We start from the raw sequence: 72,089 nt of genomic DNA, 5'->3' as shown, positions 1-72,089 counted from the left end.
AACATCTGGAAAATTGTCTTGGCCACAGAAAATTAAAAAAGCACTTACACTCAAGGCAGATGGTACTGTCAAGTAACAGCATCTGGAGATGAAAATCTAGCTGACAACAGGGTAATCGTCAAAATATTTAAAGACTGCCCAAGTTGTTCGTTTCATATTTTATCTTCATCCCTGCTGAATTTATGATTTGGTCAGCACATATTGATTGGCTTTCCTGTGTGCGTATAGAGACCATGGATTCCATTTATTCATTCGAAACGGGAGTTGGCCTCAGTGCTAGGCCCTATCTGTAGGTCCAAAATGGATGTTTGCCTGAAAAGCCTTTTGAAGATCCCCACATCTTCAGAAGAAAAATGCTTTTAAGATATTAGGCTTCAGTGAGTATCTTTAGCAATGGACATGCTGGAAGCCCTAATCTGCTTTTCTTCTGAAGGGATGTATCTTATTATCTTTAAAATCATCTCCAAATGTCCTGTTAATATCCTGGGAATGAGGCAGAATGGTGAAAAATACAAAACATTTTACTTGATAAGGCTTTGCCTTGCTGACCAAAGCATTTGGTTGCTGAACTAGGAGAAGGAAGACTGTCCCAAATTAAGCTCTTAATATAGATTAGCTCATAGCTAATAGACGGATCCTCGTTGCTCTTCAGCAGAAGACACACCACTTATTACATTTTGACCTTCACACATTTTTGGGCTGTTGATGCTTTTCTAGTGTCTATTAACCTGATTAGTGTTCTTGCTCAGATAAAATCAGTCTATATTTTATCTTCTCCTTCTTCAAAATGAGAAATATCTTCTAGAATCTCAAAGCCATTCTTGTCCCAGGAGGAAGTCAGTCTTCTATCAAGAGGAAACTATGTGGGAAGGTGATCTTTTAAGGCTGACTAATGACACTGGCTTAGACCCTTTTTTTTACTCTATGACTAGAGCAAGCAAGACAAGCTTAAAAATGGAGTTATTGTAATATCTGTGGGAAAAGTCTTAATTTACAGAATATTCTAGCTCCCAAAGCCTAGAAAATGATATTTCCCTTTCAGACTGGATTTAGCTAAGTAAGCAGCACTTTAAGAACCAAAGTCTAGGGTCAGACTGAGCCTAAAGTAGTCTCACTTTTTATGTCTTTATTTTATGGTCTTGTTATCCACAAAGCTTCTCTTCTTGTATTACAAAATATGACTTTAAAAGGTTATATTAATGTTATGCATTTTTTAAAAGATTTTATTTATTTATCTGACAGAGAGAGAGACAGCGAGAGAGGGAACACAAGCAGGGGGAGTGGGAGAGGGAGAAGCAGGCTTCCCGCGGAGCAAGGGAGACCGATGTGGGGCTCAATCCCAGGATGCTGGATCATGACCAAAGCCGAAGGCAGACGCTTAACAACTGAGCCAGCCAGGTGCCCTGATGTTATGCATTTCTTTCCACAGGAATTTACTTTTCTTTATAGACATCTCTGAAGCTGCATGTTTCCCCCGAAGGCCCACTTTTTTGACTTGATACATAGAAAGCTGAAACACTGAGAAATCCAGTTTGTAAAACCTCATGGTCCAAAGAGCCTCAGACCTAAATTTTGGAGCTCTTGCCTCCAGAGTGTACCCACATTCCCTACCTTTCATGTGGCAGCAGTATTTTAGTACATCTCCCTGTTTTCTCTGAATACTCTTAAGAAGAGTTTCCCCTTAAAAAATATGAAGCCAAAACTTATGCTTCCTACATTAATATTTCTCATATTTAAAAAAAATAATTCAATTTTTCCATTTCTAATACTCTATCATTAAAAATGGTATTTTCTTTTATTTTGATATAAATAATGATGGCAGGATCATTTAAAAATTCCAAGAGCTTGGGGCACCTGGGTAGCTCAGTCTGTTAAGCATCTGACTTGATCTCAGCTCAGGTCTTGGTCTCAGGGTTGTGAGTTCAAGCCCCATGTTGGGCTCCATGCTGGGTGTGGAGCCTATTTAAAAAAATAAATTAAAGTAAATTTAAAAAATGCCAAGAGCTCAATGAAGTTTGATAAGGCCCATAGGAAAGTGAAGAACTAGAATCAAGAGCACTTGAGTAAAGCTAAGAGTCACTCAAGTCTGCTCCGTCTATTACATGGGGACCAGTTGAGCGTACAACTACCAGCTTGAAGGAGGTAATAAGGAAGCTGGCCAATGCCTGGGACATATGGAAAAATGGAATGTGAAATCTTCACGATTTATGGATGTAGGGTCACAATTCCCCTTCTCTGTGTTGTATGAGAATTCCTAGCTGAATAATTTACTTATAAAATGATCAGACATTAGAGAAACTGTTGGATGATGATAGAGACAAACACAAAACTACAACATAAAGAAGCTCTTCAGTCCAGATCATATGGGAACCTTCTGCTATACAACTTCTACTTCCATGTTTGCAAGTTAAAAGTTATAAGGATCAGCAAATTGGACAAATTGCAAAACTCACACTTCAATAACTATCAACTATAGAACAGTAAAAGAATGAATATTATGAAAAAACAAAAAAGAAAATTTGGAAAAAAATAGAAAATTTTAGAAAAGGAAAATATACACTTTGAAATAACCTCCATGGGAGTTTCCATAGAAGTTTATATAGAGCTAAAAATGGAATTAGGTGATATGTCTTGGAAGTCACTCAGAAGACAGCACAGAGAGGGATAGGAATGGAAAACATGAAGGAGAAGCTTAGAGATATAGAAAATAACATGAGATATTTCAGTATAATTACACAAAAACAGAATGCAAAGAATGTTAGAGAGGCAGTATTTGAAATCATAATAGTAGAGAACTTCTCAGAATTGAGAAAAATGCAATTAGTCTTGAGATCAAAGTAGCATTAAAATTCTCAAATAGAAAAACAGTTTTACATCCAAATATATCATAATGGAAATATAAAACTGCAAAGACAGAAAGAATTTTTAAAAGCCTCACAAAGATATCACCTGTGAAATCCCAAAAATCAGACCAAAAAAAAAAAAAACAAAAAACACCAACCTATTCAACATAAAAAGGTATTCCGTAAGACCATAAAACAGGTTCTGGGTTATGAAGGACAATATGTCTGTCTACAACTCTGTACTCAGCCAAATCATCACTAAACAGTGGGTGTAAAATGACATTTTCAAACTATAAAGATTGACAAGATACTACTTACAGACTATTCCTGAATCAAAACAAAATATGACAAAAAACTAGTAATGGATGTATTTTACTAAAAAGGAAATTAGAAGAAGCCATATATTGCAAAAAGTAAGGGTAAAAAAGACAATGGTAAGGGGCGCCTGGGTGGCTCAGTTGTTAAGCATCTGTCTTTGGCTCAGGTCATGATTCCAGGGTCCTGGGATCGAGGGTCCTAGGATCGAGCCCCGCATCGGGCTCTCTGCTTGGCGGGAAGCCTGCTTCTCCCTCTCCCACTCCCCCTGCTTGTGTTCCCTCTCTTGCTGTGTCTCTCTCTGTCAAATAAATAAATAAAATCTTTCTAAAAAAAAAAAAGACAATGGTAAACATGTTAGTAATAAAATAAATATTAGCTATAAAAATAATGACATTAATTTGGGAGAGACATCTGAAAGCAAAGGAGAATCAAACTCCTAAGCAAGAATGTGGATGATAGAAGTAGGTGTTCAGAGTCATAGAATTCTAATTTTCTTGTTTTGTTTGGGAAGAGAATGGAGATATTGATTAACTTAAAGCTTACATAGATAAGCATATTGAAAAATTAAGAACAGTTATTGAAAGGATAGATATAGAATATATAAACTTTTAACTAGTGGAAGAATTAGAATAAGATGGTAGGACAGAAAAAAACATCATTTACAGTATGCCTCCTGAGGTGAAGTGATATGAAGTACACAGAAGTATACTTATATGAAGTAATGTTGCTCTAAAGTGTTGAACTCTGTGCACTTAGGGCTTAGGGATAATTTCCAGTTTACAGGAAACAGAAGGATAGAAAAACTAGTTAAATGACATAGCAGTGAAAGTGAAGCAAACAGAATGTAAGGCATTCTATGGAAACACTGACTCGTCTTGGGGAGAGATAGGCATGAAAAGAAAAAAAAAAAAAAAGGAAGAGAGATTACTCTAGATTAAAAAGCCATAAAAATATATATGTAATGTGTGAATCTTGTTTAGATCTTCATTTGAATAAACAAATTGTAAAAAACCACAAACAAAAAAACCCCCAAATACTCCAAAAAACGTTTTAAAAGCTATTGGTAAATTTGAGGGTAAACTGGAATCAGATAAGACCAACAAATTAGTGTTAATTTTATTAGAAGTGCAAGTGACATGGTAGATATGTAAGAAAATGTATTTTTGGAGAGGCCTTGGAAGTATGAAAGGGTAAAATGACATGAGTTGTGGGATTTATTATAAAACACTTTAGCAAAAAAAGAAAAAAAAAGAATAGATAAAGCAAGTGTGGGCAAACTCTAGCTAATTGTTGGATTTGCATTATGGCATAATGAGATTAATTATCTCAGGCTCTATACTTTTGTTCATGTGTGAATAGTTCTATCATATTTAAAATAACATTTTAATTCAGCAAGTTTGAAAATGAAGGAATGGAAAATTATATACTAGGTAAATACTAATACAAAAGCCAGTTTAGAGGGAGTTGTAGGGTGAGTGAAATAGGAGGAGGGGATCAATGGGTATGAACTTCTAGTCATAAAATAAGTAAATCATGGGAATGTGATGTATAGCATGGTGACTATAGTTAGTAATATTGTGTTATATATTATGTAACTTTATACGGTGTTGGGGCAAACTACACTTATTGTGGTGATCACTTTGCAGTGTTTACACATATTGGATCATTTTGTTGTACACCTGAAACTAATATAATATTATATGTCAATTATACCTCAATCAAGAAAAAAGGAGATATCCACCTCTTAATTTTACCTTTGAACTGGAGTTGTATGAAATTAAACTAAGTGATTTGAGATTTTGAAGTTTTGGGAGAAAATTTATTTTAAATAAATGTATGTGATATCAAAAAAGAGCCAGTTTAATGATTTTTATATCATATAAAATATAATATAACACAAAAATGCTAATAATGGTAGAGATATAGTCTAATGATAACAATTGACTGCAGAAGCTATAAGCATCATGAATCTGTATGCATTAAACAGCATAGCCTCCAAACGTAGAAAACAACAACTGGCAGAATTACAAGAAGAAATTGAAAACTCTGTTACCCAAAGAAAGGTTGTAATACATGCATTTCTGAAACTTACAAGTCACAGAAAAAACATTATGAAGAATATTTAAGATTTTGTAACAGATTTAACAAACTGCTATCAGAGATATATGATTTCTACCCCAACATATATATATATATATATATGAATCTGTATCATATAACCATGCTCCCTGAACACAAAGTAATAAAGTTAGAAATGAATAGAAAGACAATCGAAATCCATGTATTTAGACAGTAAACTATACTTGCAAATATTCATGTGTTTATAAAATTACAATGGGAAGTTTAAAATATTTAGAATGATATAAAATAACAAATTACATATAAAATTTGTGGGATATAGCTAAAGAAATAATTGAAATGATTAACAAAAATTCAAAGCTGAATATTTGAAATACTCATCAATTGATAAAAAGCAATAAAGAATAAATTAACAACTTTTGAAATAAAAAGGAGCATATCTACAGACAAAGTAGTTATATAAAAAACTGAACAAATTAACCATTTTGTGCCAAATTTCTGATAACTACCAGGCAATATTATAAGTTTTTAGTAAAATAGGTTGTCAAGATTGATTCAAAGGAAATAAGCCAGATTTATCAAATAACCATGAAAATGACTGAATTGTAGTATAAATTTCCTTCTTCCTAAGGGTACCAATTATAGAGGGTATTATTTCATCAAGCCTTCAAGAATAATCCCCTTCTAATTTGATTGTTTCACAGGGAAAGCTTTCCAACTAATTTTAAGCTTGTGTTAGCTTGTTACCAAAACTGGACACGCAGTGTACCAAAAAGAGAAGCTGATTTGTAGAGATTGAAAAACCTTCTAGATATCAATAAATCATATCTAGCAGTATATAAAACGTATCCTGACCACATAAAGTTTATCCCAAGAATGCAAGATAGTTTAACTGTAGAAAATCTATTTATGGTACATACTTCAATAATACATTGAAGGAGAGAAAACTGATCATCTTCAAAGATGCTGATAAAATTCACAAATATTCATGATTAAAAATTCTTAGCAACTAGGAAGAACTTCCTTTACTTGAAAAAAGATTAAAAAAATTTAAACATATAAAAACATTGTAATTTTTAAAAAAGATTTTATTTATTTATTTGACAGAGACACACACAGCGAGAGAGGGAACACAAGCAGGGGAGTGGGAGAGGGAGAAGCAGGCTTCCCACGGAGCAGGGAGCCGGATGTGGGGCTCGATCCCAAGACCCTGGGACCATGACCTGAGCCGAAGGCAGATGCTTAACGACTCAGCCACCCAGGCTCCCCTAAAAAACATTTTAATTAATTCAAACAATTTAGAAGTATTTCCATTAAAATCAAGAACAAAATAAAGAGCATCTATAATTATTACTATTCATTCATCAGTGCCCTGGTGGTCTTATCTAATGCAATAGAGCAAGAAAAATAAATTGGAAAGGAAGAGAGAATGAATTTCCTGGATCAAATTCCCTGGATCCAGATCAATATTTTAAAATCAACAGTCTTCCAATACTCCAGGAATAACCAATTCAAAAATATAATGAAATTTTAAAATCACCCTATTCATAATAAGAATACTAGGATTATTTTTTAACAACTTTGGGCAAGATCTTTAGCGTGAAAATTATATAATTTATTGAAGGGCATACACAGCTCTGAATATATGGCAAGATATAATATATTCATAAATGGGAAGAATTACTCTTTAGAAATTATAAAACCTATTGTAAAAATTAAAAGAGGTGTGTATGTTTGTGTGTGTGTGTAGAATATGACAAGTGGTTCTTATCATTCATATGGATGAGTAAAAGTTCAAGAATAATCTACATAATTTTAAAGAAAAAAAAGAGACATCTTGATGTACCAATTATCAAAGTTTTATTTTTATTTTATTAAGTTTTTAAATTCCAGTATAGTTAACATACATTGTTATATTATGTTAAGTTGTACAATATGGTGATTCAACAATTCTATACACTACTCAGTGCTCATAATGATGTAGGTATTCTTTAATCCCCAGCCCCTATTGCACCCATACCCATTTGGCAACCTCCCCTCTGGCAACCATCAGTTTTTTCTCTATAATTAAGAGTCTGTTTCTTACTTTCTCTCTTTCTTTGCTCCTTTGTTTTGTTTCTTAAATTCCACATATGAGTAAAATCATATGGTTTTTGTCTTTTTCTACTTTTTTTTGCTTTATAGCAAAATACTCTCTAGCTCCATCCATGTTGTTGCAAATGGCAATAGTCCATTCTTTTTTTACAGGTAAATAATATTCCACATTTTTTTTTTTTAAAGATTTTATTTATTTGAGACAGAGAGAATGAGAGAGACAGAGAGCACATGAGAGGGGGGAGGGTCAGAGGGAGAAGCAGGCTCCCCGCCGAGCAGGGAGCCCGATGCGGGACTCGATCCAGGGACTCCAGGATGATGACCTGAGCCGAAGGCAGTCACTTAACCAACTGAGCCACCCAGGCGCCCTATTCCACATCTTTTTTATCCATTCATCTATTGATGGAAACTTAAGCTGCTTCCATAATTTGGCTATTGCAAATAATGCTGTAATAAACACAGGGGAGCATGGATCTCTTTGAATTATTTTTTAGGTAAATACCCAGTAGTGTGAGTACAGAATTGTAGGGTAGTTCTATTTTTAACTTTTGAGGAGGCTCCATTCTGTTTTCCACAGTGGCTGCACCAGTTTGCATTCCCACCAACAGTGCACAAGTGTTCCTTTTTCTCCACATCCTTGCCAACACTTGCTGTTTTTTATTTTAGCCATTCTGACAGGTGTGATGTGATATCTCATTGTGGTTTTGAGTTGCATTTCCCTGATGATGAGTGATGTTGAACATCTTTTCATGTGTCCATTGGCCATCTGGATGTCTTCTTTGGAGAAATGTCCATTCGTGTCTTCTGCCCATTTTTTTTTTATTGGATTACTTGTTTTTTTTTGTGTTGAGTTGTATAAATTCTTTATATATTTTGGATACCAACCCTTTAACAGATATATCATTTGTGAGTATCTTCTCCCATTCAGTAGGTTGCCTTTTAGTTTTGTTGATTGCTTCCTTTGCTATGCAGAGCCTTTTATTTGATATAGTCCCAATAGTTTATTTTTGCTTTTGTTTCCCTTGCCTCAGGAGACATATTTAGAAAAATCTTGCTACAGCTGATGTCAGAGAAATTACTGCCTGTGGTCTCTTCTAGGACTTTTATGGCTTCAGGTCTCACAGTTAGGTCTTTTTTTCATCCATTTTGAGTTTATTTTTGTGTGTGGTGAAAGAAAGTGGTCCAGTTTCATTCTTTTGCCTGTTGCTGTCCAGTTTTCCCAATTTCATTTGTTGAAGAGAGTGTCTTTTTCACATTGTATATTCATTCCTCCTTTGTTGAAGATTAATTGGCCCCATAGTTGGTTCATTTCTGGATTTTCTATTCTGTTCTGTTGATCTTTGTATCTATTTTTGTGCTGTTACCATACTGTTTTGATTAGTATAGTTTTGTAATATAACTTGAAGACTGGAATTGCAATACCTCCAGTTTTGCTCTTAATTTTCAAGGTTGCATTGGCTATTTGGGGTCTTCCCCAAATAGAAATTTAGGATTGTTGTCCTAGCTCTGGAAAAATGCTGTTGGTATTTTGACAGGGTTTACATTGAATATGTAGATGTCTTTCGGTAGTATAGACATTTTACCAATATTTATTCTTTCAATCCATGAGCATAAGAATGTTTTCCCATTTCTTTCTGTTCAGTTTCTTTCATCAGTGTTTTATCATTTTCAGAGGTTTTACACCTCTTTGGTTAAGTTTATTCTTAGATATTTTATTATTTTTGGTGCAGTTGTAAATGGGATTGTTTTCTTAATTTCTTCTGCTGCTTCATTATTAGTGTGTAGAAATGGAACAAATTTCTGTACATTGCCAAATATCAAAGTTTTTAAAAAGATGTAATTAAGACAATGTGGTATTGGTGAAATGTTAAGGAAATTGATCAAAGAAACAAGATGGAGAAGCCACTGCACATCTGGCAAAAATCGGCATGTACTATAAGTTGCATGAATAAAAAGATCCCTAAATAAGAAAATAAAACTTTTGAGATAAAAGGAGAATATTGTTATAAGTATGTGTTGGGAATGGTATTTTAACCAGAACTTAAAAAGGCAGAGAAGAGAAGGAAAATATTGATGCATTTGACCAGATTGAAACTTTAACAGCATGTATGACAAAAGATAACATAAACAATTTAAAAGCAAAATTAGACTAGCATATATCTATGAAGAGCACATATATCTGAGAAAGGAAGCATTTTCAGAATGTATAAAGAACTCCAAGAATAAGAAAAAAAATTGCTGAAAGATGTGAATCTTACAGATAAATTTCAAAAACCTGATTTTGAATGAAAAGAGCAAGGTACAAAATAACAACTTGTAATGTTAATTATATAAAATTAAAATAATCCCCCCAAACTTATACATCATTCATGATTCACATATGAATTGGAAACATAAACACACAGACTTGATAGCTACTCATCTACTTCAGAAGAGCAGTGTTTTGGAGGAAATGAGGTAGGAAAATAAACCTAGGTAGAGTCACAGGGTGTAATTTAACTGAATTCATGAATTTTATCCTGGAAAAGATAAAACATCCGAAGCAAGAAAAAAAAAAAAAAAAGAAAGGAAGAAAATTGAAAACTGGCACGGCTTCTGATTTAATAAAATGTTAATATATGGCTCCATTTGAAAAGTAATAATACAAAGGCAACTTGGAAATCTTTGATTCTGAAATTTGATCTGAAACCACATCTCAAAACTCGCCAGGTGACTTGTAACCTACAGGGCATGTGTTGCTTATTTCACTTGGCTCAGATCTCTACCTCTGAGAACTGTGTCCGAACTTTTCTTTGTTGGGGCTAATGCAGCCTGAATAGTTCTCATGAAACCAGGGCAAAAGGCAGGAATGCCTCTTATTAGTAGTCATGAGCGTGTGAAGCCAGAGAATCTGTATCAATAGTGTTAAAAGACAACTATATGAATGGCACTGTGGAAGTAGGCAGTGCACAGTCCTTGTACCTGTGTACTATAGCATTCTATGAGAGTGGTGTCAGGTCAAAGTCGAAAGAGAATGCACAAACCTATCATACACCGAACAAAGAAAGCTTGGGATGCATACAGGGAGCCAAAGAAGTTCTCCAGTAGCAAGAAGCAAGAGCTGGAGGGGGGGAGTTTGAGATGGACATCCCAAATAGTACTGGATTTCAGCTCTGTCTCTACCTAGTGGCATGGTGCACGGGACTGGATCCATTTACAGGGTCTGGAGTAGAATGAATCCCTCTTCTTCCTGGCCCTCTATCCTGTGAGGTGGGAGCAGAGCTGAAATTTTTCCAAGTTTGCTTAGTTACAGGACTTAAAGGATTTAAATCATTCTAGCATGTTCTGGAGTCAGAAGGCAGGTTTCCTTTCTGGTCCTTCCAGCTGACATCCTCTCTGGAACTAGAGATGATGTTTGTAAGGCTCTAGTATTTCTTCCACGGCTTTCTCAGAGGTATCCTCTAACATGGATAGGGCCAAATTCTGGGCTGAGGGGTAGAGGCTTTTGTTGATGGGGCAGGTGCAGCAGGGTTTGGTGAAAGATGAAAGTGGAAAGAGTGAAGTGGTCATTTGAGTTGGAAAGCTATGGGTTTGCCCACTTAAGCTACCTGAAACAGTTACAGCCCAGGAAGTGGTGTGATTGTCTCATTTGTATGTGAGCTCTTAGCCCTGGTTGCCAGATCCCTTGAACTATCACTGGACTCCCTACAGGTCAGTATTCTGGCCACCACCAGTATCTGCGTATGGTCCTTTTTGGGGGTGTACAACCAGATATAAAATTATTTTATTTTGTTTGGGTATGATGGAAGAGACTTGACCAGGATAGTTGTTGGGTTGTGATGGGGGCCTCGAGGATACCATTTATGTTTCATTCTCAGGAGAAGTGTTGGGTGGAATCAGTCTCTGAAGAGGTATGTGTAGAGTTGTTGACTTCCATTCCTACTCCCCACTCTGGGTAGGCCTAGAGCTCTAGGATGGTGGAAATGTAGGAAGAACAATCCTAGCCCTGGCTTCAGGCACTAATTGAATGAGTACCTGCCCTTTCTAGATCTTGCTCTTCATTTTAAAGATTTCCTTCTAAGCATTGAGCCTGGAAGAGAACTAGCGAAACACTGAGAGTGTATCACCACATGACCTATTGCTTGACTCTGACACCAATCAGACTCAGCAGGAACAAGGGGTATGCAGAAACTGGAAGCTCTTCTTATGCCCCAGGTGCAAGGGAACCTGTCTATATTTAGGTCAGGATCTTTCTTCACTTTGACGTCATTCTTGGTCTGGTAACATAAGCTCCTCCCAGACCTTCCTCTAAAGGGAAGCCAAATGTGTGGGCCTGCCTCTAAAAAATCTCTATTTGTATGTTGTTCTATTACAATGCCATTCCCATAAGGTGAGGATCCTATTATATGACCACTGGAAATGGAATATACCTAGAGCTCTTTAATTTTATCAGGTCATTGTCTTGTCATTAAAGTAACAGCCCCTTCTTCCTCCGTTTTGTCTCTTCTACCATTGTGTCTGGCTCACTTAAACAATCTCTCCTAAATTTAGTAATAGGAATGATCCTATTTCATTTAGCTAGACTTCTGCCCTCTCCCAGATTCTCTTTTGGATCAAAATTCCACCCTTACAACATCTACCCACCTTTTATAAGTGTTTTCCTAAATTTTATTATATGAAAAAGATCCTATTTGTAATTTTTTCCCCATCTGTTTTTCTTGTTTCATTTTTCTTTTGTATTACTTAGCTGCTTGGATACATTACTATCACAGGAATAGCTGCATCCTCAATTAGTAAAACTCCCCACACTAAACCATTTAAACTTGAAACCCATCATCCTTTCTTTTCAGGGTAATCTCCTCTTAACCAGGCCCAAGTGTTGAATTCAGAAATAACATTGTCCCACTGCCAGAGAGAGCTGTGACCTATTTCCTCATCCCATTGTTCCAGGGGTTGCCATGTTACCATGGTCCTTTGTGATTCACAGGCTCTTCTAATTATAACTTTATGCTATTCTTATAATAAGCACCAGAGCTCAGGGTAGTTCTCCATCTGCCACATCCTGGGTATTTCTTCCTTTAGGGACCACTTCACTTCTGTGGAAACACAGATGTGGGGACCCACAGATTCCAAGGAGGCCTGTTCTATACAGCCCTGTCTAGACCAAGAGAATTTCATGTGTGGTTTTCAAATGTGTCCTTCCTGGGGTAATTTAAGACCTGTCACTCAAAATCATTATTTTGATTTTTAAAATATTACAATTTTTCCAACAGGAAGACTTCTTTCCCTCTCCAATGTAAGTCACATTGCAACACATTCCTGGTTGTTGGTCTCATAACTAGATTGTATGTTATCCTACTGGATTTCTTCCCATTTTTCTATAGTTCTGGGTTTGATTCCAGGCAACTCAGCATGTGATCTCTATGAACATGATCCCAAAACCCTATAGACATCAGTCCCTAATGGCTCTCTCACAACCTCACAGACCACGTAGCCAAAGTACAATTTATTTCAACAATCAGGAGCAGCCTGGGCTACCATGGTTCGTTTACAGAAAACCCAGCAAAAGCCAAACACAGTGCCCCGCTCTGAGATTTCAATTTTAATTACTCAGCAGAATCAAAGTTCTGCCAAAACCAGAGGAGAAGTTAATAGATATAAAAAACATATTAGGGCTCCTGGGTGGCTCAGTTGGTTAAGCGACTGCCTTCGACTCAGGTCATCATCCTGGAGTCCCTGGATCGAGTCCCGCATCGGGCTCCCTGCTCGGCAGGGAGTCTGCTTCTCCCTCTGACCCTCCCCCCTCTCATGTGCTCTCTCTCATTCTCTCTCTCTCAAATAAATAAATAAATAAAATCTTTAAAAAAAAATAAAAAAAATTAAAAAATAAAAAACATATTAGTTTCACATCTCATCTTGAATACATTCTTTGATATAAGGTGAAATTCCCCTTTTACCTCCATCCCCAATCCTAGTACCCCAGTAGCTCCCCGGTTTTGGTCATCAATTTTTTACTTTTTTGCTATATATTTCCAAACCTTTGCCTATACATTTTCATACATAAGCATTTTACCTATAAACAATATCATTATGAATTTTGCTGCTTTTTTCTTGAACTTAATAACATGTTGTCTTAGTTCGCTAGGGCTGCCATAACAAATGGGTGGCTTAAACAGCAGACATTTCTCACAGTTCTGCAGGCCAGCGGTCCAGAGGCATCTGCAGGTTTTTTGTTTTTGTTTTTGTTTTTTCCTTTTGAGGCTTCTCCCTTGCCTTGCAGATGGTCACCTTGCTGTGTCCTCACATGTCCCTTCCTTTGTGCCTACATATCCCTGGGGTCTCTGTGTGCCCTAATTTTCTCTTATTAGGACGCCAGTTAGATTGGATTAGGACCCACCCTAACAGCCTCATTTTAAGTTAATCACCTCTTTAAAGTCTCTATCTGCAAATATAGTGACATTCTGAGGTATTAGGTGTTAGGGCTTCAATATAGGAATCTGGGTGGGTGTTAGTGGCACAGTTTAACCCTTAACACATGCCTTTGTTGATCTTTCCATGTTAGTATATATAGATTATGTTAGTTATAATGAGATCTAGGTAATAGAAATCACCAAATAATTGTGGCTTAAGAATATAAAAAATATCTCTCTCTTACCCATTTAAAAAGTAGAGAGACAGCCAACCCAGGACTGGCTTAGTGTTGCATGTGGTCAGAGATTCAGCCTCCTTCCAGCTTGCTGCTTCATCCTACATATCATTCATTCTCAATGTTAACTCATGATCCAAGATGGCTCCTGGAAAGCCAGACATTTTGCCTGAATTTGCAGTCAGCTGGAAGGAGGAACCTTAAGAACAAGTCCCTGAAGTTATGGACATCATTTGTACTTAAGTACCCTTGGCTAGAACTTAGTTACATTACACACCAAGCTGCATGTGAGACTGGGAAATATTATCTTTTAGGTGTGATGGCCACGTTTCCAGCTAAGGTCTAGGAGTTCTAGATTAGATGTGAAATTAATATATACTTTTTAAATCTATTAACCTCTAGGTTGGCCTGTCAACATATGATATCCAAGAAGCATATTTAATTTGTGGCAGTGAGCTCAACATTTTTGGGGTCTTGAAACCCTTTACAAATCAATTAAATCTGGGATGCCTGGGTGGCTCAGTCGGTTAAGCATCTGCCTTCGGCTCAGGTCATGACCCTAGGATCCTGGGATCGAGCCCCGCATCAGGCTCCTTGCTCAGGGGGGAGCCTGCTTCTCCCTCTGCCTGCTGTTCCCCCTGCTTGTGTACTCTCTCTCTCTGACAAATAAATAAATAAAATATATTAAAAAAGTAAGGGAACACTAATCATAAAAGGTATCTTTTAAAAAAAATTTGAATGTGGGGTGGTTTCAGCGATCCCTTCTTGAGAAGAAATTAGTTGGAGATGAGGGATGAATTCCTAGTATTTGTTGTGAATTCCAGAAATTTCTGGCCATTCTTGATTTTATACTGTGTCAGAAATCTCCCATTTACTCTTCTAAGTCCACTCTCTGTCCTTCTCACTCCTCACTCTACCTGGGGAGGGTATGGATTGTATACATGAAATTCTTTGCCATCTGACTTCCAGTTGGGTTGACCTAAAAGGAAGCACTGACAGAATCAGAGAGAAGGTGGAGGGTGAAGTCAGGGATTTTTGGCCCTTGGATCCCTCCTGTGTGGTGGCCTCAGGCTGTCTGTGTCTCATGAATAAAGATCACCACACTTTTTTTTTTTTTTTACATTTTTTAAAGATTTTATTATGTTATGTTAATCACCATACATTACATCATTAGTTTTTGATGTAGTGTTCCATGATTCATTGTTTGCGTATAAAACACCCGGTGCTCCATTCAATATGTGCCCTCTTTAATACCCATCACCAGGCTAACCCATCCCCCGACCCCCCTCCCCTCTAGAACCCTCAGTTTGTTTCTCAGAGTCCATAGTCTCTCATGGTTCATCTCCCCCTCCGGTTTCCTCACCTTCATTTTTCCCTTATTGCTATCTTCTTCTTCTTTTTTTTTTTTTTTTTAACACATAACGTATTATTTGTTTCAGAGGTACAGGTCTGTGATTCAACAGTCTTACACAATTCACAGTGCTCACCATAGCACATACCCTCCCCAGTGTCCATCACCCAGCCACCCCATCCCTCCCACCCCCCACCACTCCAGCAACCCTTAGTTTGTTTCCTGAGATTAAGAATTCTTCATATCAGTGAGATCATATGACATATGTCTTTCTCTGATTGACTTATTTTGCTCAGCATAATACCCTCCAGTTCCATCCATGTCTTTGCAAATGGCAAGATCTCATTCCTTTTGATGGCTGCATAATATTCCATTGTATATATATACCACATCTTCTTTATCCATTCATCTGTCGATGGACATCTTGGCTCTTTCCACAGTTTGGCTATTGTGGACATTGCTGCTATAAACATTGGGGTGCACGTACCCCTTTGGATCCCTACATTTGTATCTTTGGGGTAAATCCCCAGTAGTGCAATTGCTGGGTCGTATGATAGCTCTATTTTCAACTTTTTGAGGAACCTCCATACAGTTTTCCAGAGTGGCTGCATCAGCTTGCATTCCCACCAACAGTGTAGGAGGGTTCCCCTTTCTCCGCATCCCCACCAACATCTGTCACTTCCTGACTTGTTAATTTTAGCCATTCTGAGTGGTGTGAGGTGGTATCTCATTGAGGTTTTGATTTGGATTTCCCTGATGCTGAGTGATGTTGAGCACTTTCTCATGTGTCTGTTGGCCCTTTGGATGTCTTCTTTGGAAAAATGTCTGTTCATGTCTTCTGCCCATTTCTTGATTGGATCATTTGTTCTTTGGGTGTTGAGTTTAAGAAGTTCTTTATAGATTTTGGATACTGGCCCTTTATCTGATATGTCATTTGCAAATATCTTCTCCCATTCTGTCAGTTGTCTTTTGGTTTTGTTGACTGTTTCCTTTGCTGTGCAAAAGCTTTTTATCTTGATGAAGTCCCAATAGTTCATTTTTGCCCTTGCTTCCCTTGCCTTTGGCAATGTTTCTAGGAAGAAGTTGCTGCGGCCGAGGTGGAAGAGGTTGCTGCCTGTGTTCTCCTTTAGGATTTTGATGGACTCCTGTCTCCCGTTTAGGTCTTTCAACCATTTTGAGTCTATTTTTGTGTGTGGTGTAAGGAAATGGTCCAGTTTCATTCTTCTGCATGGGGCTATCCAATTTTCCCAACACCATTCGTTGAAGAGACTGTCTTTTTTCCATTGGACATTCTTTCCTGCTTTGTCGAAGATTAGTTGACCATAGAGTTGAGGGTCCATTTCTGGGCTCTCTATTCTGTTCCATTGATCTATGATCACCGCACTTTTCAAGGCTGCCTTTTCCACATAATTCTTCCCCCCATCCCCCTGCACCGCGCCCCCCCACCCAGCACCCCACTGCCCTGGCCCTTTGCCTCTTTAGGCCTGTGAGTGGAATATGCTCTTCCACTGTGTCCACCCCTTGTGGTTTCTTTATGCTTCACCCATACCTGTATAAATACATGAAACATTACCCAAATTTGAGTGGACCAAGTGATTCCTATCAAGACCCTGAAAAATAAAAATACTAAGGTTTGAGTTGTCGGTTCTCTAGAATCCCAATACCAACCTTACTTTGTGTTGTGTGAGATTTCTACCTGGTTCTTATCATCCATTTGGGCAACTTGTTTCACTTCTGTGGGGTTCAGTTTGTTCACCTCCAAAATAAGAAACTGTCAAGACCAGGAGTTCTCAAACTTGAGTGTCCACCATAATCACCAGGAGGATGTGGTAAAACACAGATGGATGGACTGTACCTCCAAAGTTTCTGAGTCAGTTGGTCTGGGGTAAGGCCAAGAATTTATATTTTTAACCAGTTCCCAGGTAATGCTGATGCTGCTGGTGCAAGGACCTTACTTTGTGGAACAGTGGTCTAGAAGATGATCTCTAAGGCCTAACCTGTATCAGTAGTCAGTAACCTAATATCAACAGGCCAGTGTGGCGTAACTCCATTTCATTGTTATAGTGGATGAAATGAAACTACTGGTTGTCTTTTGGAAGAATCCTTCTGTTAATAGTGACCGCACACACTGGGCTATGGCCATCTAAATAAACCGGTCATCATGTTGAATTATTCAGCTAATAATAGAAACTAGGTCAAGGATCCACACTTGAAAAGTGGTCATTCAATTCCAGGTTTGGTTTTAAAGCACACATTCAAGGGTTTCCTATGTATGCAGTTCCTCAGTAGATTGCAATATGCAAACATGGTCATTTGTCTCTCATTTTTATATTTGACTTGCCTCTGAATTCTATTGTTGGTCAAAAGAATCAGAGAGTAGAAGACTATGGTTCCAAAACAATTATTTTGTTAAACTTTGTTAGACTTACTGGATCTTTTACAAGACAGTGTGTCTTTATTTGTTTTTTTTTTTTTTTAAAGATTTTATTTATTTATTTGACAGAGAGAGACACAGCGAGAGAGGGAACATAAGCGGGGGAGTGGGGGAGGGAGAAGCAGGCTTCCCGCCGAGCAGGGAGCCCGATGTGGGACTCGATCCCAGGATCCCGGGATCATGACCTGAGCCGAAGGCAGACGCTTAACGACTGAGCCACCCAGGCGCCAGTGTGTCTTTATTTGTAAGTGGAAAGTTAGGAGAAGGTTTTAGGGATAAGATGCAGAAGAGAAAAGGAACAATGAAATATAATTGTACAGTTTCTCTCTTTCTCATTGGTAATTCAGTGGAATGAAATAGGAAGAAATATTTTGGGGCTATAGGTATATAAAGAGCAGACTAATGAATACAGAGCAGACACATAATAAACACAGTAAGTTGGTTTTCCCTCCACAGTACTGATCAGCACGCAGGATGACCAACAACATAAACTGTATATGTTTAAGACATGTTTATAAGCCCGTCGGTAAGTGCATATATAATGGATATATACATATACATACATATATGTTGTCTAACTGGCAGTCTATTCTTTTAGAACTTTGTATAAACAAAAACAAAAAGCCCGTTTAATTCAGCTGATGAGAATTGTTGTAGCATCCATTCATGGTTCATTCTACCTGCATTAAGATTTATGTAGGTGCCAGTAATTTTTATGGCTAGGATATGCCAAATAAATGGTCCCAGATTTGGTATGTACCTGAGAGCAGCCTGCCCAGGGCAGGTTATGTTAGTAGCCAAGTGGCTATATTATGGGCCAGTAAATGTTGTTTACAGAAGCCATGAGGAGGTGCCTTGACTTAAGCAAAAAACGAAAACCAACCAACCAACCAACCAAACAAACAAAAAGAAGTCAACAGCCACAGAGAAACCAGGCATGGGAGGTGATGGTCAAGGTAGAGAGAGAGTTGAAAAGTAGCTGTTTCCTCAACAGTTGATGAAACCCTTACTATGACATTGTTCTCACCTGACACTCTTCATCATGGCTGGATCCCATGTGGGTTGACTTTTGTCCTGGACTGGTTGCACCTGACAATTGGACATGTCTTAGCCATATGGTAGAGTGTAAGTCTATAGACTGAGATCTGTATCTACTTTTTCTTCTCTGCCCAACAACTCCTATTAGAATTTCCAGCATATATTAGGCAGTTAGTAGACATTAAAGAGAGGCAATCCTCTATTTTGTTTTAATTTACTGATGCTATAACCTGTCATGAACATTGAGTTATATTGTACAATTTTTCAATAATGATGTGATTCTCAGTAAGCTGTGTGTTTCAGATCTGCTGGAGATGTTTGCAAGCTATTCAATCCCTGGATGTTACATCAAACCACTGCCAATCTGAGCTCATTAATGTGAATTTCCTGTTGACAATGAGCTCATTGCCAGCCTCTTAGACTTCTGCCAGTCTTTAACTGCCTGGATATTTATTTATATCTTACCTGTTGGTGATGGAAGGAAACAAATAAGACATATACAAATAAGAGGGATGGAAGCATTCACATGATGGACTGTCTTTTGGTATCTAGATTCTAAAATATGCAGTCTTGGAAACCAAGTAGAAAAGCCTGTGTTTTATTAAATGAGACTGAATCCTACAAGGGAAGTTTTAAAAACTCAAACTCAAAGTATCTCTGGGTTTGTGGTGAAAGAAAGAGATTGACTGTACTCGGACAGCATCTGGTCCCCTTAACCGACTGAGCCACCCAGGCGCACCTCCACCCCCCTCCCCAGATTCTTGAGGGCAAATATTATTTCATTCATCTATGTTTTCCTCAACTCAGGTAGCATAAAACATGACTAATAATATATGCTTCGTAAATGACTGACAAATTAATAAATGGCCTTGGGTTGTTGAAATTTCTCCACCATCTTGGGACAGATCAAAAATTATAGTGGGAACCAGTATCTATTGAGCACTTACTCTGTGTCATGTGGTATACTAAGTGCTTAACAAGTATTCAGTCATTTAATTTGTGCTGTAGATTCACTTTAAAATTGTTATTTCCACATTTTGATGGGGAGACTAAAGCTTGACAAGGAAGTAAATTTTTAAAAGTTACACAAATTTACACTCTCTTATGTTAATATATCTAGACCTGCCTCATTTAAAAAAAATGAACTATATAGTGTTCCTTAGGTAGTACGTGTTTTGCCATTGCCATAGAAGGACACTTAGATTGTTTCAGGTTGGAACAGGGACTAGGATTTGAACCTAGGGGTCTCTGACTTTTAAGAATCAGTTCCAAACCAACCTGCTGTAGCTTTCTCGTTTTCTTTGGGAAAGTTTTAACTTTATTTCTTTTAGTCCGACAGGTGCATTCTATTTATTTATTTATTTATTTATTTATTTATTTATTTATTTAAATTAAATTAGCCAACATATAGTACATCCTTAGTTTCAGATGTAGAGTTCAATAATTCATCAGTTGCATACAACACCCAGTGCTCATCACATCGTGTGCCCTCCTAATGCCCATCACCTGGTTACCCCATCCCTCCACCCACTGCCCCTCCAGCAACCCTCAGTTTGTTTCCTAGAGTTAAGAGTCTCTCATGGGAACACAGAGAGGGAGGGAACTCCCTCTCTGATGACTTCCCATTCAGTTTTCCCTCTCTTCCCCTATGATCCTCTGCTCTGTTTCTTATGTTCCACATGAGTGAAACCATATGATAATTGTCTTTCTCTGATTGGCTTATTTCACTCAGCATAATACCCTCCAGTTCCATCCACGTCGATGTAAATGGTAAGTATTCATCCTTTCTGATGGCTGAGTAATATTCCATTGTATATATGAACCACATCTTCTTTATCCATTCATCTGTTGATGGACGTCTGGGCTCTTTCCACAGTTTGGCTATTGTGGACATTGCTGCTACAAACATTGAGGTGAAGGTGCCCCTTTGAATCACTGCATTTGTATCTTTGGGGTAAATACCTAGTAGTACAATTGCTGGATCGTAGGGTAGCTCTACTTTTAACTTCTTGAGGAACCTCCATACTGTTTTCCAGAGTGACTCTACCAGCTTACATTCTCACCAACAGTGTATGAGGGTTCCTCTTTCTCTGCATTCTTGCCAACATTTGTCCTTTCCTGACTTGTTAATTTTAGCCATTCTGACTGGTGTATGACAGGTGCATTTTATTCCATTCTTTATTCCCTACTATTTTAGCACAGTACTTAAAAAGCTTAAGATATTTCTCTTGTCTGTTTGTACTCTGGAAAAACATGTTGAGGAATACCCAAGGGTATATTGTGAAAAGATGCTCACTGAAGAGTTTTTATAAAAGCAAATAATAAAAACAACCTAAGTATCTATCAATGGAGAATGGCAAAATACATACTAAAATTCTCAAGGAATACTATGCAGCTGATCAAAAAGATTGAGGCAGGTCTATTTGTACTACCATAGAAAGTTCCATATCTCATTGGTCAGTGAACAAGAACAGATATTCAGAAATGTGTGTATAATATGATTCAATTTATGAAACACAAACACCACAAAATATATGTGCTCTAATGTGTATATTCTAGAGACAAGGGATTGGAGAAAGCAGGCAAAGTAAAAGGAAGTGGGAGGAGCCAGATTTGGTGCTAAAAGTCAAAGAGAAATTTAAGCATTTCTATAATCTAATTTTTTAGCAAAGAGAATGTTTTCAAACATTACTGTTATTTAATTAAAATAGTATAGGGAATGTACAAGCTTTGTCAAAGTTTTGTTAATGAGCATGTTTACCAGGGAGACATTAGGGTCTGTATTAGTAGGAATTAAGTAAGACAGATATTGACTGAGTCAGAGTTTCCCCTCTGAGCAGGTTGCCACTTGGAAAAGGATCCCAATCTTACATTCTTAGGTTGAAATAGCCAATCAAAGGAAGTGAAAGAAAAGGCAGTTTTCCTTTGCCAAACAATACAGATTTGTCATTCATAAACATATATTTCTCTCCCTGGAGACTTCGTAACACAACAGAACAAATGAGTGTTATTAGGAAACTCGGAATATTCATTTGTGATATTCTCTTTGGCCAGTGTCCTAGTTTTACTATTTGGACAGACTCATGCTAGAGAGGGTTTTTTTTGTTGTTGTTGTTGTTTTGTTTTTTATTTATTTATTTGACAGAGAGAGCCAGAGAGCACAAGTGGGGGGAGGGTCGGAGGGAGGAGGAGAAGAAGGCTCCCCACTGAGCAGGGAGCCCCATTGCAGGCTCAATCCTAGGACCCTGCGATCATGACCTGAGCAAACGCAGATGCTTAACCAACCAGCCACCCAGGTGCCTCCCACCCCCTTTTTTTGTTGTTTTTGTTTTTGTTTTTAAAGATTTTATTTATTTATTTGACAGAGAGAGACACAGCGAGAGAGGGAACACAAGCAGGGGGAGTGGGAGAGGGAGAAGCAGGCTCCCAGCTGAGCATGGAGCCTGACGCGGGGCTCGATCCCAGGACCCTGGGATCATGATCTGAGCCAAAGGCAGACGCCTAACGACTGAGCCACCCAGGCGCCCCTTGTTTTGTTTTTAATAAAAAGAAATATGCTATTTTAAGAATATGTTTCCTTTAATTATCAGATGAATTTACTGGTTATGCAGTGGCTTCTCTCTTTGGCTGCGATCTGTCGCGTTCTGTAGTGCTTCTGGGAATTTTTATCTAATTTTTCATCTGCTCCAATTTACATTTCCCAAAGCTTATTTCTCTAATTGATTTTTGTTGTGATTTTTGCACCTCTGTGATTTTTGTACTACTTTTTCCTGGTGTGCCTGTTAGGAATATTGGCCGAGATGCCTCACAAAGAATTGAATAAAAAACAAACAAATTTATTGACTTAGCACAGCCTTTTATCACTTCAACCCAATTGCCCAGCAGGCCTACTTGGCATTTAGAGCCACCTGATGATTCAAAGCCCCTTTGAGGTGAGTTGAAATCATTAAAACAAATATAAAAATTTCTTGGCATTTTCCACTGTGGTTTTCTTAACTGCAGTGTATAGTTGCAATCCCCACTTGAGACTTCACCTCTAGATGCAAGTTTTCAGACAGAAGCTAACTTAACATCGCCTTTGTTTGAGAAGAAGGTGGCTGCTGACATTGGAAGACTGCACAGCAGAGGTGGTGCCATCTCCAGCTGTGAATTTTTGCAAGTGTCCCACGTTTCCCTTTGCAACACTATCCTTCATTTCGTGTTGGCTCTGCTGTGTGAAAATCGAAGCAGGCAAACACCACAGGATTCTAGTAAGTGTCTCAGTTTTGCAAGGGGTGTGACTTTTCTTACTGTGGAACAGGATCACAAAGTCAAACTCTAAACCACAAATGCACCTCCACCAACAAAATCTGTAAAACTCTGCAATATAAACTTGAGCTCCAGAAGACTCCAGAACCTAGCCCATTTGAGTGCTTCCTCTCCTGCTTGTTTATTTTGGAGAAGATTAATGTATTCCTTTTTGTTCAGTCTTTTTTTTTTTTTTGTAAAGATTTTATTTATTTATTAGAGAGAGAGACAGAAAGAGAGGGACACAAGCAGGGGGAGTGGGAGAGGGAGAAGCACGCTTCCCGCAGAGCAGGGAGCCCAATGCAGGGCCGGATCCCAGGACCCTGGGATCAGGACCTGAGTCGAAGGCAGATGCTTAAAGACTGAGCCACCCAGGCACCCCCCTTTTTGTTCAGTCTTACTTGCTAAGAAGGCTATTGAGTTTCAGGGAGAGAAAATATTTTGGTAGCATATGCTGGAAGATTGAATTTACCTGTATGCACCTTCAGAGAAAACAAGGGGCTCCTACCACAGGGACCAGAGGACCGGAATCGGAGGAGTTGAACGTAAATATTCATGGAAGGACTTTGATCTCTTTTGTCTTCTGAGGATTTACAGGGCTTATGGGGTTTAGGCAGATGAATCAACAAAATGAACGCAGAACAAAATATATTTTATAATGATAGATGTGCTTGGAGAGTTTTCCTCCAAAGACCAGACTCATGCACTATTACCTTATAAAAGAGGTAGATTCAATGATCACTGAATTAGTTGAAGTTCAAATAAATGCAATTTATTTAAGGAATGAAAAGAGATGCAAAAATATCTAATGAAGCCAGATGTGTGGATTCTGGGAGTTCATGCAGAGTATATAAAATATCTAAAACATATAGATAAGAATATCACCATTGGGAAGAACAATGAACTCATGCTAAGCAATCTCAGCCAGCACTTACATGAAAATGATAGAAATTTGTTTTGGAGGGGCACCGGGTTGCTCAGTTGGTTGAGCGTCTGCCTTTGGCTCAGGTCATGATCCTGGGGTCCTGAGATCGAGCCCCATGTTGGGGCTCCCTACTGAGTGGGGAGTCTGTTTCTCCCTCTCCCTCTGCCCCATCCCTGCTTGTGTTCTCTCTCTCCCTCTCCTCTCTCTCAAATAAATAAATAAAATCATTTAAAAAATTTATTTTGGAGATAGAAATTACTAATAAGAGGGTCTGCTAAATGTCACCTTATTTGGGAATTTCCCTTCTCCCCTTCTCTACAGTCACAGCATCTTTCAGGCCCCGTTGGTATTTTGCACTTATTTCGTTACTACCTGTATTAGTCAGCTCAGACTTCTATCACCGAGTATCACAGATCAGATGGCTTAAACAACAGACATTTGTTTCTCACAGTTCTGAATTGGGAAGACGAAGATCAAAGTGCCAGATGATTCAGTTCCTGGTGAGGGATCTACTCTGCTCCTTGCTCATTCTTCTCCAGATTCATTGCTCCAGACTCACTGGTCTCCTTATTATCCCTTGAATACTCCAACTAGTTTTGCTCCAGGGACTTTGCACTTGCTCTTCTCTCTGTCTGGGTGTTCTTGAGCATTGCTTGCTCTCTCATTTTTTTTTTCAAGTTTCCATTCAAATGCCATCTCTTCAGTCCTCCTTGATCACTCGGTCTCTGCATTCTCCCATTATTCTCTAGCTCCTTTTCCTAATTTATTTATTTTTTCTGTATAGTATAGATCACATCCTGATAATTATTGCTCATTCATACATTTACTGTCTGTTTCTTCTATCAGAATGTCAGCTCCATGAGAGCAGGGTTTTTGTCCTATTCAGCACAGTATTCTCAGAATCTAGGACAATATGTGGCACTGTTGTATGAAGGAAGGAAGGAAGGAAAGGAAAGGAAAGGGAAAGGGAAAGGAAAGAAAGAAAACAGACAAATCTACAGCTTACTTAGAATGACATGTATAATTTCAACAGCTTCTGGTTGAGATTATGGTAATTTTGGTGAATAAGGAAAAGGGAGTTCTCTGTTAAGAGACTCTTTCTTGGACTTTGTGAAAGATTCGAGAAACTAATCTTCCCTCAAATGGAGTTTCTTGCTACACAGAAATTAGCAGCATGAATTTAATAGGCAAAGTATTTTGCATGTAATTACGTATTTCTTTCAAATAATAAAAGAAAATTCTTTGAACCTTTTGTTTTTCTGTGGCTTGTATCTTGCCATATATCTCTGCATAATGTCCTGTGTTCAGGGGTGGTTACTAGGAGGGTTTGGGGGCATGCCATGGTGCTACCACTGCAGAGGATAGGAAGACATCCAAGGAGAGTTCGTGTCATCAAGTTTGTGATCTGGCTGGGGAGACAAGACTTTCCCTTGCAGCATCTAAGACAGAGCATGTGGGACTAAGAGTGAAAATGAATACTGTAGTTTAATACTGCTTCAGAGAAAGTGATGCAGGTAGCCCAGAAAGGAAAGAAAGCCTTGTAAAAAAGACAGGATTTGCCCCATGCCATGAAGGAAAGAGAAGATTCTGCTGGCACAGAGAACTAGGGAGGATGGACAGCATGATTCATTTGCAAAGGTGGACATGCCTGGTGAGTCTGAGGGGCCGGGAGGACAAGGTACTGTGTCTTTAGCTGCAGCAACAGAGTAGAAGCAATTGCCTCTCTGGGCCTTTTAGAAATACCACTTTTCATGGTGGACCTTGACATCTAATTTCCTTTTCAATTTTTGTTGTTAATTTGGAGCTTTTTTTTGCCTTGGACACCTTTTGCCCTTGAGCAAAAGCGCCGCAGGTAAATCACAGGACCCTCCCTTTTCTAGGTGTAGACGGAGCACTTTCTTGTCTCAGGGATGTGACTTTGGCCTCCATCATCCGTATTGACTTGGGAACTTTACTGCCAGTCGTGGAAAAGGTAGAACATAACAGCTTTCTGAATCCCTGTCTTTAGAGGGGTGGTGTGGGAAACTAGCTCAGCCAGGCAAGTCACCGGGTGTGGGCTGGGGCGACGGCATCTCTCAAGATTAAAGTTGTAGGGAGCCCTGACATTAAGGACATCTCAGGAGCTCCTGCCATTCTGTGATTCAGGGCCTCATAAAAGGGCTGAAGCCAGCTGGGTAACAGATGTTCCCTGAATTAAAAAATAGTATCCCCTGCCGATTTGCAGTTTCATCTTTTCAAGGAAGAGCGGGGAGCAATTATTTATTTATTTTTAAAGCAAAATCACTAAGCCTGCAGGTTGTCATCTGGGACACAAGTTGGGTGATTTAGGAATAATTTTGGCTTCAGTGATGATGTTGAAACCCATAAAGTGGCTTCGAGTCCAGATTTACGGCTGGGACGGGGAGGTTTGTGGTACTCTGTCATGTATCCTGATTTCAGCTCTAGCTCTTCACCCAGGGGAGGGTTTCCGCTTATTGTGGCATCTTCCTACTCACAGCTGGGAAGCGAGGAGAGGAGAGTGACGCCCAGGAAAACTTGGCTCCTTTGGCGAGTTCCAAATGTCACCAAAGAAGGAAGCAGATAGGGATTTGAGAGATCACATAAAAGACACTGTCTCACTTGCATCTGCACACATCAGGGGCAAGCTGGTGGTTGAAAACATTGCTTTGCATATTAATCCTGATGCAGGTATGGGGCCTTGCCCAGGGGCAAAAGGGACAGACAGAAGATCCAAGAACAGATGGAATTCCTTTTACCTTTACTCTGAAAGGCTATTGTAGAAATCATCAATTTTGGAAGAAAGGTATTTTAATTAAGTGAGACTTTGAGAAGGGGACAGGAGGGAACAGGGAATTTCATAGTGGAGATCCTTTCTCCACTATGAAATTGATGAATATGAAATTGATGAAATGAAGGAAAAAACGAACATTTTTCCTTCTCTATTTCTCACAACACTGTGTTTTTTCCCAGTTCACTTCCTGCTTCTGCATCCATGTCTCAGCCTCTGCTTCCTCGCTTTCTCGTCTGGCTCCCAGAGAACAGGTGCACCTTAAAGACCCACTGCAGGGGGTGGGGGGCGGGGGCGGGGGCGGCGCCTGGGTGGCTCAGTCGTTGAGCATCTGCCTTCGGCTCAGGTCATGGTCCCAGGGTCCTGGGATTGAGCCCCACATCGGGCTCCCTGCTCAGCGGGAAGCCTGCTTCTCCCTCTCCCACTCCCCCTGCTTGTGTTCCCTCTCTCGCTGTGTCTCTCTCTGTCAAATAAATAAATAAAAAAATCTTAAAAAAAAAAAAAAAAAAAGACCCACTGCGGGGAAGCTTCCATTCTCTTCCCATCCTCTGGTTCTCTTCCTTGGCTCTCTTACTTTTGCCATAGCCTCAACTGTCATCAGCACGTGGATGAAGCCCTGAACTTCATGATCCCCAATCCTGAGAGTCTATCATTTATTCATCAGTTCGCAAATCAGAACCTTTCACCCTCTCCTAACCTTCAGACATGTGCTTGCCCTGGCTTGGTAGACGTCTCTACTGGGAGGACCCCCTATAATCATGCCTTTTCATGTCTGTTAACCAATTTCAAGGCTTGTGGTGGGCAGCTTGCTGATCCTGTTGCATTAACATGTTTTTCTTGATGGGCACAATACTTCCTGTGCTTTGAGTTTATAATTTGATTTTGAATATGCTTTCCCCAGCTCACCAAAGTCTCCACCAATCCTTGACGTTTATCCCTGCCACTTAGCTTCTTTCTGCTACATGCCTGTCCCTGGAGACATTTGAGCTTGGGACTCTAGCCACAGAGGACTTTTTGCTTTTTTTTTTTTTTTTTAAGATTTTATTTATTTATTTGAGAGAGAGAGAAGCAGAGCGAGCACAAGCAGGGGGAGCGGCAGGCAGAGTAGGCAGAGGGAGAAGCAGACTCCCTGCCGAGCAGGGAGCCCGATGCGGGGCTCTATCCCAGGACTCTGGGATCATAACCTGAGCCGAAGGCAGACGCTTCACTGACTGAGCCACCCAGGCGCCCCTTTTTGCTTTTTCTTTCTCCCTGCCTGCTTTGTTCTTTCCCCGTCACCCTATCTAAGCATTACCAAGCCTGATTTATACCGTCTCCTCAGTGTCCACCAAGCCTGTGCTACCTTTTCAGTTCCTGCTGTATCTGAACATCTGCAATAGAATCCTAGCTCTGTTCTGCTCACATGTGATTAATCAGCCTGAAAGCTACCTCAGATGGTGGCAATTCTCTATCTAACATTCTGAATTGGCTTCACATTCTGACCAAATTAAGTCAGTTTGCTTCATCCAAGCATTAGAAAAAGTGCATGGAATTCCCCCTCACTTGTCTCAGCCACCATTTGTCTATTTTTAAATTCAGCTCATTCTTTTTTTTTTTTTTTAAGATTTATTTATTTATTTGAGAGAGAGAGGAAGAGAGGACTTGAGCAGGGGAAGGGGCAGAGGGAGAGGGAGAGAATCCCAAGCAGATTCCCCACTGAGCACAGAGCCCGACGCGGGGCTCCATCTCATGACCTGAGCGGAAACCAAGAGTTGGATGCTCAATCAACTAAACCAAACACCCAAACACCCCCAAATTCATCTCATTCTTAAGCCTATTCTGTGAGCAGATTGCTTACAGTTCCCTAAACATAGCCTAAGCTCTTCTGCCTCTGTACCTTTCTCTGATCTTCCCTGTCCAGCTCTGTGTGTTGATATTCTATCTGTTCTTTAAGGCAGACAGAAGCATATAGGATCAAAGCAGACAAAAGAAAGGAATGAAGCAGGCCAGGGGTTGGTGCAACAGGGAGTGGTGCGGACTATAGCAAAATGGAGAGCTGTGTCGGTTTCTGTTCCACTCTAGGTAATTATTGTCAGGCTGGCACATGGACCCAGAATTTTCAGATCATCTTATTTTGCAAGAGAAGCCAGAATTCCAGATATTTATAAGCAATATTCCAAAGTTTCAGTGTTGGCAACGAATTTACATACAATATTTTAAAAATATCACGGGAGCTAAGTGGAATCCATGGACCCCATTTAGCCAGCAGGTGTCCACCGGCGATGCAGAATCCAGCCGTATCTGAAGCATTCCCTGATTCTCCCTTGTCATGTGTCCTTCCTTCTTACTCTGACACCACAAAGCCCTTTGCCTATCTTGCACCGTGGCACTTACCTGCTTTCTATGTGGGTGATTGCTTACCATGCAACCTCCTTGAAAACGGAGTCTGTATCTTGCTCAACTCTGTAAGTCTTAGCAGAAATTGGAATAATGTTTTGCCTATATTAGGCCTGTGTTAGTAGTTGCATTTTTAAATGGACCATATAGTGGTAACCTTGCATTATATACTTCTGATAATTAAGACCCAGTAATGGGACAGATTGTACATACTAGGTGATGAAAATGTATATACAAACTTCCTAATCCTTGCCCCCACTACACCACCAATATTCTGTACTTGGTTTATCATAGCCCAGGAAAGCCCCCTTACTCTAGGTAGGAATTCTCCAACTTAGGAAAATACTTCACATTCATTTTTTTCCCCAAGTCTACAAATTTTTTCCAGTTCATTTAGATTCTGGTCCCCTATATAGAGAAGGGTAGTTTGAAATTTCCATTGTTAAGCTTTACCATCGTAGAGAGGGCGACTTTACCTTTCATAGTACAGGTTTCCCTCGCGTTTCGAAAGTTTGCCATACGTACTTTTGCTTTTATGAATGAACTATGTCAGTACATGTTTTCACTAGTGGGGAGAAATCCAAAGAGGCTTTTTGCCTATGGCAATGAACTGTGATAGAGGCAAGAGTGGTCTTGCCAATTCCTTCCCAGGGAACTGCACTCAGCATCTCAGCATCAAGCCACCATAGCTTTGAGCTGTGTTTGTGAGCATCTGTGCTTTATCTGGATTTATTTTGGGCATCTGTCAGCAAGATATGTTCTAAGGCATCAGAAGAGCCTAACAGAGGTGATTTTTTGGGGTCTGGGAATGCTCAAAAAAGGTTTCCACATAAATTAATGGTAATCGCAACTTCGCTTTATGCCATTTTTGCTTACGAAAGGTTTCACAGGAATGCTCTTTTGGATAGTGTTGGGAACCCATATGATTTCTGGTGGGGAAGAAAAAGGGTTTAAGGACAGTGTCTTATAAAACAGTCTTAATATATATTTCTTATTATGGACTTAGGTTTGGGATCTTTTTTCCCTGTTAGCTTTGAATATTTAATGCATTTTATGATCCCGAAACTCAGAACTGGAGGTATTTTGAGGTGAAACTAGAGAGAATCCATTTTCTGCTTCTTTTGCTCTGTTTTTCATGAAGTGAAAAATGAGAATATAAGGTCAAACTTGAGTGCTTTGTATTAACATTAAGATTCGGTAAAATCTCCTGTCTTCTATCGTACAGAAAAATGGAAGATTTCTGTGGCAAAGGGGAAAAAAGCAACAGATGAAGGATGCTGTCCCTGCCGGCTGAATGACTGACTGCACACAGCCACTGAACCCCATTTTCAGCAGCCTGCCAAAATTGAGAAATGGAAATGCCACACAAGCCAACGAGCTTGCTTGGGTTGTGAAATTCCACACGGTTACCCCAATGAGAAGGTTAACAGCTGAGAGAAACCTGAAAATAATGAATGTGATTGATTACACTTGGGAAACATAACAAGCCTTGTTGAAACCAGTATAAAAATAACATAACATATAACAGCCCCAGAAATAATCACAGTGTTGAGGCCAGGTCACATTGTGTGAAATAACTGAGGTATTTCTGATTAATGTGGTCTCCAGGCTGCATTTGCTAGGAAGTTTTTTTGTTGGGGGCGGTGGGGAGGGTGTGTGTGTGTGCGTGTGTGTGTGTGTGTGTGTGATGTTTATCAGGGATTCAGTTGCTTTGGTTGGCAAGCGGAAAGCTAGGGCCTGTAACTAATTTATAGAGTATTTCCCCTTCTCCTAATTGAGGACGCAGGGTACAAATCCCATTTTGTGAATGTGGAGGCTTTTGCATAAATATCAAGCACAATGGATCTTTTGTGAAGGTCAAATTTTGTTTCTTTTACATTTTACAGCCCCGCCCCCATCTCCCAGGGTACTTTACAAAGGTCAAATTTTTAAACATCCAGTTCTTTTTTTTCTTCACCTCCCCACCCCTCCCCGGGGTTGCCTCCTGAACTAGGCTATTTTGCTTCAAGACGATTCGATGTAGATTTCTTCCAATGGACAGATTTGTTGCAAACATCCCTAGTGATGTTGCTTTCATTGTGTCAAGGCAGAATAACCAGGTATCAGAAACTTTGAGGTTTTCAGAGAATCTAGGCAGAGAAAACAAACATTCTTTTTTCGGGTACTCCTGCAATGTAAATGTACTTTAACAGTCTTCTGTTGTTAGGTTACACCACTCCATGACAGAGATACAAGGTAAAGTGGGAGTTTAAGTGCTGTTTAAAACATAAGCTCAGACCAGCACACTGTGGCTGTCACTCACCTTCATTTGCCAGAGAAAAACACACGCCAATTGCAACACCCAGGAGGCTGGGAAAGGTCTTGCCTCTAGCAGGGGGATGAGCATAGTTACCTGACAAAGGGAGGGGCTACAGGGAGGGGCAAATCATTGTGGCCAATCATTCAATCTACCATAAAGAGAATATGAAGTAATGGTATCAACAGGGGGGATTAATGCAAGGCAAGCAACAGTCTTCAGTGAATTAGTGGCACCATTTATAATTTGTCTTGGGTATTGGGAGTGCTTGTAAACGTCTCTCTATATAAGATCGTCGGTATCAAAAGAAGTTCTTGGTGACTTTTGGCGAGCAGGGTTTCAGTGTGTGCATGTATCTGTGGAAAACTGCTTCTCAGGTTGGACAGTGGGAAGTGATCCTGAAACTGCCCTTCCTGTCTTTGGAAAAGGGAAGACCGAGGTTGTTCTGACCATCACATCTGGTGTTGCAGAAGGCAGAGGCTCAGCATCAAGCAGGCAACCACTCTTAGAAATGGGCTCATGCCATCTGGATGCTTTTTGACATAGTTTTCACCCTTCAAGGTTGCTTTTATGTTCATTTTAGCCCTTATTTGCAAAACGATGGTGGAATTATAAGGAGGATTACACGTGGGCACCCACATCCTTTATGGATTCAGGCTATCTGTTACTATGTAACAAATTACCCCAAAACTTACTGCAAGAAACAGCTGTTTATTATGCCCATGGATTCCATGGGCCAAGAATTTAGGCGGGAACCCAAGGACAGTTTGCCTCCATTCCACAGTGTGTGGGGCCTCAGATGAAAGATTCAAGAATAGCATGATTGACATCCAATGTCAATGTCAACATCCAATTGACATTCGGGCTCGAATCATCTTCTGTCACTCACATGCTTAATGGCTGATGCTGGCTGTTGGCTGAGACCTTACCCCTTGAGAGCATAGGCTGGAATATCTACACACTCCGTCTCCATGCAATCTGGGCATTCATTCCACACAGTGGTTTCCAGGGTGAGCGTCTCAAGACAGAGAGCCAGGTGGCAGCCATATTGCCTTTGTAAACTCACCCTCTGAAGTTGACCGTATGGTGTCGCTTCCACAGCGCTCTACTTACTGAGGCAGTTACAAAGCCTTGCCAAGGTTCAAGGGGAATGGAATAGATGTGAACTCTCAATGTCGAGATAATGGAAGAACATTTGGAATCCAGAACATAGATGCAGCTGTTTTTAGAAAATACAGTTTGGCACAGGCTTACTGTCTGAATACAGTAATACAGATCCCTTCCACATACTTATCCTTCCCTCAAAGGGCAGGGGAGGGTAGGAAGGGTATGCTTCCTTCAGACTTCCCTGAAGTTTCATCTGCTTCTGGCATCAGACTCAGGCTGAGGCCCAGAGCCAGGGTTGGGCAGGGCATAATGAAGGAGCAGCAGTCCTGGACCATGCTTACTTTTGGATCCATACCCAGGGACCTCCGCTGAGGTTCTTGCATTGATCAGTCAGCATTTGGGAGATACAACTAGCCTGGTCCAAACCAAGAGTAACAGTCTGTCAAAATTCAACACGGGTTCCATGTGAGCTCAAGATCCAGACTCCCTCAGCAGAGAACCGGAGTAAAAACTTGGTGCAGGGCAGAAACCAGCCGAGGGCAGGCCACACGTGTTAGAAGATAGTTAGGGAGGCTTAGGTCATATGTTTTCATGGTGGCTGCAGGGACGTGGTAGAGTGCTGGGCCTGTCAGATGCATGAGTGGTAGAGAATGTGCTCTGAAGCCAGGCCAGACATGGGCTGGGAAGGCTCATGGCCAACCACTTATGGGAAAGAGGGAAAGGCCTGAGCAAACAGGGCTGATACTTTACTTATATTACTATCGATGGTAATTCTATTCTGCTTTGTGGGCCTTTCAGTGGGCCTGCTGGCTGTCATTACCCCAGCCTTTTCATTGAAGGTACTAGGTGAAAGTATACCTTTAAAAGGCATTTAAGTATTTCTCCAACTCAGGCCCAACAGTAACTTTCCCCTTCAAATAGTATACTCTGCGGTCAATTTTTCTTGACCCCAACAACCCCTCTAACTTCTTGGTAATGAAATATTCCCCAAATCAAAGCATCTCAGTGTTGGCAGGGACCTCGATGATCATTGAGCTCAACAAAGGGGTTGATCATAAAAGCTGCAGTGATCCCCAAGAAAACATGATGGTTTACACGTCTGTGTGCCGGTACAAGATTTAGGATGATTTCAAAAGTATACATCAATCCTATTATATTTCTTATATCTGGAGGAAGGCCAGCTGCTTTCCCCTCTCCCTTGCAGTATGCCCCATCAGCCTGGGAATGGTTGGGAGTCAAGTGAGGCAAAACCACTTCAGGCTTGGCGAGGTCTCTGAGCAAAATCCCACCATTAGGCAAAATCACAATGTAGTTCTAGTTTTTCTTTGGTCTTTAAGCTGCCTAATTCTATTCTTTGTTCTGTTCTGCACTGACCTGTTTCAGGGACCCTAAATACCAAGACTGATTTCATCAAGATTTAACCCTCTTGTCACAGAGAAAAGAGAATGTTATTATTCTTGACTGTCCTTGGTAGTATTTATACTTGGAAGTGCACAAACTGGGGGGCAATAATGCTTAAGAATCTGGCATACTTGTTAATAATGCAATTATAGGCCACAGTAGAAAAAGTTTGCAGTGTCTTTCTGCTCTTCCTCAAATCACAATCTTTTTATAGGCAACTGCTACTAGATTATAGTGCTCTGCTCTGATTGTAGTGTTTGCTTTTCCATGTTTTTTTCTTCTTTTTCTTTCTCCCCACCCCCCCCCCCCACACTTTTTTTGGCCCTCCCCGCCGCTTTTTTTTTGGCTATTGGGAAGGAAAAAAAAGATATTAAAGTTCTCTGGTACTATTTTTTTCGTTAGCTCTTATGAGGCTTTGAAAATGTTTGCATTCAAAAAGATTACAGCTGTAACAATAGGATTCCCAGCATGAATTCAAGTAGGCAAGAAATACCACATTTCTTTCTTTCCTCTCAATCAACACAATACCCTTCTTTCTGGCTGGCAGGAAATTTAGCCTCAGTCCTTCATGAGACTCCTCCTCTCCCTAGGGTCATGCTAAAGCTTCAAGGTCTTAGGTGGTACGAAGCCATTGGGGGACTTCATCCTTTTGTATGCTTTGTCCCTATTCTCATGGTCCCCTAAGGTCTTATGGCCCTGCCACCCTTCCATTTTTGTGGGCAAGGAAATTTTGACAATGCAGTGAGCCTCAGAGCTTAGGATATGGTCTTCCTGGGAGCATCCCAGAGATATACCCCTGAGGCTTTGCTGTCTGCCTGCCACCCCTCAGGAAGAGCACTCTTCCCCACTGCTCGGGAGACCTTCCTCTGAGCCCATCTCACTGTGACTTCTCTTACTTTCCCATTGCACTTGAAATCACCTCCTCCTTAGACTTTTTGTTTTTTAAGATTTTATTTATTTATCTGACAGAGAGATATAGTGAGAGAGGGAACACAAGCAGGGGGAGTGGGAGAGGGAGAAGCAGGCTTCCCGCGGAGCAGGGAGCCCGATGCGGGGCTCGATCCCAGGACCCTGGGATCATGACCTGAGCCGAAGGCAGACGCTTAATGACTGAGCCACCCAGGCGCCCCACCTCCTCCTTAGACTTTTGAAACCAAAAGCCAAGGCAGGAAGTGTGTTGCAAAATCTCTTCTTTCCAATTGGCTATATTCTTCTGCCTGGTTGACTTTGGAAAGGGAAAGGGGATATGGCAAGGGGAGATAAAAATATTAATATTTTTTAAAAAATCAATGACTCCAAAGAGGAATCTAAGAATTGCTCTGTCAAGAGTGTCCCCCGCCAAAAAAAGAGTGTCCTCCCTACCATCAACTCATAGACAATGACAAAGTTGTTGTCCTCCATAATAGCAGGAATATTGTATCTCAGATCTGCTGTAGCTGGATCTTCTTGAGGCCAAGGGAAATATTAGCAAGTATAGATTTGCATCTGTAGAGAATTTCATGATTGCCTCTGTCACAGAGGGGAGGTAGGATGGGGGTAGGTTCAATTACCTGCATTTACCTGCAGTTGCTAGAGCTGGACAATTGCCTGAAGGGATAGTTTTACTTTATTTTATTTAAGTTTTCATGGCTGGTCAGATTCAAATTCTACTCCTTTTGGCTTAGCTCCCTTTCTTTCTTTTAGAGAAGAAAATTGTAGTCTTATTTTGCTTCCATGGGAAAGAGATGTATAGCATTATCTTTATAACTCTCCTCTCTTCATATAGATATATATATAAAATTTAATCTTCCATAATATAATATTTATTTGTATATTACTCCATAATATTTCTATACTTCTATAATATGATTTACTTAATTATAAATAAGTCTATAATTACTTATATACCTCTATATAATAAAACATTCAAATTATATGTATATAGCTTTGTAGGCTCAATAATATTTCTCAGATAAGTTTCTCAAGGTGGCTTCTCAAGAATAGCATTATCTCTTTCTATTCCATTTTCTCTTACAAAGAGAGGCTGTATTATAGAATGTTCTGAGCCAGTCTGCCCAGGTTTTAATCCTCACTCTGCCACTTGTTAGTTCTGTGGTTTTGAAGAATTTGCTCAGCCTCTGTGCTTCAGTTTTCTTTTCTACAAAATTGGAACCATGATAGCAGTCCCCGCCCCATTGGGAAGTGGTGATGGTGGAGTGAGTTCATGCACACTTTGTGCTTAGAATGGTGCCTGGCCCATTTAGGAGGTGATAACTATTATCCTTTGAACATCTCTGTTGTTTGATCTATACTTTAAAATATATAAATATAACACAATGTTAGGGAAAACATATAAATAACTGCCTCACTCTTCTGCTGGAAACAAGCAAACCCACTGAACAAACCTCAAGGGTCTCTCCCGTACCCAGCATACAAAGTCCGTGGTCATGATTAGGACATTCAGAGTGCTTCAGGGCCTCACCTCAGCCCAGGCTCATGCTCATCTTCAACTCCTCTAGCCCACAGCTTCACCTCCATGCACACTCAGCTTCTGTTCACCTTTGTCATTCCCCAAAAACATCGCCTATGTGATAGCTTTCTGCCTTTCTGAATGCTGCCTCTCTGTAGGAGTGTACTTTTCACCTTTGTCCGCCTCTTAAAGTATTTTCATTTTTTAGGGATATATATATATATATATATATATAGCAATTCCTTTGTGAAGTCTTCTGTTTCCCCCAAGTCAGAGGTAGTCACTATCCTCTTTAGCACAGATAATACTGAAATGAACAAGCAAAAATCCAAAGTTGTGTTTTGACTCTTATTTCCTCTATCTTGTTTTATAATTCGTTATGTATTTGTCCTTCTCATTCAGGTGGATGCCACAATATCATTTTTCTATTGCAGTTTTTCCATTTTTTTTCGTATGAGAATTTTCAAACATATAGAGAAGTCAAAGGGATAGAATGCAACCCACAAACACACCTTTTATTCAATATACATTATCATGTGGTCATATTTACTTTATGTGATATATATTTTATTTCCACTGAGCCATTTAAATGTAAACGTCAGTCATCATGACCCTTTACCCCTAACTACTTCAGCACACAGCTCTCAAAAACAAGGACAGACTCTCTCATAACCAGCATGCCAAGATAACACCTAAGAAAAGCAATGGTGATTTCTAATGTCACTTAATACACAGTCCATATTCAGTTGCCCCAGTTGAGGGAAGACCGTGTCTTCATTCTTATTTATATCATAATGGAGAATACCATTTTCTGTTGAACTGAAGAATCCGAGTGCTGCTGATGTCATTGGGAGTCATTTTCTTGCAGAAAGTATCAGCTTCTATTCCACTTTGAGACTTGTTTCTCTAGGCCTTCTTAGCCTTGGCTTTGGTCCTCTTTCCGTGTCTCTGTCTGTCTCTGTCTTTCTCCCTAACAATCTGGTGCTATGGAAATGAGACTAAACGGTTTCACCTAGAGATGGGGATTTTAGGAAGACCGAACTGCATTTCTTTCTACTGGCACAGCAATCCAATTCACTTTTCGGAAAATTCTAATGTGTTTTTTTGTAAAGTAATAGTCCTTCAGGCTGTGACGATACAGTCAACTCTAATCTGGGGATCTATATTTTAAAATATATAAATATAACACAATAACACAAAGGAATTCTGGGAAAGGAGGGGATTGGTTATTCAGCCAGTGGATTATATAGAGATTTTTCTTCTCTTGTTTTCTTCTGTCTGCCTTCAGGCCATTTTACTGCCTGGAGTATTTTCATGACAGTGGAAATCAAAGGAAAGGAAACAGTGGGTATGCATTTCCTTAGTTTTTTAGCAAGTCTGGTCAAAGAGCTGGTAGTGATGGAGTCTCAGGCTGAGTTAGGTTTGTGGATTATGAGTGAATTTTCCTTTCCCAGAATTCCTTTGTTGCCAGTAGTAAGAATAATTAAGAGTTACTTTTCATCAATAAAGTGCATTAAGGAATTTGAAGAGTTTATGTCAATAGAAGAAATGATTTTGATAAGAAGCGCCAATGAGGGACTGATATGGTCACTAAGGGAATGAAATGGAGTCTGTCATGACTCAGAGACACCCTTCGTATTTGATGTGTCCAAAGCTAAATCCAGTTCCTTAGTTAGGTTAATAATTCATTTCTCTGCCACTGTTTTGCTTTTTCATTTTCATGACTTTGTTACTTTGTATGAAGTGCTTTAAGCAAAATATCCAAAATATATTAGAATTATTGAAAACATATTTATATCTTCCTGGGTAGCTTATTGAAAATGGATTTTTTTGGTGTATGTTATATTATTTGTAAAAGCAACGCTTGCAATCAAGCTTCTACATCATGGAATCATTGACTCAAAAACTTCTAGTTTACTAAAATATAAATCCTGGAATAAAAAGTACCAAAGTGCTTTGAGATCAATTTAGAGTCAGACAGTCCATCCCCAGAAGTAATGCAGTCATTGTTGATCTTTATTCAGCTCAGAAAAGCAAAACGAAGGGCTAAAATGACAGAAGAGGGAAATGACGGTGGAAAGCAGCATGAAAAATAAAGCCAAGATTTATTTCATCAAAGTATAGATGCTAAGTAAGCATGCATTAAAGAATATATGCTTTATCATGTTAATCTGTTTTGTTTTCTTTAGCACTCTTTTCAAGACATGAAAGGTAGCATTAGTTGGTTGGTAACATGTCCATTGTCTCTCTTCCCTTTCTGGGAGGAAGCCCATGAAGGCAGAGACTGTCTTGTCTGTCACCATGTCCCCAGTGCCTGGTAGCCAAGGGCCTGGCTCATAGCACGTCCTCACCAAATGTCTGTGGAATAAATGGATTCCTGAATCTTGTGTAGCTAGATTTTTATTTTTTTCTCTTAAAGCTCAATGATTAAATGACCGTTATGTTAGATTAGTTAAGATAGTTCTTAAGTATAACTCAGTTTTTGTTGTTGTTCAAAATTTACTTTATTTTCCCTATTTCAGAGGTAATTTAGCTAATGTTATTATGTTCAAAGCTCCCAGAGTTAGGTATAAAATAGAAAGCAGGCATCTAAGAAGTCATCCCAAGATTCCTTTTGTTTTAAATAAATATTTTATTTATTTACTTGAGAGAGACCACAAGTGGCGGGGGCAGGGGGATGTTGCAGAGGGAGAGGGAGAAACAGGCTTCCCGCTGAGCTGGGAGCCGAATGTGGGGCTCAATCGCAGGACTTTGGGATCATGACCTGAGCTGAAGGCAGCTGCTTAACTGACTAAGCCAACCAGGTGCCCCCCAAGATTCCTTTTAAATGAAAACTGCTCAGGGTTATCCCTGTCATTCCAAACTGTGAAAGAAACAGTTGAAGCTCAAGAGAGAGGCATTTCTGCCCAAAGGTGTGCTTTGAATTACTTGGAGTCGTGATATTGTCTGTGTCTGCCATGTAGGAAGAAGGAGTAAGAAGTTGAGCATCTCATGAACCGTGGGACACTGAGAAGTTCTCCAGTTTTCCCTAATTGGACCGTTATGGGGCTCAATCATTGTGTCTATGACACTTATTCCATCAGCACACCCCTTGTTTAAAATTGTAGTCTTATTTTGCTTCCATGGGAAATAGATGTATATAGCATTACTGGTTTAAAGCATGCTGCTGAAAAAATTGTAACAATCTTTGGATTATCCAAGTGATAGATTCTCCCTACCTATTGTTCTCATTATTAGAAAACAGCTGAGAAACTTGTGACGTGGAAACGTAGTTCAAGGTCATTGACACCATTGTTTTTTCTCTGCTCTGTGAGCAGTCATTATATACTTTTTAATTCACAAGAAAAAGGAAGTCTAGATTGTTTCTTTGAGGCCCTGTGTTAAGGACTCCAAAGAAGTAAGCTTTGAATGATAGTCATAAAAATAAAATATTTCCTATGGGTTTTGCTTTGAGTTTCTTACAAGAATACGGTTGGTCCTTTAAAAAATTCCATTTTCATCTCAGTAAACATTCAGCTTCTCTGACAGGAGCTGGTGATTTCTGGGGTCTCCCTCATCTTTGTTATTTTAGCAGCTTCCTTATTCTTTTAGCAATGAAATATTTGGAGCTCTCACTGGTGGAGCTTGACCTTGCAAATGACAGAAATGAACTTAGTGGTTTTCCCAGCCTCTCAATCTCACAGCTGAGGTCTCATTGTGCACCTGAAAGAACATCAAATTTCTCCAGCTCCAGTGATGTATGGTCCTGTGGATGCCATTGGTCACAGGATCAATGAGGTCAATGAAAAAGGTATGGCTCCCCCAGTGTTTATTTTTTTTATTTTGTTATTTTTCATTAAACCCAAGCAGTGCTTTAGAGATAAAAAGTCCCCTCCTAGATCTCCAGGGCCAAGGAAGCTCCAACAGAGAAAACTGGCAGCATGAGAAGACATTCTCCTTCTGACCCCCAATTATATGATCTTCCTTTCTTCTCTGTTTCATTAAAACAGCACATCCCTTTAGATCTGAGTCTTTCAGCCTCTGAGATTTTGAATTAGGAAGAGAGCAGACCATGCCGGGTTCATAGCTCTTTCCTCTAAGAAACATCCAGCTTCCTCTGAAAGCTGGGAGGCAGTATGTGGGCACTGTGGTTTACCTTCTTTCCCCCACCGAAGAAGATTCCTTTGTGTGTGTCTACCTAGAGGCACATACATCAGATAGGCTGCTTGCTATCCAGTTCCCTGGAGGCCAGGCTGATGATGTCTTGGTTTCATAAAGAAAAGGAGGGCTCAGGTTTCTGATTCCACTCAGACCCTGGAGCAATGCATGGTTCAGACAGATAAGCTTTAAGGATCACAAACAGGTGCCTGTTCCCCCAAGGGTGGGAAATAGGGAGAATGAGAATCAGAATGTCAGCTTCCCTGGCTTTCTTATGCATCTTTTTGATTTGTTTATGCAGGAAGAACTTACACAGCTCCTCCTCTGTGTCCAGCACTGGGCTCTGTTCCTCGTCAGTTTAGTTAAAGATGTTGAGCCCCAAGAAGCTCTTATCGGCTGTCTTCCTCCAACTCCTCCACAGACCTCAGGAAAAGTGCTCTGACTTTACTGTCAGAAGAACCTGGGTTTGAATCCTGTTTCTGCCACTTTGGAATATGGAAGATACAGTTTGTATGTTTTGCTCATCCTCCTTCCTAACAGTACATGATTTCCCTTGGAGGGGAACATCTTTCCCTCTTTGCCATCTCTCTTGATAGGAGTATAACTCTAGGTGTGCTGCCCTTTCCTAGCCATGGGAGGACCATGACTCTCCTAGCATCCAAGTCTTGAGTAAGGCCTGACAAAAACGGTAGAGCCCATTTATCCCACTGGAACTATCGCACAAGATGTTTACCTGATACCGGGAGTTGTCTTGTTCTCGTTTCGTTTTCTGGTTCTCTGAATGCAGAGAGCTGCCGACATCCTGTCAACAGGGCCCCCTTTCTGCTTGGTGGCCAGAGTTGGTTTCTGTGGCCTGCAATCAAAGAAATCCTGGCTGACACAGCTTTGGGCCAGTCACTTACATCTCTCTTATTCTCAGTTTCTGTATTTTTTTTTTTTTTTAAGATTTTATTTATTTTGCGAGAGAGACAATGAGAGAGAGACAGAGAGCATGAGAGGGAGGAGGGTCAGAGGGAGAAGCAGACTCCCCGCCGAGCAGGGAGCCCGATGCGGGACTCGATCCCAGGACTCCAGGATCATGACCTAAGCTGAAGGCAGTCGCTCAACCAACTGAGCCACCCAGGCGCCCCCCAGTTTCTGCATTTCTAAAATGGGAGCAGTAACACTGACCTGACGGGGTGGGGGGTGGCTGAGCTGTGGTGGCACAATGATGAGTGTGGTGTAGCGCCCCACGCATGCGAGGCATGCAATAAAAATGATAGTTAGGGTCATGGGCCACGTTTTTACTCTCTCTGCGTAGAAGCTCTGCCAGGGAGGGGTCGGGGGTGAGGGGGTAACTGCATTCCCAGCTTCTCCAAGTGCACCTACCTCCCTCAGAGGTGACCCAGAGCCTCGATTCATGAGGGAAAGGACAGGCTCAGAAATAGAAAAAGTAGCGGCGAATTAGAACATCAAAGCAGTGAGGAAGCCAACAGGGAGGGGAGGTGTGACTCAGGAGGCTGGAGCTGCCCTCCAGGAGTGAGGGGTGAGTAGGGGGTGGAGGTGAAGAGGCAGCTTACATTTGTCCCTGCTTTCTGTTCTCACTGCCATACATGGAATTTTGAGTGTGTTGTTACTTCAGATACATTCTCGATGATTCTGCTAGTGGACAGCTGGCTGCATTTCATTTCTGCCTGAATTATGTCTGTGGACATGGATATTTTCACTTATGTAAAAGGAACTGGTCTTTTTCTTATTTTTGTTTTTTAATCTATGGAAATAATATCTTTTCAGTCTTGCTTAAGTGAGATGTGGCACATCATTCTCGTCTTGATTGTTTTAATTTTCCCCTGTCGTTCTAGGCATAATAAGTGCTAAAACTGCTTTTTCTCCCCTAGAGACAACTTCTACAGGGGCACAGTCTGGGAGTTTGTCATATGCACATTTGAACTAGTCTACCTGGATTCAAGTACAGCTTTTCCACCAATTAGCTGTGTGACTTTAGGAAAGTAACATAACCTCTCTCTGCCTCGGTTTTCCCATCTCTAAAATAGGCTAGTAAAGTAGTGCTACGTTGTGGAAATGAAGAGATGAAAAGTGCAGTGAGTCTTACATTAAGTACTCAGTGAATATATTTGTAAAGATTATATTTGTTGCTACCAACAGAAATGAGCATTGTTTAACTTAAGAAAAAAGGAGGAATGATTGGAAAGATGCTAGGGCATTCTCAGAACTTAAGGCAGAGCTGGTCACTCTGAGTTAAAAAACAGGGGTGGAACGCGGGGCGGGGCTGGACCCTCAGCAGCAAGAGTTGTTGGACAATTCATCTGGGGCCCTGGCATTAAAGTGACACACGTTCTCCACCCGGGTCCGCTGGGCTCACCACCCTTCCCTTCACATTCACTACATAGTAAATACCAAGCAATGGGAAAACTGCTGAAACCCCACATAGTTATCACAGGGGAGAGCACTTCAGGCCCAGATGCTGGTTTAGCCTTTTGAAAAAGCATGAACTTTGCATCTCTTTTCCTGCTTATCAAAAATGAAATCGGTGTTAATAAAGGGCAAAGCTCAGGCTGAGCCTGGGGAGACAAGAGCCCTGCAGAGCCCTGGCTCCTTTTAAATCCTTACTCAAGGCAGAATCCACAGAGAAAAATGATTTTATTAGCCCTGAGGTTACGATAGGAAAATTCAGAAATCTGCAGACTGTCTGAGCCTCGAGGCGTTGACCAAACAGACAGTTTTCCTATCTTCTCCATGACACCGCTAAGCAGTAGTATCAAAATACCTTTGTTTTATATTGTGTTGTTTGAAACCCAGTCTGTACTCTGGGGGTTGGAAATTTGGATGAAGGGGTCAGATTTGTAAAAACTGTTCTGAATTGCTTTGGCGTTTGTAAATAGTCGAGTAGATACTTTCGATGGGTAATTTGCAACTATAATTTGAAACCTTTGGGGGGGAAGCTTTTTGAAACAAAGGTACACTGAAGCAATACTTTATTAAATATCACAGTAGTGGTATATTGAGCTAAACACAGTTTTCAAAAGTATAAAAATATTCAATCTAGCAAGTGATAGTGATGATGGTGATGAGAGCTAACACTGATGTACTTGCTCTGTGCTCTGCTAAGTGCATTACACGTACTAGTTCATTGAGTTCTTCTAACAACCTTGTGAAGGAGTTACTGTTATTTCTCCATTTTACAGGTCAGGGAACTGAAGCACAGAGAGGTGAGTTAACTTATCCCAAATCACACAGCAAGTAAGTAGCAGAAATGGATGTGAACTTGGGTCATTTAAGGTCACAGCCCAGGCTCTCAGCCAGCACATTCCTTAGTAGTTTGTAGGCTGGGATCATCAGGTTCCAGACCGAGGAAGGAAAGGGACTCAGAAACAAAATAAACAAAATAAACATACGTAGTGCACACCATATGCCAATATACACCATACATACACTGTCTTATTTGTCTTATTTGCCTTTGATGAAGGTAATATGCCTATTCCGTAGCGGGTGTTAAAAGGTAAACTGAGGCATATAAAAAATTTTAAGAATTTATTTGAACAAAAATCAACTTGAATTGAGCAGCATCCATTCCAACAGATAGAACAGAGCTATGAGGAGCTGTACAAAATGAAAGACTTTAATAGGCAAAAGGGAGCAGGAACAAGGAAGTTATACTGGCATAAAAGGCAGGTTGGTCATTGCAAAGTTAACTTTCCTTTAACAGATGGCAGGGCTCTATCAGGCAGATGACTTAGCTAGTGCTGATCAGGTGATTTCTGATCAACTGGTTTAAGACTCCATTTGTGGGGAGGGTGCCTGGATGGTTCAGTCAGTTAAACGTCTGATTCTTGATTTAGGCTCAGGTCATGATCTCTGGTTGTGAGATTGAGCCCCAGGTTGGGCTCCATGCTCTGCAGGGAGTCTGCTTGAGATTCTCTCTCTCCCTCTCCCTTCGCCCTGCCCCTGCTCACATGCGTGCTCTCTCTCTCTGTCTCTAAATTAATTAAAAAAAAAAAAAAAAAGGCTCCACTTGTTGGAAAAGCAGATACTGCAATATAGTTAAGTTCCACTTTGGTAATGTGACCCCTAGCATGAGGGACTCCATTTGGGGCCTCTTGTTTTTAACAAGAGGGTAAAGAAGAGCTGCTCAGTGTTATGCAGTCAGTTGATGCAGGAAGTGGGGGGGGCGGGGGGCGGGACTGCTATTCAAACCCAGGCATTTTAGACCCCACACCTTGTGCTTTCTTTAAAAAAGCCGTATCCCCCAGTCTTCTAAATAGAACGGATCAAACTGTTTCTTCAACTTTAAATGTCCTCTATATTATATTCGGAGGTATTTGTTATGCGTTCTGTATTGACATGATAAAAAAAAGAAGGCTCTGAGAAGCAGAGTCTCAGAGGTGTGATCTAGAGACCAACTCAGGGGCAGAGGATCTGAAATACTAGCTTCTCGTAATAGTTTCAGCCTGAATTTCTGAGGACCATTATTCATAGATTGTGTATTGAATTAGGTCTGTCCATGGGGACTTTTAGCCCCAACCTCTGAACACACAAGTGGAGGCATTTGCCATTTCAATAGCAAAAGGAATGCAATTGTATCCTGACAAAATCTGTACTCTAAAAAATGAGTTAAAAATTTTCTAAGTGATATAAAGTTCCAATTTTCTTAAAAAACCAAAATAAGCAAATAAAACACTAAGGCTTACATAAGCACCGATGGTTCAGGAACCAAGGATGTGAGGCCTGCAGACTCATGGAGGATTTGGTCTTGAGATACTACCTCAATTCTCCTATCTGAAAAACGGGATCATAATACTAGCTCATTTTATATGGCAAAGATGAATGGATGGGATGCCCTATTTCTCTACTATGTGAATTAAAATGTAAGGCATTTTGGAATAGACAACCTACTTCTAAAAATAGCTGAAAGAAGCTTTAAAAATGGTCAAAGTCAGGCATAGAAACAAATTTTCCTGGGGCCCAGAATTTGGCATTTTTCTGACCAAGGACATTCTAAAACAGGGCTACCTCCATGTAAGGGGCTTGCATCTGGTTGTTATGACAAGGCCGTTTTATGCTCAAAGGTGTTTTGTAAACACCAAGTAACATTATAAACAGGTGAGATTGAGGTAGGGCTAGCTTCAGGGTTTTCTTTTTTTTTTAAAGATTTTATTTATTTATTTGAGAGAGAATGAGAGAGAGCATATGAGAGGGGGGAGGGTCAGAGGGAGAAGCAGACTCCCCGCTGAGCAGGGAGCCCGATGCGGGACTCGATCCTGGGACTCCAGGATCATGACCTGAGCCGAAGGCAGTTGCTCAACCGACCGAGCCACCCAGGCGCCCTCATTCTGAGTTTTTTTTTTTTTTTTAAGATTTTTATTTATTTATTGAGAGAGATAGTGATAGAGAGAGAGCATGAGAGGGGGGAGGGGCAGAGGGAGAAGCAGACTCCCCGCCGAGCAGGGAGCCCGATGCAGGACTCGATCCAGGGACTCCAGGATCATGACCCGAGCCGAAGGCAGTCGCTTAACCAACTGAGCCACCCAGGCGCCCGCTTCAGGGTTTTCTTGCGAGTGTATCTATCACTGTGAGCAAGGCTTAGAAATGCCGCCTGGCACCATCAGTGCTTACAATCATCCCAATCATCCTCTCTGGTCTCACTTGATAATGTTTTTGTGTGAACTAAGATCCACGCTCAAATAAAGGAGCATTAAATGTACAAGAGAGATAATGAGTCTCTAAGTAGGACTCCTCCAAGTTAAGTCAACAAATAGACACCAGGAGAAATTTCAGAAAAAGAAAGACTCAGGCAAAATAGCAGAACTAGTGAAATGCAACAGAAGAATCAAATAGATTTTAGTTTGTTCATCCTTTATCTATTAATTCTATTCATTGTTTTCCATAGTACCTATTAAATATCTATCTTATCACATGCTACAAACATCACATATGGTACCTTGTTTACTTTCCATAATTTATGAGGCAAGGAAGGTGAGTAGCATCGCCTTATATAGAAGGAGACAGGCTCAGAGAGAGGAAGAAATTCAGCCAAGGTCACACAGCTAGTATGTGATGGAGTCTGCGTTTGCCTGCTGGGTGAATGCTTCAGTTTCAAAGCTCACACCTATTCAGCCAGGCCAGCCTCAAAATTCTCTGAGGGAAGCGTCTTTCTTTCCTTTTCTTTCTTCCTTCCTTCCTTCCTTCCTTCCTTCCTTCCTTCCTTCCTTCCTTCCTTCCTTCCTTCCTTTCTTCCTTTCTTTCTTCCTTTCTTTCTTTCTCTTCCTTTCTTTTCCTTCCTTCCTTCCTTCCTTTTTGATGTAGTGTTCCATGATTCATTGTTTGCGTATAACACCCAGTGCTCCATTCAATACGTGCCCTCTTTAACACCCATCACCAGGCTAACCCATCCCCCCACCCACCTCCCCTCTAGAACCTTCAGTTTGTTTCTCTGAGGGAAACTTCTTAAGGGAAGATTGTAGGGTTCCACCTCTAGGTATTTTGATTAGGTTGGTCTAGAGAGGGGGCTAGGGAGCTCCGTGATTTGGATGACATTTATCCATGAATTACTTTGATAAACACTGCCCTATATGATGTTGTCACTCAGTAAATAGTAGATCCTTTGGGAACAACTTTGAGATCATCCTCATGGTCAGTTTTGGTATCTTCACCTAAAAACTAAAATAATAAAATCTACCTCAGTCCCTGTTGGGAAGATGAAAGAAGATGCCGTATGGCAAAGAGTGTGTCTGACATGTCGAAACTGCTTTGTGTATCATATTTTTCTTTCCTAGCAAAGCAGAAAGAACCAGAATATTTAACATTAATTGCTCTAAAGAGTGGCCAATTTATGAGGTGAATCACTTGCCTGATCTAAATCAGGGCTACTGGATAGAGAAGAGAGACAGGAATGGAGTTGGCCTAAGCAAGGAATGGTGGGAATGGAAGTATGGTTAATCATTGCAGCAGAATTAGTTGGGAAGTAAAGTAATCTTTATTGCTAAAGTAGCCCAGAGAAATCTCACGAACACCACCTTCACTGCCTGCCATTGTGTGACTGTGGTTGCATTTCTCTCAGAGCATCACTTCCTTCAGCTATGGAGCTGAGATAATAAAGGCTTCTTCACAGTGTTGTTGTGAGGATGAAATGAATTAAGAATACACCAAGAAAGGGGCCCTGGGTAGCTCAGTCAGTTAAGTGTCTGGCTCTTGGTTTCTGCTCAGGTCATGAACTCAGGGTCCTGAGATTGAGCCCCGTCTTGGGCTCCATGCTCAGTGGGGAGTCTGCCTGAGAATTCTCTCTCCCTCTGCCCCTCCCCCACCCTGTGTTCGCTCTCTTCCTCTCTCTCTCTCAAATAAATGAATAAATCTTTAAATAAAAGAGTACACCGAGAAGTCAGCATGAAAGAAGAGTTATCTGGCACATAGTATAGGTCAAAATAGAAGCTCTGGATATTATAGTCATATTATGATTAGGAGAGTTGTTATTATTTCCATACTGTTGAACCTGAAGAAGAATACATTCCATAATTTTTTTATAGGAAACCCTGAGGCCAGCGGTGTATCAGAACTTTTGGATTTTAGAAAAGTAATATGGTGCATAGATTGCCTATCACACAACATATTAGGCACTGGAAAGAACCCTGTAATCACACACACTCATCTTTCTGCAAGGAGAAATGGATGAATATTCACATTCAGTGGTAAAAGTAGCCTCATGTCAGTTCAGGTCAGGTTTTGCCATCAAATACTTTACAAAAGGCTTTTAGTTTTTTTTTTTATAGCTTTTTGGATCTCAGAATGGCAGATATGGCATTGTGGACCTTTCTAACATTTCTATTAACATTACTCTCCCAGGATGCTACTTCCCAAATCCATAAAGTGGGCACAGCATTAGTAGCAAGTGTAATGTGATGTCTAAATTCAATACATTTATAAAACTGGTGTTGGACAGATTACCGACCAATGGCACTAATTGGGGGATTAGATCGCTCTATTCCTTCTTTCTCCTTTTTGCAAATTTTAAAAAGTGAAATAAAATCAGAGAAAGTTTAGAAATCAGAGGGAAAAATTTATCCCCATTATGCAAACATTTTAAAACACAACTACTGTTGTTTGAGGTACATTCACTTAGTTTTTGTGTAAATTTTTATCTAGATATAAATAGATTGGGCATATAATATATATTGCTTTAAAAGAATTTGTATCTTCCTACAATATTTTCACAGTCGTCACTTTAAAGTTTGTATACTATTACATATTACCATATTCATGTAATAATTCCCTTATTGGTGGAAGTTTTCACTGTTACCAAAATGCTCTGGCAAACCATATTTGCTCTTAGCCGAGTTTGTTATTTCCTAGAATTAGCCTTAGTATGGTGATGTCAAATTTTGATACAGAAGATGTAAAGATCTGGCACCAAAACTAGGGAGAGTCAAGAGCCAAGTGTAAGCTGAAGGCCTTTAAATTGAAAACCAAAGGCATGCGGGAGTCTGGGGGATTATGCCAATGTTAGGTGGGAGAAGAAGCTTATTCAAAGCTAGAGGTGGGAGGAGAAGCAAAATTAGAGAGGTAAGGGGTGAGCAAGGGCCACCCAACAGTATTGGACAGCATTGCCAGCCACGTGGCCTCTGTGAGTCTGCGGATGGGCTGTGTGCCTTGGTTTACAGGCACAGAAGCAGAATTGATAGGCCTGGAATGTTCCTTTCTTCCAGTATACCTTTTATTTCAGTTAAGTGATCACTCAAAGTGGGCCTTCTTTTTACTGACTTTAGTCCACGTGACCATCTGCTCTCACCTGGACTCCTGCAAAACCATCTCAACCTTTCTCTACCCTTCAGCTTAGAGCTTCTCTAATCCATTCCCACACAGCAGCCAAGGGGCTTCTGAAGTGCAAGTTTACTCATTCATCCCCTGCTTCAAACCCTTCAAGGTCTCCCTGGTGTTCCTGGGATAAAGACAAAAGTACCTAATGTGGGTTCCGACTCTTTTGATTATAAGTAATAAGTGACCTAATTCAAGCTGACTTAAATAAAAAAGAATACGTTACTGGATAATTCTAGCCAACAATCCAGGCTCAGCACTTGAAACATTTACTAAAGATCTGCTTTCTCTCTCCACCCAGCTTTGCTTCCTCCATGTTGATTCTTCTCAGGTGCGATCTCTCCCTTGGCCACAACACAACTGCCAGCAACTCTAGTTTATGTGCTACGGGGATAAACCCTTACTCCAGCAGTCTTTTTTATTTTATTTATTTGAGAGACACAGAGCAAAAGAGAGCATGAGTGGGGAGGAAAGGGAGAAGCAGACTCCCCACTGAGCAAGAAGCCCAATGTGGGGCTTGATTCAGGACCCTGGGATCATGACCTGAGCCAAGGCAGACCCTTAACGGACTGAGCCACCCAGGTGCCCCATTACCTCGGCACTCTTAACCAGGTTCCTGGAATTCACTCTGATTGGACTGGCTTGGGTCATGTGTTCTCTCCCGAACCAATTACTGAGGCCAGAGGAATAGGATGTATTGATTGGCCAAAGGATGGATGACAGGCTTTACCTAGATTCCATTTCCCCTAAACCATATGGACTGAGAGTGGGGGAAGCGCAACTACCTGCAGGAAACCTGGAGCTCTTGCTTTCAGAAGGGTGAGAATGTGCCGGGTGGGTGAGATACGGATGTTCACTATGACGTGTATGTATAAGACTACATTGTCTGTTTCCTACCTGTTTCTCCTGCTTTGTCTGGCACAACATTCCCCCTTGCTTCCTGTAATCCAGCCACACCAAATCCTTGTATCAGATAGCATAACAGACCACCCCCAAACTTAGTGGTTTAGGACAGTAACTATTTAGCATTTCTCACCAGTCCGTGGCTCAGCTTGGCGGTTCTGCTGATCCGAGTTGGGCTTGGTTACTGCTGTCCTTGCTTGCTCTGCGTCTGTGGTCAGGTCATCAGAGGGCTAGCTGGTTGAATAGGCCTGGCTGGGATGACACAGCTGTGCTCCATGTGGTGTCTCGTCCTCTAGCACGCTAGCTCACGTTTGTTTGCATGGTAGACTGACAGTCTGGGAGAGCAAGCAGCAGTGTCCAAGGTATCTTGCAGCCCAAGCTTGGAACTGGCATCCCTTATAAGCAAGTCACATAGCCCTGCTCAGGATTAATGGTGGTGGTTGTGTGTGTGTGGGGGGGTACTATCAAAGGGTGTGGCCAGAGGAAGCTGTGAAAATTGGGGCTATTACTTCAATCAACCTTCCAGTCCGTTTTTAGTTCTTCTAATAGATAATGCTTTGCTTCTTCCCATAGCACTGTTTTTTGTACTTGCTTTTTGTTTCGCGTAGAATACCCTTTGCCCCACACTTAGATTTTCTGGTTAATTCCTCCGGTCCTCTCTGACTAGGTCAAACCACTGTTACCTGCATTCACACCACAATATAGCTTTCTCTCAAAGCAAATAGCAAGGGTGGATTTTATATTTATCTGTGTGATTGTTTGGGCAATGACTATATGCCCACAGAAGACTGTAAAATCCTTGAGGATAGGACTGGATTTTCTTTTTCTTCTTCTTCTTCTTTTTTTTTTGTTTTTTTTTTGTTTTTCTTTTTTTTTTGACAGAGAGAAAGCACAAGTAGGCAGAGAGGCAGGCAGAGAGAGAGGGAGAAGCAGACTCCCCACTGAGCAGGGAGCCCGATGCGGGGCTCGATCCCAGGACCCCCAGGGATCATGACCTGAGCAGAAGGCAGCTGCTTAACCGACTGAGCCACCCAGGCGCCCCTTCTTTTTCTTCTTCTTTTCTTTTTCTTCTTCTTGTTTTCCTATGGCATATTTTTTCTTATCATTTTAGACTTGGCACCTATGCTTGACAAATATTAGGATATCAAAACTATTTGTCAACTAAGTGCATAATTGAATGAATATTATGAGAAAGATTGTACCCTATAGAGTATCTGAAAAGATGGTTGCCTGTACTGCCTCACTAGTCTGTGCCACTCTGGGCCATGCATGTGTTCTTTTCCATATTGTGAGAGTGGAAGAGATTGGGCATGTAACTTCCTGAGTGGGAGAAGAGCTGAAACCTATTTGTATTGAGTCAAATAGGAGATGAAATGACAGGTCTGGTTTAATCATTAAACCATACATTCCTTGTAGTGCTGCAGTTGGGGTGGAAGTAATTTTGTTCACAAATTTCAGAAGCGATATCACCTTTCCCCTATGGGCATTATTGGCTGAGAATTAATGGATGCTCAGGCCTATGTTAACTCATTCATGTATTTATTTAGCACATATTTATTGAGGACCAACTATATTCCAGAACTTTGGAATACAATCACGAATCTACATGCAATGGAGTAAAATCTAGAAAAAAAAGCGTTTGCTGAGGAAAACTCAGCATATGAATACACTTGGAATACTGTTAATGTCAATTTTTTTTTTTTTTAAAGAACAAAGAGAATCTGTTCCTGTGATTTCTAGAATATGCTTTCTTTAGATATAACCTATTGAAGAGGAGTTTGAATAACAGTGTCAAAATGAAAAATTAAACCTTCTGGGTGGCTGGATGGCTCAGTCGTTGGGTGTCTGCCTTCTGCTCAGGTCATGATCCCAGAGTCCCAGGATCCAGCCCTGCGACAGGCTACCCGCTCAGTGGGGGGTCTGCTTCTCCCTCTCCCTCTGCTCCCCCTGCTCATGCTCTCTTTCTCACTTACTCTCTCTCAAATAAATAAATAAAATCTTAAAAAAAGAAAAATTCAACCTTCTGCTGAAATATGAAGAAGAATATTGGAATTGGGGGAGAGAGAGAAATATGATTCAATGTAAATGATCCGTCTGCTGCAGTAAAAAAATTTGTTTCTCCATTCTACAAGTACTTCTGTATTTCTAAAGTGATGACCCTTTCATTGTGAATAGGCTCAAGCCTTATGTGAAAGCCAGCTACAGAATTATAAGGACTTTCAGAATTTATTTTTATTTTTATTTTTTTATTTTATTTTTTTAAGATTTTATTTATTTATTTGACAGAGAGAGACACAGCGAGAGAGGGAACACAAGCAGGGGGAGTGGGAGAGGGAGAGGCAGGCTTCCCGCTGAGCAGGGAGCCCGATGCGGGGCTCGATCCCAGGACCCTGGAATCATGACCTGAGCCGAAGGCAGACGCTTAAGACTGAGCCACCCAGGCGCCCCGACTTTCAGAATTTATTGAGGGACTGCAGGAAGATCACATATTGGGTGAAGAGAAAGGGCAGTACCCTTCAGGTATGCAGTGGCTCTGTGGTCCTGGTCCACTGGGAGAAGGAAACCACCCACCATCGTTTGCAAAGCAAATTGCAGTGAGGGCTCCAATTCTTCACCCTCCCCTCTATCCAGGCTCTTCGTCATGTTATTTTGCAGTTCCCTCCCAATATGGGCAGCATGACCTGCCCTGCCCCTTGACGCTGAGGTCAGCCATGGAACTTGCTTTGGCCAAAAGGATATTAGCAGCCAGTGGAAGCAGAAGAGGCTTGACTTGGGCTGGCACACTGGGGCATGCCTTCTCTCTTGAACCTCTACCCTCACCATGAAAACAAGTCCAGGCTAGCTTCTTGGTCTCAGGGGAAGGATGAAGGACATGTGCAGCAGTGGTGGGCCGAATCAGTTGAGCCTAGCCTAGATCAGTCCACAGTCAGCCAGACCCAGAAGTGTGAATGATCCCATTCATAGGCAGCAGATCTGCACAGATGACTCCCAGTTAGCCCCAGATGCCTCATGCTTCTGGAGCATGAGGTTATGGTTGCTATGCAACAACTAACTCATACAGGATATACTGACTTTCTAGACCTCCACTTGGCTGCCTGACTGAATCTGGAAATGCAGTATGGGGTTTGGCGGAGTACGCAGGAATTTAAACCTCATTAAGTACTAAGATCAATGTTCTCACTGAATTCAAGGGTTAAATGATATAATTTGAAGAGGAGTGTTCTGGATTCCAGAAAAACTGGATTCAGGTTCTAATTTTGCAATATACTACTCTACTGTATGTTGCACTTTGGATAGATCCCTTAACTTCTCTAAAGTCAGCCTCCCCCTTTCTAAAATGGAGGTAAATAACACTCCAGGCATTTTATGATAATTAACTAGCATTACACAGGAAAGATGTATGTCTAGAGCAAAATATATGTTTTAGGGGTCAAATCGTATTCCCCAGAAAGATATATTGGGGTCCTAACCCCAGTTACTTTTGAATGTGACCTTTTTTGGAAATAGGGTTATTGTAGGTATAATCAAGTTAAGACTAGGTAGGCCCTAATTCAATGCCTGGTGTCTTTATGAGTAGAGAGGGATTTGAAGACATACACAAGGAAAATTGGAGTGAGGCCTGTAGGCCAATGGATGCTAAGGATTGCCACTGAGGATTGTTGGCAACCACCAGAAGCTAGGAAGAGGCAAGGAAAGATTCTTTCTTAGAGTCTTCAGAGGGGGCATGGGCCTGCTTGATTTTAGACTCCCAACTCTCAGAACTCTGAATGAATAAATTTCTGTTGTGTTAAGCCACCCAATTTGTCGGGCTTTGTCATGACAGCCCTAGGGCACTAATATAATATGCACGGTAGGTATTGTGCTAAATTGTGCATTTTACAAAGAAGGAGTGACCTTGTTTATGAGTATATGTGAGCCACCTTTGGGGACTTCAGAAATACAGAGGAGTAGGATCTTTTTTTGGATTCTGAGTTCCCACAGGTGAACTAACTGAGCTTATGGAATCTGAGTATTAATATTAATGTGAACTCAATTGTGCACTCATAAGAATAAAGCTCAAGGGATTTCTCATTACTTAGTGGAGCAATAGTATGTAAAAATATTTAATAATCACTAATATTTATCAAGTTCCAAGTACTGTTCTTAGTGTTTTTTATATCTTAACTCATTTAAACCTTCTGATAACATGGTGAGGTCCTGGATCACTCAGGGTTGAATTGGGTCTGACCAGGAAAACCCTATCTTGAATATTTAAAATGGAGGGGGTCTAATATGCAGGTGATGGAGTTGACAGGAGGCCAACAAGGGATGTTGAAACACCTTAGATTCACAGCATCAGGAAGCTGCTATCACATCTGGGCTGGAAGGATGACAAGAGGAGGCAGTGCTGCAGGAGGCCAGGGGCTGGGGTCACTGGGTCATGGCCAAGGTTGTAATCCTAGCAGGCTTATCTTGAGAGCTGGAGCTGCGGAGGAAGTGAAGCCTTTGCAGAAACCCTGTCTGAGGAGGAAAGGGGGAAAGAGTATTCTGGCTTTTTCTTTCCTCTCACCCCCCACTTAGTGCCACCTGCTGGCTGAACCCACTAGAAGTCAGTTGATGTGTGAGCCTGAAGGGATTACAGAGCAGAACAGGCTATAAACATTTCCAGGATGATTTAGGTATTTTTGAGATAAAAAACAGGAGTAGAGAGGTAAAATAACATGCCTGAGGTCATGCAGCTGGAGCTGAGATTTGAACCGAGGCCATCTGGCTCAAGTCTGTGCTCTTGATCACTGCCCACAGTGGGGCTGTACTGGATTTGGGAGGAGAGTGGAGGCAGGGACCCCGCTGTGGATACTGTTATGCTCATCCATGGCTCAGGAAGTAAGGACCTGGGTTGGCTTGCTATCTGGGATGGTGAATAAAATAGATTTCTTTGAGAGAGATTACAAAGGAAAGAATTAATTGCTTAGGGAAATGTGAAAGAACATAGCATTTGGTCATATAAAAATATTTGAAAAGAGAGAGACTATTTTTATTATTTATTTATTTTTGAGAGAGGTAATTTATTTTAACTCTAACAGTGTTCAATTTCAAATCAGAATATGAGTGAGGCAGCAAGATGAGATTTCAAAAAAGAACAAACAAACAAAAACAAATTCCCATGTTCATTACAACAAATTTCACCTCCTGAAAAATAATTTGAGTATCTCTGAAAGTCTGCATTTTCCTTTTGTGAAAGTTGTTTCTCTTTTATAGTTTCCTTTTATCATCTGCCTCAAGACACAAGCTGGTTATGTTATTCTCAATAAATAACAGTGTTCTAAGATATTTTTTTTCTTTGCAACTTGGAACCATGAGCCTGAGATGACAGTAGTAAAATTAGAAGTGTTGTTTTATGCACAATTTACTTTCTAGTCTAGGGGGTACAGAATAAAATAAAGAATAGTTAATTAATTGGGCTAGGAAACACTGTTGCATTTTTCTTTCTTTTTTTAATGATTTGTTATCTAAGTTTAATGAAGAAAATCAACAAATCTGCTAGAACTGATAATTACTTGAATAATGGGTGATACAAATCCATTCTAAAAATATAAGCTGCAAAAAAGGAAAAACCAGCTAAAAGAAGCATAAATGTTCTTTCTAATGGACATGGCATATGGGAGAGAGATTGCATAGACAGATTAAGTATTTCAATGTATTTCAGTTTAACCAAAACAAATGCCAATCTGCATGATTTAGATAACCCTGAACTCCCTTTTACTTCAGTAACTGCATGTTGCCGTTGACCTGAATTATCCAGATGATTGCACTGTCTCCTGGACTTTGCCTGTGCAGATAAACATAGGGTGTGATGGTTTCCATTTCAGGCAGGTGAGTGAAAGCAAAACCAGCCAGTAAGTGCCGCTTGAGTAGATCTGAGTTTTCCTTCAGCATTGGAGATTGTTTAATGACTACCTTCTCTGTGTCAGTAATGGTATATGCAAGGGATATGGGTCTTTGGTTTCAGGCAATGAAAAATATGTTGGGTACTGATGTCTGAGTGGTTTAAATGACACAGCATTGTGAACCGCCCCTTCAGTTTAATTTATTCAAGCATAGTTTGGACTAATATTGGGCAGGACCACCGTAAACAAAGGCCTGCAATTCAGGACCCAGTTGGACTGACTAGCTGAGGTTCCTTTCAACTCTGTGATTATTCGAATATTTAAAATCTCGAAACTTTGTCTTTACAAGCATGATTGAATCTTATGGGATTAAAAACAGTCTTATTTTCTATGGGAGTGGTTGATAAAGGGATCCTGAAGGAAACAAACATATGCTCATTTGGTTCCACTCTATTTCAGTTCCCATTATGTATATTTGGATGAAGATTCTGGTTAAGGGAATGTTTCACGGACACAAACTGTGCAATTCACCTGAGGGCAGAGTTTAGACGACAGTGCAAATGGGCTTCACTGGGACCAGTGGTTCTGAACCTGGAACCCCTATAGAGACTCATGAACATAATTATGGGGGCTACCAAATTATATTCTACATTTTGAAAATGTTGAAGTACATTTTAAAAAGAAAAAGAAATTTGAAAATCAAAATATCCAATTGAAAGGTATATGTGTCTGTGATTAATAGATATTGGGAAAACCAAACTTAAATCCTGTCTTGGTGGAGAAACATTTTTTAAATATAGGGTTTATGAGACAGAGGTGAGGAATTATGTCATTAGTGTTTAGAGGGGTCAGAATCACTGATCTTGTCCAACCCCTTGTTTTTCTCAGAAGAGATCATTGGGGTCAGAGCTGTTGAAGTGGCTTCCTTAAGGTCACAGAGATCTGTAGTGGCCTTGCTTATACTAGACATGAAATCTAGAGATTTCTAGGGAAAAAAGGCCAGAACTCGCATGTTAAGAACTTTCTGAGAGAGAAATACCAAATCTAGAAGTTCTTGTATCCTCAGTGACATACGAATTTATCCAGGACAATTTACATGCATGAAAATATTTTGTCATAAACATTTTCAAAGTTATCTCTTCCACTACTGTCAAAACTTATCTTCGAGAGTTACAAAAAACAGGTGCATTTTGCCCTTAGTGAACCGGTGTGTGTGTGTGTGTGTGTGTATATATATCCCTTTGTATATGGTTACCTTTTATAGATAAAGTTTGAGTGTATGCAGGTGTCAGAAGCTACAAAGAGGGTATAAAGCCAATTAACCTGTTATCATGAATCTGTAAAGACTAAAAAGAGTATACAGACAATAAACTTTAAAGCTCCAAATTGAACAAGTGGATAATTGAGGTAAAATATCGACATAAAGTGATTTAGGGAAACCATACAAATAAAGATAAGCAGAACATTTAGACATACTTAAATATTTTCAAGTTACTATATTTCATCTAATCTAATCTAAGACATCATATTAGTCAGGGTCTATATAGGGAAAGATGAACCATATCAAGTATTTCTGATAGAGGCAATTGAATACAGGAACTGGTTATGCAGGTGTTGGAAGGTTACAAGTACAAAAAGGGGATGCTAAGGTTCCCATGATATGGAAACTGTAGTAAGCAGGTACCATGGTAGGGAATAAAAAGAGATGGGTTCAGGCGCCTGTGTGGCTCAGTCGGTTAAGTGTCTGCCTTTGGCTTAGGACACGATCCCAGGGTCTTGGGATCAAGCCCCGCATTGGGCTCCCTGCTCAGTGGGAAGCCTGCTTCTCCCTCTCCCACTGCTTGTGTTCCCTCTCTCTCTGTCTCTCTCTCTCTCTGTCAAGTAAATAAATAAAATCTTAAAAAAAAAACAAAAACAAAAACACAAAAAACCTTATGTGTTGAAGCCCTCATGCTCAGTATCTCAGAATGTGACTACATTTAGAGATAAGGCTTTTAAAGAGGTGACTAAAGTAAAAGGAGGCCCTTAGAGTGGGTCTTACTCCAGTCTGACTGGTGTCCTTATAAAGAGGAGACTAGGACATACAGAAGAAAGACACCAGGGATGGTAGTTTGTTACCATTCTTAAATGGAACGTAAACTCAACACATAAAGGGCCAGCAATTCAGGTACTAGCTGAAGTTGCAACGTTGTGAACATCTGTGAACATCTGTGAACATCTATGAACATCTATGATGAGGGTCACATGCATGCAGGTAATTAGAACTGCATCATAACAGTAGCCTGGCCAACTGTCAGGTGCACCTCAATTCCTAAGATCGAAAATGAGAAAAAAAAATGTGCATCTTAGACTTAGTGCAATACAGCCACTCCTTTATTCTTTAACCTTTCATGTGCCACAATTCCTTGTCAGGTCTATTGTCTCTAGAATCTGGTTTTTGTTTTTTGTAAGCACTTAATATTCAGTGAGTTCTGAACACATGTGTTTGGGTGAATTTAAGAGCTATATTCTTTATGTGGCCATTGACTCAGACATCCAAGAGAAAATGGGTAATTTAGTATTGACTTGTAAGTTAAAAGCAACCCGTGTAGGTGTAATTTTAAGACACAAATCAAGAGTCCTCCTTACCACAGAAGAATGAATTTAATCTGCCAGCAAATGGAATCTTTACAGTGCTAAGTGAGGGAGGCTATGACTAAGGGAAGGAAGACGGCAATGACCCAATCCTTGATTTGACCTAACTTCTATCTGGACAGAAAGGAGGCAGGAGTGGAAGGGGGGTTGCTCAGTACCATACAGCAAAAATTTCTGTTATATTATTTTATCTAAAAGTTCAAGCTTTAACATTTAAAATAACTGTTGCAAATATAAGATTCTGTCGTATCCACGATGTGTATGAAAATACATGCTTTAAGTTTCTTTCATTAAACTGCCAACTCTTCCATCTCCTTGTCCTTATTCATTTCCTCTAGGGCTCCTAGAAAAAAACATGCCTTTAAGTACATATACATAAAAGCAAGTTAACAGAATATTATGGAGCTATCACAGAGAACAATCCCTTAGACAAGGGATTTCAGCTTTTACCAGTTTGAGAACAATCAGTAATTTCCTTCTCTGCAGTCCCACTGGGCTGAAATGTTCCCATTTACAAGTGCTGTCCCCAAACTGTAATTAAGCAATTATCTTCTAGTTTCCAGCACTGAATTTTTGCTTTGTCTTCTGGACTCTGTTTGAATGGGATTATTTTAAGATGCATTCAATTCTCTGTCCCTGTGCCCAAAACTCTATCACTCTTTGGCTTCTTCATGCATCCTATCTGTTAGGTATTGTGTCAGAAGCTTTTGCTTGCAAGTAGAAGAAAATGGTAGTCAAACGGGCTTCAACAGTAGAGGGGATTTATTGGCTCACATTACCAAAAAGTTTAGAGGTGAGGGAGCTCTCAGACATTGTTGCTTCTTTTGTGATTCTCTACACCTTGCTTTCCTAGGTTAGCTTTCTGATGCTTCATGGTCTTGAGATGGCAGCCAGGAGACTGTAGTTTTCCATAATTACTGAGCAAATTTGCTGAGTATTATGCAGACTGGACTGCCCCAGAGCAAACCAGAGCCAATCTTCCGTCTAAGATAAATACCTCATTGGCAATAGCCCATATATGGAACAACCTAAGTGACCATCAATGGATGGAGGGATAAAGAAGATGTAGTATATATACACAATGGAATATTATTTCAGCCATGAGAAAGAAGGAGATCCTACCATTTGTAACAACATGGATGGACCTTGAGGACACTATGTAAGTGAAATAAACCAGGCAGATAAAGACAAATACCCCATAGTATCACTTACATGTGAAACCTAAAGAAGGAAAACAAAAGTCAAACTCCAAAACAGGAAGAAGAAAAGTGGTTGCCAGGGGGTCAGAGTAAGGAGAAGTTAGTAAAAGAATTCAAACTTGCAGCTCTAAGATGAATAAGGTCTGCGGATCTAATGTAAAATCTTGTGACTCTAGTTAGAACACTGTATTGTATAATTGAAATCTGTTAAGAGAGCAGAACTTAAATATTCTCACCAAGAGAAAAAAAAAAAGGAGAGAAGTGAGGTGACAGATGTGTTAATTATTAACTAGATGGGAGAAATCCTTCCACAGTGTGTATGTGTGTGTGTGTGTGTGTGTATAATCACCACAATATATGTGTTAAATATCTTACCATTTTATTTGTCAATTATACCTCAATAAAGCTGAAATTTTTTAAAAAAGAAAAAAAAATTATTTGGTTTATCTGGAAAATGACCTTTGACGAAGGAGTGGGGATTTCTATGATTGGTTTGACCCATCAGATCCTGCCCTGGAGCTGGGTTTGGTGGAGGAGAATAGATAGATACTGGGGAGCTAAAAACAATATATGCTTTAGGCTGATGATTATTTTACTTTCCTCTTTGTATGTTTTTTTCTCATACTCTGCAATTTTTGTTTCTGATTTTTTTTTTCCAGCTGATCCTGAATACTGCCATTTTAGTTTGGTTATCAGCTAAATGTCTGGTTTTAACTGAACGTAGGTTCCTTTTTCTTCCACTATGTGAGCACCCAAAGAATGAGACAAACCAAAGCAAGTTTTCACTGCTTTCTTCTTTATGTTCTTTCTCGTGCTCCCTGGACCCAGTGGCGAGTGGAAGGAGGTGTGGTGGGCATATCTCAACAGCCTGCAGCTCTGCAGGACCTAGTCTGGCCTCATTGGGTCAGGGAAGCTTTAGCAGTTGTGGCAACAGGCTGCAAGTGAAATAGATAAAATCTATTCTATTTATTCTCAGCGTGTCTGCGAGAGAGAGTTGGGGGTTTGCCCATGTCATGGGAAATTCAAGTAAAGTCAAAATTGTTAAGAATGGCCAAAAACTGGGATGCCTGAGTGGCTCAGTTGGTTGGGAGTCTGCCTTCGGCTCAGGACATGATCCCAGAGTCCCTGGATTGAGTCCCACATTGGGCTCCCTGCTCGGCGGGAAGTCTGCTTCTCCCTCTGCCCCTCCACCTGTTCGTGCTCTCTCTCTCACTCTCTCCCTCTCAAACAAATAAATAAAATCTTAAAAAAAAAAAAAAAAGAATGGTCAAGAACTCAGAGGCTACTCTGGAAAAACAAACATACTACAACAATCCCGTCAAATTGTATTACCAAGTGCCATTATATGCTTAAATATTGAATTTAACATTAGTCCCTACATAAAAACTATAGTAGTATAATCATGTTGTACCCTTTTTCTTGCATCTTAATTCTGTCAGGCTTTGACTCAACTAGACCAGTCTGGGGACCATGCTTGTATGAGTATCACGTAAGCCATCCATTGGAGCCAAATAGTTATTTATAATATTTAACATATATTAACACATTTAATTTGTGCATTGCTGTATTTTATTATAAACACTACCAGCCATGTTGATCTTTTCAGAATCAAGACTCAATGAGTCCAAAGATTAACACTTTGTTCATTTAGTGTTATTTTTAATCAGAATAGTGTAGGTACATAGTTTTGAAATCAAATAATACTGCAAATCTAATAATGAAAAAGATACCCTCAAATCCTGCCATTCTCACCTCTGAAATAGCCACTATCAACTCTTAGGTTGTTGTTGTTGTTGTTGTTTTGATATTTATCTCCATATGTAATATAATTATACTGCTACCTTTTGATTTTCTACTAAGAGAGTTTTGTTTTCTTACCCACATATCCTAATGCCAACTGACACATTCATGTCCTCTCTTTGTCCCTATCCCACTCTTCCTTCCTCCTTGACTCTCCTAATACAATATAGTCATGTCATAATGTTCTATTAAATCAATACTGTGCTTCTGTTATTATATCTATGTAAATATGACTCCCAGCTGAGCCAATTTGTGTAATATGATTGCATTTTTTGCTGGTGTTTCAATAATTTCTCCATCTTTTCTTTTGCGTAGTTTAATCTTTTGCTGTTAAGTCTGTGCTCCCTCCCACCCCCACCCCAGTCTCTGCCCTCAATGCTCTTCTCCACACAGTTCAGCACAGCAACCTATTGACTCCATTTTCTCCAGAGAGGTCTGTGCTGAGCCCCATGTCCTCTTGCTCTATCTAGGACTTCTTGTTTGTGAGGCTGCCGCATAGCTGTCATCCGGGGACTTTCTTTTTTCAATGCTGGGATTCCTGAGAGAGCAAAATACTAACATTATCTTGGAAGCTGCAAATGGATCCTATCAAAAATCTGTCCCTGCCACTGTTGGTAGTCACTGGAAGGACTCAAGAGCTAGAAAATGAATATTAAAGTCATGTTTTATCAGAGGGAATGAGACATATGCAAGGTTCATAGTTGAAGCAAGCCAAAAAATGTTATGTTTTCCATATTATTGTAGCTTGACCATTGATATTTAGTGTTTCTGTTGGATTTATCCAAGCATATTATTCTTTTATTTTTCCTTCCAATTTTTTTTTTTTCTATTTCTTTAGTGTTATCTACCCATCTTTCTGGCCACCAACTTTTATATCACTTCTGTGATCTCTTTGACTTCTGGACTTAAGACTTCAAGGTTATCATATAACTTTTGTACTCCTTCAAACTTTTAAACCTTTGGTTAAATTAGTAAAGCTGAAAGTAAATGACAATCCTGATGAAACAAATGTTCATATATGCATACAGTTAATATAGTTATTTTATGTACTAGTTTGAGTTCAAAATCACCTGTGTTTAATGAAGCACAGAATCAACATTCTAACCTTAATTTAAAAAATATTAGAAAGATACATGCTCAGAAATACATACATCCTTATAGTTATTCCCTGTTACCTATTAATGTCAATATTTATCAATTAACAGATTTGATTTTTACAACATCACTGGATGCTTACCTGTCCATTGACTGAAGTGCTCATATGAAGTTCACCTCTAGCTGAACCTACCTGAATATGTCTAAAGCATACCTGAGCATATAGATGTATAAATATGGAAAGAGAGAGCTTGATACATGGCACCTAATTTACAGAGCATTTACTGTGTGCTAAGCACTTTTCTAACTGCTATATTTGCATTAACATCATGAGTTCTTATTGTAAGCTAATGAAATTGTATTGTTATGACCTCCATTTTAAAGACAGGAAAACTGATGCATAAGTGTTCAAAGCCACATAACTAATAAAATGGTAGGGCCAGTATTCTAATCCCTATCTGCCTGACTCATAGCTGGGGTTCTCAGTCACACCACAATACAGAGCATGTGTTATGACCTGATAGGAACCAAGAAGCTATTGATTGGGTCTCATATATGGAGTGTCAATTTTCAAGCACCTGGCAGCTGGTAGTCTGCCGAAAACACTGAAATGTGACATAACCATACTCCTTCCAGCAACAGTATTTGAAATTTCCAGTCAGTCTCCATCCTGGTCAACAATTGATATTGTTGGTCTTTCTCATTTTAGGCATTTTGTTGGATTGTCAATGGTGTCTCTTTGAAGTTTCAGTTTGTATTTCCCTGATGCCCAATGAAGCCGATCACCTTTTCATATATCTACTGGCCCCTTGTATACCTACTCTTTCAAAGTGTCAGTTCTAATCTTTTGCCCATTTTTCTTTTCTTTTCTTTTTTTTTAAAGATTTATTTATTTATTTTAGAGAGAGAAAGAGAGTGCTTGCAAGCAGGGGGAGGGGTTGAGGGAAAGACCCTCAAGTGGACTCCCTGCTGAGTGCAGACCCCAACATGGGGTTCAGTCCCATGACCCATAAGATCATGACCGGAGCCAAAATCATAAGCCAGACCCTTAACCAACTGAGCCATACAGGTGCCCCACCTTTGGTCCATTTTTCTGTTTGGTTGCCTGGATGATAATATTTAATGGCCTAATAATAATTTGGGGCCATGTTTTTCAGGAGCATGGAACAATCCCACTTCTGTAGGGCTGGACATTTTGCTGTATAGAGTTGTTGCAGTTTACTGAGTGTAACTGTAGTTCCACAAAGTTTCATAGGGAAAAAATGCTTCTCCACGTTTCTCCAGAAATTAAAAGCTGTCATAAACAATATATGTATTTGGCAACTGGTACTTAACACCTGACATGTTGGTGGGGCACTTTTCTTTCTATCCCAATTGCCATATGCTCCCAGGTGACAACTCTGTGAACGCCTACCTCTTAGACAAATGCTGACCTGTTACCGCTTGACATATGGTGAGTGGTAGGTAGACCTTTGCTTCCCTATAGGGCATCTGCTTCCCACTGATTTCCTGGAGAGGTCAGTGTGCTTTTGGTCATATGCCTATCTAAGCCATACAACATTGACACTTCCCTTCCCCGGGGGCAAGAAGCCCAACCCATGTCAGCGGCCACACCAGTTTTTTTACTTGGCACGAATTGGGAAATGATTTTTTTTAAAAGTAGAGGTTTGAGTACTGTTCTATCATTAAAAGGCAGGAGTAGAAATAATGGGGACTTTGGTGGTAAATATACATGAGTTGCTCAACCTATGTGACAGTCACATTTCTTTTTTTTATTATTATTATTACGTTATGTTAATCACCATACATTACATCATTAGTTTTTGATGTAGTGTTCCATGATTCATTGTTTGCGTATAACACTCAGTGCTCCATGCAGAACATGCCCTTATTGGCAAAATGGGGATAATTATACAGGAGCCACTTTTCAATGTTGTTGTGAGGTCCGAGATTCTGTATACAACAGGACCAATCTGGAGAAGTGTTTCAACTGTAAACAAAAGGCATAAAAGGCCTTGTTTCAGGTTTCTATGGTGCATGCAGATCACATCAAAACTTAGTGGCCTTAATAGGTCTCAGAAGGCTAGCTGGCATTTATCTGGAGGCTTGAGGGGAAGAATTCCACTTCCAAGTTCACTCGGGTTGTTGGCAGAAGCCAGTTTCTTGCTGGCTCTTGGAGAGGGCAGACTGGGGGGTGTGGTGGGGGAGGGGACCACTCATTGCTTCAAGAGGCAGGTGCTCCCTGTGTCTTCAAACTAGGGAGAATGCATTGAGTCCTTCTCAGGCTTTAAATCTGTCTTCTTCTGCCACCAGCCTGGGGAGCTGGACTTTATCTTATGGGTAATGAGGGAGTGGAGGCTTGTCACATTTCAGTGTGTTCAGTGGAATTCCAGCTGCCAGTAACTAGATCTCTGTGCCTGAGGATTTTTCTGCAACCTCAAAAAGCCGCTGCTCTGCCTGTGTGTGAAAATCAAGATGTACTATGGACTTAACCATCATGAGTCACTGGTTGAGCAGCCCTCCAGCCATGACTGATGGTAGTGTATAAATAGCCCGCGTTCCTCAGGGTATTCGTTTCTTAGGACTTCCCTAACAGAGTACAATAAACTGGACCTAAACAACAGAAATTTATTCTTCCACATTTCTGGAGACTAGAAGTTCAAAATCAAGGTGTTACTAGGACCAGGCTCTCTCTAAGACTCTGGCTAGAACCCTTCCTTGCCCCATCCTAGCTTCTGCTGTCACCACTAATCCTTGGTGTTCCTTGGCTTGGAGCTGTATGAGTCCATCTCTGTCTCCATCTTCATGTGATATTCTTCCCTCTTCATATCATCTTCTTATAAGGGCACCAGTCATATTGGATTCAGGGCCCACCTTATTCCAGAATGACCACATCCTTACTAACCTAATTAAATCTGCAATGACCCTATTTCCAAATAAGTTTACATTCTGAGGTACTAGGGGTTAGAACTTCAACATATCTTTTTGGGGGACATAATTCTACCCATAACACTTAAGGTGGGAAAATTCTTTGTTGTGAATTTTTTTTTTTTTTTTTAAGATTTATTTATTTATTTGACAGAGAGAGAGACAGCGAGAGCAGGAACACAAGCAGGGGGAGTGGGAGAGGAAGAAGCAGGCTTCCCACTGAGCAGGGAGCCCGATGCGGGGCTCGATCCCAGGACCCTGGGATCATGACCTGAGCCGAAGGCAGACGCTTAACGACTGAGCCACCCGGGCGCCCCTCTTTGGTGTGAATTTTACAACATTTACCAGTTTATCCAGAGTATTGTGCTTTGGTTGCCCACTGTGGTAACTGGTTCTATAACACTTATATTGGCTGCCTTCCCTCCCCCCATCATGTCCCTCCTCCCTGCTGGTGTTCCCTTTATGTCCTAAATAAGCTTTCTACACTCAAGTCCTTATCTCAGGGGACCTAAACAAAAATAGTTTGTTTCTGGGGGAACCCAGACAAAAATAACAAAAATAATGAAGACTTTTGAGGGTGGATTGACCTGTTCAAAACTCACCTTTTGGACTTTAGTTGACAGTGTCACAAAATTGGAGGTCCAGGGTGACACAGAGAGGGTTCTGGGGCTGGATAGAAGCACCTTGATGCCATAGCTATTTCCAGGCTGGACCGAATATAAAAGAGACAGACTCTGTTGGTGTACAGGATGGTGTCTTGCTTTCTATAAATCCTGTTGGTACCTGCTTCTTAAATTCTGCTTAGAACCAGAAGGTTGCATGCCTCCATCAAACACAATGACAAACAGCTTTGAGCCCTTAATTGTGTTGTCTGAGATTTATACTGTTTATAAAAACAGTCCTGGTAGAGGTTCAACTGTGGTCAATTTAAGGATCATGTCTTTCTCTAGGTTAGTCTCAGGGTTTCTTACACTCTTAGCTTACATAAGGATTCTTAAACATATAATTTCCAAAAAACTCTCCTTAACCCAATTCCTCCATCAATTTAACTCAGTGCTTATTAACATACTGGCAAAGAGTTGTTACTTCAAAGCAAGAAAGCAGAAAACAGATTTTTAGTCCTTAAGAAAAAGAAAAGCAACACGATAATAACAAGAATACGCATCACAATATCAAAGACGATGCTGGTGTGAAATCAAAGGGTAGGACCGGAATGGTTGGTAAAGGGCAAAGTCAGGTTGTTTTCATAACTCAGTCTCCTGTGCCTGTCAGAGAATTATCCAGTAGTGATCATGAATGCAATGGTCATAAATCTCTTTCACATATGAAGAATCATTTGTGACAACCTTGAAACTAAGATCTAGATGAGCCAAGAAATATGTAATCAACCCTTTGACCCCTGCATGATCATCCTTTCCGGTTCCTTTAGCAGCTGAATCCCTGAGCACATGCTCCCCCATTTTCTCATGCCGCTCTCTGGACATGAGTAGAATCTTATGCCTGTAAGGTCATGTCTGTTTGGAGCACAGAGACTGAGATCGTGCCCCCCGCATTATGTAGTAGGCATGGCAGTATTAGCAGCAGACCAGCCATGAGAGGCCCGCAAGGTTTGGTTTCTTTCTTTCTTTCTTTTTTTTTTAATTTAATTTTATTTATTTGAGAGAGACAGAGACAGACAGAGAGAGAGAGCCTGTGAGTGGGGGGGGGAGAGGGGTAGAGGGAGAGGGGAAACAGACTTCCTGCTGAGCACAGAGCCCAAAATGGCCCCATCCCATGACCCCATCAGAGACCAAGAGTTGGATGCCTAACCGACTGAGCCACCCAAGTGCCCCAAGGTTCAGTTTCTGATTAGATGTGCTGTTTGTATGGTGCCACGGCTTACAGCTCATGCATTTATTATATTAACTATTGTATTCTGTGTTGCGTTCCAGCAATGGTTCATTTATATATGTATCCTCAGCACTTAGCAGAGTCTTACCCATAGGGAATGCTCAAAAATGTTTGTTAAAGAAATTAACTGCTTAGAAGTTTCTGAAGATGAGGTCTGTGACAGAGCATAAAACCCTGAGGAGTAAGCTTAGAGTTGAATATACACTTGAAAGATGAGGGTGATCACCCAGGAAAACAAGCCACATAATCAGATGCTAAAAATTCCAAGTATGCATAATGAAGATATGCAAACAGCCCCTAAAGAATCATAGCTTTGTCTAGGTCCCTTTTACTGGAGATTGTTTATAAGCTGATTCTATTCACTTGGTGGGCAAATGATGGCATTCCTTTAACACGTGATCTGGGGAGTAAAGAAGTGAGAAAAAAGAAATGGGGTGAAGAGGTCTTGGTAAATGTGTTCTGCTCAGTAGTGAGGGATGCTCTGTATCAAATGGAGCTCAATTTCTAGTGGAGGTTGCCCTTACTTTAAAAAAGCATCTGTTCTACCCTCTGAGGTATGTGTGTACATAACTGATTCTTAGTATCACATTAAACAATTACACAGGCAATACCATATCACACATGGAATGATCGTCATGTCTCTGGCATGCTCTTCTTGTGGGATGCTTCATGGTGTTACTCAGAAAGGAACACGATATTGCCCAAAGTCAGGAGCCATCCTGGGCATGGGAGGGAGTGCTCTGCTGAACATGGCCACAGACCAAACAGGCAGACCCAGGTTTTTTCTTTAGTCAACACATAAAAGAGGTGGCCCACAGTTCATCTGGAGTGTTGGAGACACAAAGCCTCCGTAAAGATGACCCTGAAAAAGAATGTTATATGCTCGCTGATGCAGAAACCAAGGATTATTTTCAAATGCTAGCACAGGCCCTGAAATAATACGATAGCCACCATGAGTAGAGCTCCTACTCCGTGCCAAGCATTACACGTGCCTCGTAAGTAAACCTTAGCACAATGCTGTCAAATAGGTGTGCCCACAGATCGGAGATAAGATAATAGATGTGAAGTGAGCTCCAGGTCACAAACTTATAAGAGGCAGAACAAAGGATTCAAAACTAGGTTTGTGTGATTCTCCAGATGGGAGATCTTTGCAGGACACTGCCGTGTAGTGCCTTCATGCAGAATAGAGCAGGACAAGACTTTATTTGATATGTCAAAGAGGGTTAGCCGGCTTGCAAAATAGAAGAATCCAAACCAGACAATTTTCACAATAGAAGTTCAGGGTTGTTATCAGGTCCCTAATAAAGGATCAGCCCGGGTTGGTCTAAGAATCCACCAAATGCCGTCATGCTTATAAATTAATAAGTCTACTTTTATCATTCAGGGATGCATGCATTTAAAGAATCTCTTCCAAGTCTTATGACAGATACTGATCTTGCTCAACTCTGGGGATCCAAGATTCTAAGTCTTTAAAGTGGGCCAAACCTTTCAATGGGCAGACGCTGATCCAGACTACTGTCAGCCCAAGCCTCATTCCCCCACCCACTGAAGCTGCCTTCAGCAAACAAAAGTTGCTGTCCTCAAAGAACTTCCACTTGATGAATAACCACCTTAAGTTTATGAGAACAGATCAGATGCCTCACATCTCCACGCAAACTCCTGCAGGTTGTCTCGCAATGAGATGAAAAGATTGCAAATTTATAAGGGGCATGCGCTGGACTTTTCATATTCCTTAGAACATGTCATCCAAGACTGATGTGATGAGATAGAGTCTGTAGAGAAATGCTCAGTGAGATTTATAAAAGGGATTAGCATTTAAGCAAGTAAAAATAGCACCTGTGGACATGTCAGGGAGACCACAATTTCTAAACATTATTAGGGGTCATCATTCTGTTTCTAGATGTAAACTGCTCACTAGCTAGGCCAGGAAGAAATCTCCTCGGACTACTCTCAGAGCAAGATATTGCAAGGCTCCCTTCCCTGTCCTCAACCTGGCCTTAGCAGTTAGGAGCTCCCACTCCATGACCCATAATTTGGTGTCTGTGAGGAGCACCAAATAGGAAGTGTCTGTAATCAAGCTTGGGGGGAGCTGTCCCAAGTCTGAATTTACTGAAGGGGATCTTCAGAAAGGGCAAGAAGGAAAGCAAAGGTATGCAAATAGAGCCAGGCAGGGGGAAAGATTAAATGTTGCTATCTGAATGCATAAATTTCTTCATGTTTAATAAGTACTCACAGATCTAGGAAGGAAAGTATCAGAGAAAACAGTTATAAATAGTATCCTCTCGTATCTGAGCAGCTTGTATTACCTGAGACCAGCACTGGGTCTCCGTATTTATACCATAGCACAGGAAACTTTTCTTTGGTTTCTGATTCAGTATTTCAGTGTTTCCAGATTTAGGCTGCTAATTTACACTCTTTACCTGCCCAGTGCCTACTACGACACCTTTCTGATACTATCATGTTGAGTTTCTTTTGTTAACTATTCTGCCCCCTCCCCAGTAAATCCAGGTACTTCGGGTGAACTGTCCATTCCCTTGCTCCCTGATCCAGGAGGGCTATCAGACTTAGACCCAGCCACTTGGCATGTTCCAAGACTGCTAAAATTTCTAACTCTGATTAGTCACAGATGCACACATGACCCAGTTGGTCCAAAAAGACTCAGCCATGAGACTTTTTTTTTGTTTTTTTATTAGAACTATTGAGAAGGAGAAGCTCTTTTACTGTCAGGGTTGGTTTCTGAGCTGGTAAGATGTAGACCTGGAGTGATAAGCACTTTGCCATCATGCAGGAAAGCGGAGTCCAGCAATGGAGAGAAGCTGAGTTCTGATGACAGCGTTTGAGCTCCTAGATCCTGCTATACCTGAAGGTAGCTATCTCTGCACTTTTAGGTATTATTCTAATAAGTTCTCTTTTATTGCTCTAGCCACGGTGGGTTAGGCCACTTTCAATGAATAGGTAGGATGCTAATGTACTTCTCAAGTCTTTTCTGGAGGCTAGGATTTGTCCCTAAACCTCGGCCACCTTGCCAGGGTTCCTGCCGTTAGACCTCTCTGATTCTGAGGATCTCCCTAGATCTTCTACTCTGTTCCTTTACATCGGTGTTTCTCAACTCTCAACCAAGGGTGAGTTTGCCCCCCTAAGAGACATTTGACAATATCTGGAGACATTTTTGATTGTCATTTTTGATTGGGGTAGGAGGGCAAAGTCCAGGGGTGCTATGAAACATCCTATAATACACAGGAGAGCCCCCTACAACAAAGGATTATCCAGGTAAATGTTACTAGTGACTGTGATATAGTGATTTATAACAAGAAATATATATTTCGTCTTCCTCCTGGTTCCTAGCACAGAGCTCTTAGAATTTCCTAACCAGGGGTGCCTGGGTGGCTCAGTTGGTTAAGCGACTGCCTTCGGCTCAGGTCATGATCCTGGAGTCCCAGGATCGAGTCCCGCATCGGGCTCCCTGCTCGGCAGGGAGTCTGTTTCTCCCTCTGACCCTCCCCCCCTCATGCTCTCTCTCTATCTCATTCTCTCTCAAATAAATAAATAAAATCTTAAAAAAAAAAAAAAGAATTTCCTAACTGATAAGAGCAAGCAGGGTGTCTTTTGTTATGTTAATGAGGTGACTTTTGGACAGCCCCTACCTAGGTAGCATAAGAATGGGGGCTGGTTACCAGTAAAATCATCCATGTGTTTAGAAGGTTGGAACTTTCAGCCCCATCTCTGACCTCAAGAGTGGGGAGGACTGGAGACTGAGGCCACTGACCAATAGCCAATGATTTGATCAATTGATGCCTACTTGATGAAGCCGCCATAAAACCCCCGAAGGTCTGTGTTTGAAGAACTTCCTTTGGTGAATGTGGAGATGCAGGGAGAGTGTCCACCCAGAAAGCATGGAAGCTCCACGCCCCTTCCCACGTACCTTGCCTTATGAATCTTTTCCATCTGGCTCTTCCTTGTTTTTCCTTTTATAACAAATAGGTAATCTCATTTTTGTTTGTTTGTTTGTTTTTGAGGGCCTATCTGTATTTATTTACTTTTTATATTTATTTTTACTACATTAACATATAATGTATTATTTGTTTCAGGGCTACAGGTCTGTGATTCATCAGTCTTATACAATTCACAGCGCTCACCATAGCTCATACCCTCCCCAGTGTCCATCACCCAGCCCCCCCATCCCTCCCACCCCCCTCCACTCCAGCAACCCTCAGTTTGTTTCCTGAGATTAAGAGTCTCTTATGGTTTGTCTCCCTCTCTGGTTTCGTCTTGTTTCATTTTCCTCTCCCTTCCCCTCTGATCCTCTGTCTTGTTTCTCAAAATCCTCATATCAGTGAGATCATATGATACTTATCTTTCTCGGACTGACTTATTTCGTTTAGCATAATACCCTCTAGCTCCATCCACGTCACTGCAAATG

Source organism: Mirounga leonina, unplaced genomic scaffold (assembly GCF_011800145.1).
Source record: "Mirounga leonina isolate KUSES-001 unplaced genomic scaffold, KU_Mleo_1.0 Mir_115, whole genome shotgun sequence".
NCBI classification, from domain to species: Eukaryota; Metazoa; Chordata; class Mammalia; order Carnivora; family Phocidae; genus Mirounga; species Mirounga leonina.
Note: the sequence above shows the minus strand (reverse complement) of the source record.